General features: G+C 38.2%; 1 protein-coding gene across 2 annotated transcripts; it reads right to left on the minus strand.

Annotated features, from left to right (window-relative positions):
- Positions 1–18775: 18775 nt before the first annotated feature.
- On the minus strand, positions 18776–54101 carry ube2d2 (ubiquitin-conjugating enzyme E2D 2 (UBC4/5 homolog, yeast)). Of its 2 annotated transcripts, none has more exons than XM_073067565.1 (7): positions 53679–54101; positions 26482–26545; positions 26345–26376; positions 26176–26253; positions 25990–26095; positions 20266–20359; positions 18776–19623 (listed from the first exon to the last, which is right to left on the minus strand). In XM_073067565.1, the coding sequence occupies exons 1-7, from the start codon at positions 53700–53702 to the stop codon at positions 19578–19580; spliced, it is 444 nt and encodes a 147-aa protein (XP_072923666.1). In that variant the 5' UTR covers positions 53703–54101; the 3' UTR covers positions 18776–19577. The 2 variants fall into 2 exon arrangements, with proteins under 2 accessions (XP_072923666.1, XP_072923667.1); XM_073067566.1 differs by having other exon boundaries at positions 26345–26396; positions 53679–54100.
- Positions 54102–72089: the final 17988 nt, after the last annotated feature.

Raw genomic sequence — 72089 nt, forward strand, 5'->3', positions numbered from 1 at the left:
AAAACTTGAAACTACAGAAGCACAAACTCAAATCCAATGGGAAAATGAGTGCCGAAATCAGATAAGAAAAATTAAAATGAAAATTAAAAGTACTGTCTATATTGAGTTTCAAGAGTGAGAACATTTTAATTAAACTACCAGACTGATAGTTGTACTACTGCTCACTTTCATATCAAATTATTTTTTAACTATCTAGAAAGAAGCAATTTATTGTCCCAGTATTCCAGTAGACGTGGATGATGGATCTGTAAATTTGGGAATGATGCTGGAATTAAGTGTTAATGAAGCAAAGTTAAAAGATACAGACTAATTATACAAATAGTCAAAACTGAGTAAATCTTTTACTTTGGATTGGGAAAGGGTAGATCGTGTTTTTTTTGCAAAACAAACCCATGGCATATCCACATCTATATTAACAAATTAAAAACTTGGCTGATGGAACACTGGCCATGATTCTTCGAGATCTGGATTACATTAAGTGAAGTTGTGTTTCAATTGCATGAAGGTCAGACCCCCATGAAAAGGATTGAAGAACAATAGTGACTTTGAAATGGGGCATTTAATAATTTTACTGGAAAAATCAGATTATATCAGTTTTGTTCTTAGACTTCAAAAATGTTGAGGTGGTTAAAGCAACAAAGACCCAAGCATTCTTAAATACTTTCCACTATTGAGTGAATCCAGTACAAACAAGTACCTTGACAGTCAAATGCTATGGCCAAGAGAGGCAATGCATTATTCTGCAGCAAGTGACTCATTTCCTGCCTATTCACAAGCAAGGCACAAATCCAGGAGTGTGAAGAAAAACTTTTGGAGTTTAAATACTGCATTTCAATTGGTATTTTAGGCTTGCTAAATTTGGAAGCAAACAGGAAGATAAACAGGTCCAGCAATCTTCTTCAAAGACGTTCTTCATTGCTGGGTCTAATTACAGTACTGGAGCTCCTTATCTAACAGCTTTTCATTACATGGACTGCAGCAAATCAAGATGATTGTACATTACCTTCAAAGACTTGGGAATCAGCACTAAATGCTCAGCTCACCAGTCATACCTGCAACTACTTGAGATTTAATCATGAGCCAATACACCCGAGATACACGTCTTAGCTACTTTATTTAATTAAAATTCAAAACTCAGTACATTTAAGCAACTATGCATATGTCACTAAGTTTGTTTCCAAAGGGAGGGTAGAATGGGGGAAATTATACAAAGTTTGAGCAGTATAGTGTAAACACATGCAGGCTTCACCCCCACCCCCACCCATCCAAGGTTTAGTGAGACTAGAGCCAGAGCAGCATCTATGAAAAGGAGTAAACAGTCAACATTTCAGGCTGAGACCCTTCATCACTCTTTCATAGATGCTGCCTGGCCTGCTGAGTTCCGCCAGCATTTTGTGTGTGTATGTGTTGCTTTGGATTTCCAGTATCTGCACATTTTCTCATCTTTGCAGCATGGACTAGATGGACTGTTTGTGCACTGAAACACATTTGTGCATGGTTGGTGAAAACTGATAAAGCTTCTGTATTTAGACATGCTTGGAAAGTGGACTGTAGTTTTCTGAATTAAGCTTGACTCTTGCCTCATAGCAAGCAATCCAATTGATTATTGTTCATACCACTTACAAAAGTTGAGAAATGATACAGGCAGAAAATCTAACAGGTAATCAAAATTACCATGAAACTGGTTTAACTGTTCACTATATTCTAATTATCTACACAAGTTAGTGATTACAATAGGTTAAATATGTTAGGATTTTATTCATTGGACTGCAAAGGAATAAGGAGATCCTTTAGAAGCATACAAAATTATGAGGGGTATAGATAGGGCGAATGCATGCAGGCTTTTTCCTCGCGTCGTTGGGCGTGATTAAAACTAGAGGTCATAAGGATGAAAAGGTGAAATGAGCTGCTAGTGGAAGTTGTAGATGCTGGTTCAATTATAACATTTAAGAGAAATTTGGTTATATACATGGGTGACAGGTATGAAGATCTACAGTCTGTGTGCAGGCTAGAGAGCAGAAAACATGGCCAGAACAGACTAGATACTTGAATTCTTGTGATTTTTTTTTTAAAGTAAATTTTTTTGCCCAAGAAACTATTTTAAAAATAAAGCTACATCAGAAGCAGAAACACTGCCAAATTTAGGAAAATCAATTAGTTTCCAAACTGATGGAGGGAATAATAACCACAAATTTATGGTCTTAGATGGTGGAAAATCATTGTACATACAAGGTTGAACTATTACTTAGGAACTCAAATCCGCATAATGCTCATTATCTGGAGTACTATGAAAAACAGTTCAAAATTTCAAAGTACATTTATTATCAATGTATACAGAATACAACTGAGTTGCACCACCTTCACTACAAAGGCACAATTCTGGTTTGATTCCAGTACTCACCATCACCAGAAGCCCAATATGTTCAAGGCAAATTAGTTTTACTACATCTTCATATGTAATATATGTTGGAGAAGGAACACAGACTGCGCCACAATAACATATGCATGTTCAGGCCAGATTCCAATTTAAAATGGATTGCATATACCGAAGCCATATGTTGCATTGAGTTGGCACTGGCAGCATAGTTCACATTGATTGGAAACTCAATCGGCAAGATTGCTTCCAGTACATACGATAGACTACAATGTGACCAAAAATTGCAAGACAGAAGCACGAATGTGATTTTGACATTTGAGTGAGTGGACAAATACCTGGCAGAGTGTAGATAATTTATATTGATGGAGGGAAAAAAAGGCAAATTACTTAAAGGTGAGATTGGGAAGTTGTTATGCTATTAACAGCAAGCTGCTAGTATATGAACCTTTATTGTAATAAAATAACCAACCAAGGTCTTCCAGAATTATTTCCCGATTCTATACCCAAACTATTGCTCAGTTTTAGTCCCCACAGAATAATTATACTCCTCCTATAGGAAGGAATAGTACACCTGATTGCCAAAATTACAATACTATCAGGACAGACTGGTACTCTACAGTTAATCAGTATTCATTAGTTTTAAAAAAACCTATTTAGAGATACAGTGAGAAACAGGTCCTTCTGATCCTTCAAGTTGTGCTGCCCATCAACCCAATGAGTTAACTATAGCCTAATCACGGTAACATTTAGTGACCGATTAACCTATTAACCACTATGTCTTTGGACCTTGGGAGGAAGCCCACATGCACACGGGAAGGAATGTACAAATTTGTCACACAGAACGCCAGAATTGAACTGACAGCCCAAGCTGTAATAGTGTTGCACTAACCACGAGGTCACTGTGGTTTTAAAGCACAATGCAAATGTTTGTTTTTTTATTAGGGGAGAGGGAAAGAATGGATGGCAAAGAGGAAGGGGACATATTTTCAGGATAAAAGGGAAAAACATTTAGGACTCAAGTGAGGTGAACCAATCTTTACCACAAACACAAGGTGTCCTTCAGCATTCTCTTCAGGAAGAGATTAGGGACTATAGGACATCAGTTGCAAAACCGCATAGGAAATGAATTATATTTTCTGATCCAATTATGTTTAACACTGCATTTCAAAACAGAACTGTTCAACCTGACTAGTAATCCATTTGGGTTGAAATATTCATGTCTCTTTTTAACATTGGCTGGTCTTAGTAGATTCTTTATCTATTTCATAAAAGGAACCACTTTAAAATCATCTACATTTCTTCTAAGACCGCCCACATCTCAAAGATGTGCACATTGAGAGCTTCAAGTTCCTATCAGTGAACGTGACCAATTTCATTTCCCAGTCCAACCACATAGATGCATGGCCAAGAAAGCTCACCAACACCAATTTCTTCAGGAGAATATACTGACCCTCACCAATACATTTTTAAAAAAATATAGAAACCATCCCTGAAACTAAGCACATCTCCACCTCTCCCCCACTTTCTCCTTTACGTAGGGATTGCTCCCTGCATGACTCCCTTGTCCAGTTATCCCTCCCGGCACTTATCCTTGCAAGTGAAACCTGCCCCTACACCTCCTCCCTCACTGCCATTCAAGGCCCCAATGATCCTTCCAGATGAGACAACACTTCACCTGAGAGTCTGTTGGGAGTCATCTATTGTATCCAGTGCTCCCTGTGTGGGCTCTTGTATATCAGTGAGACCCGACATAGATCAGAAGAGCACTTCGCCGAGCACCTATACTCCATCTGCCAGAATAAGTGGCATCTCCTAGTGACCAACCATGCCTCTCCGTTGCCACTCTCTGGTGCTCCTCCCCCTTTTTCTTTCTTCCATGGCCTTCTGTCCTCTATTAAATTCCCACTTCTCCCAACATGATCTCTTACAACAACTTCCCACCTCTTTACTTACCCGCTCCCAGCTTCACCTATTATCTTGTTCCCACCTCCCACCTTTAAACTCTACTCATTTTCCCCCTCCAGTCCTGCTGAATAGTCTCGGAAATGTCGACTGTACTTTTTTTCACAGATGCCTGCTGAGTTCCTCCAGCATTTTGTGTTGCTTGGATTTCCAACATTTGCAGATTTTCTCATTTATGATAGAAACCATCCTGGGTACATCTCAGCAGATCATGAAACCAGCCTCCCTTCCATCATGCCTACACATCACACTGCATCAAGAAAATAGCTAGCAATCTACGACCCCACCCACCCAAGACATTTTCTTCCAACTCCATCCAAGACGTACAAACTTGAAAAGCTCGAGGACAGCCTCTATATCTGTTTTATGACTAATAAACAATTGCCTCATACTAGATTGATTCTTGACCTCAGTCTACCTTGTCATCATCTTACACCCCATTGTCTGCCTACACAGCACACTGTTACTAACATTTTATTCTGCATTTGGTTATTTTCCTTTTTACTATCTCAATGGACTGACGTGCTGAAATGTTTATGTATTGAATGCAGGTTTTTCCATTGTACTTCAATAGTTGTGACAATAATAAATTAATTGATCAATGCAGCTAGTTTAACTGGCTGATGTAAATTGCTCCTGGCTTGAGTATGATAAAAACTTGGGCAGAATTTTGAGAGAATAAAGTTTAGAATTAGTGTAAATGGTCATTTGGCTGCACAGACGTTGCATGCAAACAGCCAAATCCCTTGCTACCTCATTGGAAAATATAGACATTAACCATTATAAAACTAATTACATTCAATAGAAATACTTCAGACAAATGGACAATTAAATTCATTATTACAACCTATATGAACTGTTTGGATTTTATTTGCCAACATTAACCAAGCATAAAGCCAGAGTGGCTTGGAACCCAGAATGGGAAAACTAGTCCATGTAGTGTCATGTTAGCTCCATCTTGTGTTTCAACTGAGAATCTACAGCTCTGATAATGATTTAAAGTACCGGGTATTTGGAAGCTAACAAAATATATTAAGCACAGCAATGGAATTGAAGATTGAATTTCCATTTAGACATTTGATTCTCTTAAAATCAGTTATTGTTTAGGTCATACAGAAACTGGACAGTTTAACACAGCTCATTGCATCCATTTTTGGAGCTCAAATGCCTTTTAGTACAAATGCTGACTATCAGTACATTTGATAGCCTGGTTATTTATAACAAAGTAATAAATCGATTAACTGATTTCAAGAAATTATGACTGCTTCAAGCAAGACACTTGTACATTTTAAAGGGAGGTGGTAACAAAAGTCTGGTAGTAAACGTTCCTGAAATCGGACAATTCATATTGCTGTTTTTTAAAAAAATGGATTGATGCTTTAAATATGGAGAGATCAAAGTAGTTCAATCATCAATAACCAATCAATCCCCTATTGCATTATTGCACCCAACGCTGGGCACCACACTTCAGGAATGATATCAAGATATAAGAAAAAATAGTTAAAGAGGACTCACAAAAATTGAATAGAAATTCACAATTTACAAATCCAAGAGAAAAAAGAAGTGTCCTTGTGGTCAGAGGCCTGGAAGAGGCCAGAGTTAAAATCAATAATCAATGTAAAAGAGAATACTGGATTACATGTTTAATTACTACATACAATGGCATTTATTTGATTAGTTACCAATTACTGGGTTTTAAATTGACATAATATACAATGGTATTTAAATATATACAAAATTCAAACAATGCTGATTGTTCATATGTAAATACATAATTACTGTTTAGTAACCAGAGGAGGATTTGCATTTACTCAAAATATTTATCATGGCTTTCAAGTCATGTTTCACTTCTTTACAGGAAGGGATTTATAAAAACAGGAAATTTGACCCATTATGGCAATCCATGAATACCACTGTACCCCCAACCCCCATGAGAACTCTGCTCTCAAACCTCTGCTGCCCTGTGGCTATACCCACTTATGGGAAAGGCTCTGGGAAAATCCAAAACTGGTGTCTCCAAGGCAGTCTTACATTAACACTGACCAGCAATTACTGTGATGCCACTGGTGCCTTTTGCAGTCAGCTGTGTGGAGTGATAGAGCCTGCTGCTGAGGCAACAGCTTCAATGCATTATCCATGGTCAACCCTGACCTACGGGGGGGGGGGGGGGGGGGGGGGGGGTTGGAGAGAGGGCGGTCACTTCTTACCCCCCAAACACTATTTGCTTCTTTTAAAAGAACCACTCCCATGTTTATTTTGTATTGGTTTCTAAATCTTTTATGGCTGTATGCTCATGATCATTGCTCCACCTGTAATTAATTTTCAATGCCACTCATTTAAACCTATTATAAAAATCTTTTGGTAAAAGCCATTAAACATGAAGTAATCAATATTTTGCTTTCAGCAATATGCAGAATTCAAATTGAGGTGAATGGGCTCTCCAAATCTACACAAGCAGAGAAGCAATTCTCTAGTAGCAAGCATTAGACCAACTGCAAGTCTAGAATTTAAAATTATAGCATAACGGGAAAGGCTGAATATATATTCCCGTTCAAGCTCCCAGCTGCAGCCCAGAAGACTTATCCCATTAAATCAATTATACCTAGTCTAGCATAACTTCCTTACATTATGATGCTTCTGAAAGTCAGGAACCCCATACATCTGCAATGCCCACTAGATGTCTCTGATCCAGTATACCCTTTTTATTATACTGAAATTCTTCTTAAAATTTATATCACCCTATTCTTCAGGACAAAATGAATCATCATATTTTGTTAAGCATGTTTTAAAAAAAAACTTTTGCATGCTCCTATTAATTACAAACTATCAAAACCTAGGTGAATTAATGATTCCATTGCCTCTTTGGGAACATACCTGCACATTTTCCTCTAACCCGTAAAACCATAATCTGTTCCTTGGAAACTACTGAAATCTTGATATAAAATTCTATTAATATTTTATACCCTGAGCACAGAACTACAGTTGCAAGAAAAAGTCTGTGAACCCTTTGCCATTACCTGGCTTTCTGCATTACTTACTCATTAAATGTGGTCTGATCTTCAGCCAAGTCACAATAATAGACAAACATAATCTGCCTAAACTAATACACAATTGGACTTGCAATCACAGTCTAGTTAAAAAAAAGTATGTCAATCTCCAAGGTTTTGCCGTCTACAAAAGCTATCTGGAGTCAGGTTTTCCAATCAATTAGATGAGATTGGAGGTGTGGTTTGTAGAGGTGCCTCATCCTATATAAAAAAAAAACAAAGGTCACTGAGAGCTTGGTCTTCAAGAAAGATCTGTTTATGTGCACCATGTCTTGTTCAAAAAGGATATTACAAGAATTGTAGAGATGCATAAAGCTGGAAAAGGCTACAAATGGAGAAAATTCAGTACTGTTGCTACTCTCCCTAGGAGTGGGCATCCTGCAAAGATCACAGCAAGTGCAAAATGTGCAATGCTGAGGGAAGTGAAAAAGAACCCAAGGATAACAGTAAAGGACCTGCAGATACGTCTAGAACTTGTTCATGTGTCCACTATAAGAAAAATATTGAACAAGGATGGTGTTCATGGAAGGACAACATGGAGAAAACCAACAATCTCCCAAAAAAAACATTGCTGCATGTCTCAAGTTTGCAAAGGACTACTTGGATATTCCACAACACTTCTAGGACAATGTTCTGAGAATAAATGAGACAAAAGTTGAACTTATTGGCAAAAATGCACACCACTATGGTTGGAGGAAAAAGGGCACTGCACACCAACACCAAAACCTAAATCTCATCCCAACTGTGAAGCATGGTGGAAGGAGTGTCATGGTTTAGGACTGCTTTGCTGCCCTAGGGCCTGGACAGCTTGCAATCGTTGAGGGAACAATTAATTCAAAATTGTATTAAGACCCTTTACAGGAGAATGTCAGGGTAGTGGTCCGTCACCTGAAGCTTAATAGAAGTTGGATGATGCAACAAAACAATGATCCGAAACAAGAGCAAAACAGTAACTTAAAATTTGTGTTTTGAAATGGCCAAGTCAGAGTCCAGACCTTAACCCAATTCAGATGCCGTGACATGACCTGAAAATGGCTGTTCATGCAAGGTATCCTAAAAATATTGATGGAACATAGAAGTTTACAGCAATGTTGTGCTGACCATGTAGCCAACTCTAGAGACTGCCTAGAATTTCCCTCACGCATAGCCCTCTATGTTTTTAAGCTCCATGTACCCATCCAAGAGGCTCTTAAAAAACCCTATTGTATCCACCAAACTGAAAGTTTTGTGTGAAGGAATAGTCAAAAAATTTCCTTGCCATTGTGCAAGTCCGGAATCAGCAGCTTTCAGGAATGTTTGGTGGAGGTTATTGCTGCTAAAGGAGGTTCTACCAGTTATTAAATACAAGGGTTCAAATACTTTTTCCAGCCTGGACTGTGAATGATTAAACAATGTGTCGATAAATACATGAAAAGTACGATTGTTTGTGTGTTAGACGAATTGTGTCTATTTTTGTGTCTTCACTCTTCTGTAGTACCAATTCACTTTGCCCTAAATCGATATCTGAATATTTTCCTCATCAACTCAGTGACTAGATTAATTTTTTCCAAAAAGGGTTGCAACACAATTCTTCATTACTCTCTCAATATAGCCAAGATTGGAAGTTTGTAGCAGATACTTCCTAACATTTATCATTTTCCTTAGGAACTCAGGTTGTACCCAATTCATGAGGTGATGTTTTAACACATGGGTACTGAAATTAGTAAGTTGTTGCAAGTTTTCCTTCTAATCTGTCTATGTTATTAAGGCAAATGCAAAACAATCATTTACTGCAATCTGCCCAAAGTACCCTTTTTTTGATATCCAAACTATTCCAACCCTTCCTGCTCATTCTTTCACCATTTGAATGCTTAAAATAGATAGGAGAGCTATTGCTAACTCAAGTCAGCACATAGCATAATGCAGCATTAATGTTGACAGTAGGGAATTCTCACTTGATTGTATGAGCTGGTAATGATGCTTGCCAGCGCCAATCAGGAGCAGTGGCAGCAGCAGCTGATCTCCAAAAGCAGCCAGAAATGTTGAGAAGCAGCTATCAGTTCTAGGCAAGCTGTTTAGGGTTGTGATCATATGATAAATACCCAATTAGCCAATTAGAAACAGAAGACTTTGCTTATTGCAGCCCAAATCAGCCTGGATCTTTTACCTATTCTACCTAGATATTTAGTGCACGTCTTGTCTATTTGAAGAATTAATCCAGTAATAGCTTATGCTTTTACCCATTTATTGTGCTTTCAAATAAATTGTTTTGCTTGTTCCATTCCTCCATCTGCATTATAAAATCAGTCATTTGCTGTCAAAATAAAAATGACCCTCGAAAACAATGCTACAGCAGAAATACATTTAGAGGGAAGTGAAATAACCGGTGCAGGCATTGGTTAGCAGCACTAATCTTCAAAGGAATAAAAGGCTCATGTAAAAGGCTCTCTCAACAATACATCCCTTCTAAAACAATTGGTATACAAAGGAACGCTGATTCTTAATGAAGAATGGAACACCACCTTCAACATGGTATTCTAGGATTTGACAGTTTAAATTGAAAAAACCTAGATGACAAAATATTATCAGCTTACTAATATGAAATCATATTTCACATTTCACACCAAGGTTGAAAAGTTTAAAGTGAAACAGATATTTATCATCTGCTATTTGCTTGAAATACTCAAGCACCATTGATGGGAGTTTAACAAGGAGTTAACATGAAGGGTCATTGGTCTGACAGGACAACTGTATATTCCTCTTCAGGTGCTGTCTGATCTGAGCATTTACAGTATTTTTTCCCCACTGATAGTAGATTTAAAAGTCAGCAAATATCTATGGCAATACAAATGAATTGAAATAATGCTTACGGATTAAATAAACGTCCTTTCTTCTGATGTTTAATAAGACATGGCTGATTATTTGAGAACATGAGAAAGTGATAGTTACATGGAAAGGAACTAGAAAATTAAGATTTAACAAAATATTTAACCTCTTAATATATTCATAACATCAACACTTAGAAGGGAAGTTTTATCATGAGTGTGCAGAAAAATTCGAAATCAAGAGCAAGGATTGGTTTATCAGAGTTGCACCATTCAGCATAAAACCAGTCCGACAGCAAACTCAACCATGCATTCCTAACAATTATGTTCCAACTCTCTTTGAACTACTTCTAAATTCTACTACAAAAGATGTTTTCACACCCACGCATAGGATCTCTTCCAGTCAAGTCCTCATTCACATTAAACACCAGCAGACACAAAGCCAATGTAAACTTTTTTCCACAATATAATCTGCCTATCTGAATAACTAAACAGAGAGAGCAAATCAATATGCTGTTGAATATCTAGTGAAATAGCAGAGACTACATCACAGAAGTTGGGCGAGCAAGTAACAAGTAAACATTTAAATTTAATGTTATAGATGACTGATGTGGCAAGTATTAGCATGGAATTTTTGTTTGCAAGAAATGAAAATGCCAATGCTGAAATATTTAAACAATTTTGATTTAAGCCACAGAGCTGTCTGACAATTTACAACAAAGGTGCTGTGTATAAACAATGTTACCTCCAAATGAAAAGATCAATTAAAAAGACAATTCAAGCAGTGTGAACATTGAACAAACAGTACAGGACAGGAGCAGAAACAAAATTCTTACCTGCCAGTTTGTGCTCCTCCCCTTACCTTTTTATTATGGCTTTTGCCTCTTTCCAGTCCCAATGAAAGATCGACCCAAAATGTTAACAGTTCCTTTCTTAGATGCTGCTTGACCCACTGAATTCATCCAGTATTGTGTTGCTCAGCATAGGAAAAGGCTCTTCGGCCCATAATGTTGTGCTGAACTAAGTAGCAATCAAACACCATATTTCCTGAACATTCATCTACTTAAGAACTCTGAGCACCAAATTCGCTTGAACCACTACCTCACGGCAGCACATTCCAGTCACGCACTCTTAAATAAAATCTTGTCTCGCACATCTCCTTTGAACTTACCTGACTAACCTTAAATCCTTCTCTTCTGGTATTAGACATTTCAATCCTGGGAAAGATACCAGCTATCTTTCAATTTTATAAATCACTATTATATCACTCCTCAGCATCCACTGCTCCAGAGAAAACAAATTTGTCCAACTTCTCCTTCAAGCATATACCTGCTAGTCCACAGTACCCTGGTAAACCTCTTCTGCATGCTCTCCCAAGTCTCCACACCCTTCTTATAATGGGGTGTCTAGAATTAATTGCAATCTAGATTCAACCTAGAGCTTTATAAAGCCACAACATTGACTCATGAAATAGATTTCTCTTCCAATCAAGTCAAGCATGTCATATGTCTCTTGTTAAAAAAAACACAGCCCATCAACAAAGTAGATAATTTCAGCGAGTTTTTGGTTTCTCTTTTTAGTTTTAAAAAAAGAAAAATCCCAATTAGCACAATGTTTCTGCAAAGGGTAATGTACAGTTCTATTCAAAATTCAAAAAGGGCAAGTACAATTCTATTGTACTTTGCTGAATCCTATTATATTCACCTAAAAAGATCCATTGCTTCATATGGTCACTTCATCACTAGCAAACATCTGCATTTCACTGCACCAACCAAAATTATTGCTTACTCTTTGCTTACCACAATAAGCGAATGACATCTTCAATCCAAAATTCTCAGCTTTGAAAATTTGTAATACACTCAACAGAAGTAAAAACACTACTTAAGTGTTTAAACCATCCATTTTTCCAATTCTGGTAGACCTCTAACAAAGGAAAGATGCACTAGGCTATTTATTCATGATACGTGAGCACCACAGCAAAAGCTAGATTTACTGTTCTGTTCCCAAATGCTTTGAAGACAATAGTGGAAATTCACCATTCAGAACTGCTGCAGTCCTTCTGGCAAATACAAACCATGTTGATTAGCAAGATCCTAATTTAGATTCAATAAATGAATTCAGAAAAGTAGAAAAGCATGGGAGAGGTTCATTTCTTTGTAAATATTGCACTGAAGGTCAAGGAGCCAATTATTTAAAATGGTATACAGAGTGCCAATCAAGCAAACAGTCATGTCTTGGATGACACTTAGTTTAATACTGTTTCAATAGCTCTCATTTATACAAATGGGGAGCATTTCACCACACATCTATCATGGCTTACAGGTGCGAAACAGATTTTGGGAAGTCAGTACACTTATTGCAGGGTATTCTGCTAACCTCAAGATGAGAAAACCCTTAAAGGAGATACATGCATTGACGCAAGTCAGATAAATTAATAAGGTGGAGATAGACTGCACATGTTTGACATCTGGAGCAACACAACAGGGCAGGCATCAATGGTAGGAAAAGGACACAGCTTCAGGCTGAGGCCTTCCAGACTTTTACATTCCTCTGACCTCAGCTTCAACCCCTACCATGTCACTATCATCTTCTGAGGGAAAATGCCCGACCCACCGAGCTTCTCCACATTTTTGTGTTGCTTCAAGGTTAATCTACTTTCTTACCTGCAATATAAAATAGAAAACAGCAATCAAACCAACCCTTTGAGCAGCAAGCTCCTACTGCTGCTCAAGAACTATTTAGTAGAATGTTCCAACGAAGTCGCTTTTACATTACAGCCAAATATAACTCTAAAAGGTTTTCAAGCACTTTACGCAAGACATTTTGATATTACAAATGTTGGTGTCAAGTTCAAAGGTATGAACGTAGTGAAAACAGTCATTGGAAAAGTAGAGAATTCACCACTTAAGAACTGTGGAGCAACTATTTCCTTCTTGACAGGAAACACCATATTTGACTGTGATAGAAAATTCAGTAAACAAGATCAGGACCACTCAAAAAACTTAAAAATTTCTAGCAGCAGGTTATAATTACTGCTGAATCACTCTTGGGACTCAAACCTAATTTGATAAAAAATTACAATTTTCAAAACTCTGCACTTCTGAATTTTACAATATTTTAGGTTCCATTCATATATAATTTATGTGCTCCATAAAATGTTAAAAATCAAATTTAACATGGTTTGCTGCATGCAAGATTGAGATAAACTGCTTGGTCTGAATTGTTGACGGGACATTAGGAAGTGAAATCCACACTGCAGGTCATTAAATTTTTGTGGACATATTTTGCTTAAAAAAATACAATAGCAAACAACTTAGTAGGCTAATTACAAGATCTCAACCAGTTGAAGTTAATTTCTAACATGGTTGCATTCCAAACCTTCTAAATAACAATTTCCCTTGCATGGAGAATACAAAGTTTGTCAACATTACTTCAAGAATAATCCATATCCAGGTGACCAAGTAGTAGTGAACACTGCCAATTGTTCACACTGGTACACATTTCAATCATAGAACAATCTCAAAGTCCACACTAACCCATCTAAAAGGAAAAACTGATTCACATATTACTCCATCCAGATAGTAAATGTCAGGTCTGCTCAAAAGCAGATGATATTTTGCATCAAACAATGCTCAGGTTGTATAGCTGACTTCAAAGTTACAGTACGAATAGTGACAAAACACCTCAAGATGAAAGCTAGTTTGGGCTTAAAATGGCATACAGATACAGAATTTATGAAATAAACAGTAATTAAAAAAGCCTCAAACTACCAACAGTGCTAGATGATTCAGTTTTCTTCTAAAGAGAAGAATCAAAAATAAATTAATGTTAAAAGCACTTCAGATTTAAGTCTCTAACAGTAAATATTTAAATGCGTGAATACCTGAATTTTCACGACTTTTAAAATGTCAGTATATTGCTGCTAGAATCTGTCCATACTGAGTGCTCATGCCTTTACAACTGACTAGTACAGTTGCAGAGCTAACTGGACATTAGAATTAACTGCCTACAATTGTTTGAAAGTTTAACCACATTAAAGCAATTTCACCTTGTTTGGACATCCGCATTCCGTTTAAGTAGAACAGGATAAGAACATTTACCATTTGGATTTGATTACATCACTAGACAGTATATGCAAACGTAACTTAGCTTTACCCACATGTGATTTGGCCTTAGAACGCTTAGCCATTGCTTTTCGAGAATCTAATATTACTGGTATTCTAAGGAGAGGGACTGCTCATAAAGTTTCGCTTTATGCTGATGATCTACTGCTTTTTATTTCTAATGTCAAGACTTCACTACCTCCTATACTTTCTCTACTTTGTTTTAGCCAGTTTTCAGGATACAATCTGAATTTACGCAAGAGTGAACTATTTCCTCTGAATAATTTGTCATCAATTAATACTAACCTTCCTTTTAAAATTGTAAAAAATCAATTTACCTATTTGGGTGTAACAATTGCCAAGATTTATAAACACTTATTTTTCTTACCTTACTGAATTTTGTTAAAAGAACACTATCGAACCGGTCGCCTTTTTCGTTATCCTTGATTGGCCAAATCAACTCTATTAAAATGAAAATTTTACCTAAATTTATATACTTTTTTCAGGCATTACCTGTTTTTATTCTGTACTGTGCTGTAATGTTCTATGGTTCTCTTCTTGGATCCTCACTCCCTTTATCTTTTGGTAAACTAACTGAAAATTTGGTAGTTTTGGCACAATTTAGGAAATCCTTTGGTCTATTAAGATTTTCTTTGTCTAGTTCCTTTTTTTAAAAAAAAACCTTTGATGACAGATTCAGTTTTTAAGGAATGGGATAGATCGGGTATTAAATGCTTCCAGGATTTGTTTGTTGGAGGAAGTCTTCTTTTGTTTGAGGAAATGTCAGCTAAATATAGTTTACCCAAAACTCATTTTTTTCGTTATTTACAAATTAGAGAGACTTACTGCATTCTCAACTATACACATTTCCTATAAAAATCCGATAAGGACTTATGAGATGAAATATTTAATTTGAAACCTTTTTATAATGGTTCAATATCCAACATTTATGGTATGTTGTTAGGAATGAGAAATGTTCCTATAGACAAAATTAAAAATCTTTGGGAACAAGATTTACAGACTTCAATTTCTGAGGAAACTTGGAATGAAATTTTAAAATTAGTTATCACTTCATTATGTGCCCGTCATTCCCTTTTACAATTTAAAGCTGTTCATAGAGTTCACGTCTAAAGATAAGCTCTCGTTTTTATTCCGAAGTATCTCCTTTCTGTGATAGATGTAGCAATGGAGAAGCTTCATTAATTCACATGTTTTGGACATGTCCGAGCCTTGTAAGATACTGGAAGGAAGTATTCCAAACTTCCTTGGTACTTTTCAAGGTAAATTTTAAGCCTAAACCTTTGACCACATTATTTGGTATTGTTGGAGGAGAAGACTTTATTTTGGAGACACCTGATTTGCATATTTTGGCTTTTACTTCTCTTATAGCTAGGAGAGCGCTCTTGCTTAAATGGAAGGATGCTGGTCCGCCTACTCATGCTCAATGGTCACGGGATGTTATGTCATGCTGAAATTTAGAGAGATCCGATGTTCAGTTTTTGAATCTAGCCAAGACTTTTATACATTGTGGGGACCATTTTTGAGTTATTTTCAAAACCTTTGATTTGTGGTAAAGTACAGATGGTGGCTAATAATATTTTATCATATGATAGGGGGTACCCCCCCCATTTTCTTGCTTTTCCTAACAGCTCCGACTTTGCTAGTGGGTTTAGATTTTTCTGTATAACAAAATTATTATATTTCAATATTACCATTTATTTTTTATGAATACAGGGTTTTGTGACTAACTGTATTTTTAATACAATGTATTTGGTACTTATTTTTCCTTTTGACTTAATATATATCGTGTACTGTATTCCTTTATGCAGAAATTAATAAAAATATTGAAAGACATGTTAAATTAAAATAAACCTGTGTTTCTTTCATACACAGAAGAGGTGACAAACTAATCAGCACATCTACAAAAACCATTATTTCAGTTGAGTTATATGGAAATGCCTTCAAAACATCTCAATATTATAAACAGATACACTGTAAAATCCACTATGTCTCCACTATATAATATTCCATTAAAAGGTGTTAATACTGACAACTTTAAAGCCAGCCATAGAAATTTTTGATGGAGGGTCAAGTACAGTTGGCAGGAGAAATGAGGGACACACATAGAACCAGTTGCAAAAAGAGAAACCTCATGTCTGCAGACAGGTTTAAAGAGGAAACGAGGCCACTAAATTAGTGGTGGATTAATGCAATCTGAAGTACCTGTAAATCATGGCTAGACACAAGCCTTCCAGTTCACGAAGAACCCTAATGGTATACTTGCAGCCCACAATTCCAAATGCTATACATGATAACTTTAGAAACACTTTTCACTTGCTTTCAAGAACAGTTAAGATTGAATGTAGGACCAGAAATAGAGGCCAATCTTTCAATATTAACACTGACAAACATTGCAAAAGGACAAAGCATCTAGTAAGCATATGCCAGTCAATCAGATGCTTCTGACAGAAAACTAGAATGTCATTTGGAAGCTCATTAATACCAGCATGTATGTTGTGTGTTTTTTTTTCAAATATAAACAGACAGAACTTGTTTGGTTTCCATTTCCTTTTAAAACCACAATCTAATAAATGTATCTGATTTGTTAACATAATCAAAGCCAAGGATTAAACACAATGTTGGTTGATGGATGGAGAGCAGATTACAATGAGTAACTGCAGTTGAGAGGACTAGTATTAATTTTGCTTCTCAAGGTATTATAATAGCAGTTCCTGCAGGTGGGGGAAGAGAGAAAAAAAAATCAGAAACCTGGTTTGAGTAAAAATTTCCAAGTTTCCATGAGCTGGCTAGAATGAAGCAAGCAGGAATGACAACTGAGTTCAGGAGGCAGAAACAAGTGGCCAAAGGCAATTTGAATTTGGAAGACTGACATTGGTAGAAAACAATAAAAACTGTTTAAACTGCACACAGGTGCAAGAGCAGAAACAGCGCCTTCAAATGCCAGGAAATCTTAATTTAGTACAAGAAAACCCAGATAATCTGGCATTTGTTTGTTTGAAAACCCTGATGGCTTGGCACCATTGTAACTCTTGGTCCAGAATGCAGACCAAGGATCTACAATGAATGGGATGAGAGGCCAAAGCTGAATCAGAACTTATCAGTCAGGAACTCAGACAGAGTCAGGCATGGGAACAGGAGCTGATTTGAAAACAGAACTTCAACTTGAAACCCAATGAGTGCTAGCTTGCATTTCTCACTCAGTTTAAATTCACCTTATTCACTTGAAAATTACACTACACAAGTGGTGTTTTTGATAGGAATTATAACATCTAATAGTCTGGAAAATAAACACTAGGTCTAGCCCAAGGGTACCAGATAGTGATTTTTTTAAAGTCAGAATTCAGAAGTTGTATGCTAGTCTTAAATTACTGGTTGGATTCCATCTGGAAAGACATGCCACTTAGCCACACTTTCACTAAGGTTGTCAGGACAGCGTGGAGGAAAAATTAAGTTTAAAAAAAAAATCAGCAGGGATGTAAAAGTTCAGGTTACCCAGAAGGGTGGTAGGATGGAAAGCACACTGGAGAGAAACATTCTTAGTTTATTAAGGTTTCATCCTTTGAGGAAAAACATTTCCAGTGGCCAACAGTGCCAAGAGACGGATGGTTTGTGTAAACACTGGAACGAGTTTAAAACAAATACATCAAGTTATGATCTAGAAAGTACTGCTGGAGGACATGAAAATTCACCTAATCCAAGAGATGGGGTAAATACTTCAAAGACCAAGTTTATAGGAAAATGGTAATATTTGGATAGCTTGTTCAACAGGCCTACGTGAACCAAATGAAAATCACAGTAATTCTTAAATTTTAGAAAAACTGGAGGCAATTTCTGCCCACTGCTCTTCTCGAATGGTCCACCTTCCAGGAATAAAAGAACAAAGTAAGTAGCTGAAGAATTCAGATTGAAGTTTTATCTGAAGGACACCAAGTTCAGAGCACTTTAGCTGAAGAATATCTAATAATAGGTGAACATGCAGGGTACATATGGTAAAAGTCAATTTCTGATGCAGATCAGTTTTACAAAAAACTGGATCATTCCATAAGAGTTCCATATGCAGCTGCAAGATTAGTGCAAATCACTCAATTACTTCATTATGAAGTTCTCCAATGCAAGTCTCAGGCAGTGTGCCCCAATAACATCTACTATGCAATATTCAAAGAAAAATATAATGGAGAAGATCCAGTGACCAAAATTTAATAGGCTAACTAACTCAAAATAAACAGTTTCAGGTACCATATTTTAGCTGTTGAGATACAAATCTTGATCATGTAATAATCAAACTACAGATAGGTGGTTTCTAGCAAGCAGGGTACTGCAAACAATCTTAAATTACAAATGTGGACATGATCTCAAATGCCAGTTGCTAATTTTTTAAAAAAAGAAATGCTCAGTATTGCCAGCAGGTTATAGCACGGTAATGCTTAGTTTGTCTTGTACCCTGTTCAGAGAAATACTTAATGACTTTAGTAATCAGTTTATTACACAGATTAATCATTTTGAACATACAAGCTCCAGGAGAGCCTTTGGGTCATTAAATATACACAAGTTCAGTCATGAATTTTTATCCTTACATCCAGGTGAGGCTAAGATTAGTTAACAAAAACAAAAAAAAAAGAAAATTAGAGTTATTAGCAAGTCATTCATTGCAAGCCAAATATAAACCAAAGAGGTGTAGGAAAATTGAATGATTGGCTAACTAATAACTCTAATCCATTTAACTGTTGAGGGAGACAATTCAAATGACCATTTAATTTCATAGGACAAGTATGCTTTCAATTTTCCATTCCAACGTTTAACTAGAATGTAGATTTGCATTCTTCAGCATAAAAACTGCAAAACATTTAACAAATTAAAGTTCTTCATTCTATTATTCATAACCATTATGAGTTTAAAAGAATTCCAACATACATTTATAAAAGGGAAAGTTCCCATCCTCGGAAGCACTCAAACCCTGAATTTTTAAACAATCTTGTTACAATGAATAGGAATGCTTTTAGTCTCACAAAACTGTTATGATTGAAGAACTGGACATTAACACTTGCTTTGTAAGTAGTCAGAATTTCAAACAATTGAGAGGGGCATTTCTATCAGCTGTTCCAAATATGTACACAAAACAACGCAGCACTGCTGGATCAGGTGAACATGTGCACAGGGGAAAGAGGCGTGGGCTCAAAGAAAGCAGTCAAATGGAAACCAAAAAAAATTGTTTTGCAAGTTCCCCCAGCTGTATTTTAAGAGGTTCGTCAACATTTTTATGTAATCACATTGCATACTTCTGAGTCCATTCCCGAGCTATTCTGTTGTACCTGGAAGTAAAAGAGAAAGATTATAGAAGTAAAAGCAAAAAAAAAACACTTGTTCAACTTAAGATGCACAGGGAGTAGGCATTCAGATCACTGTGTCCATTCATCAAAAAACCCTCAAATCAATCCTAATTTTTTTTGTGCCCAATGGGTTTTATAAGTTACCATCTAAAAAACACAAAACAGACAATTGGCTAAGGTGAAATATCCACATTACCAATTGTGATATAATGTTTCAGCATTTACTCAGTTGAGAATGTCGTTCACGAGAACAAGCAAGAATAAAACAGCTCAAATCTCAAATACCCTTAAGTTGCTGATTTGATGGCAGCTGAAGAGGGCAACTAAATAGGAATGGGTATCCACTGGTCAGCATGGAGGTGATGGGCTCCAAGCTGTACAACTATCACTACACTTTACAAAAAATTTTAAAATACAAGTAATAGGTCAAGAAGAAATTCATGATTGGAGCAAAATTCACAAACTTTCACCACGGATTGGGAATTATATTAGTATGTAACTGGCAATCTGAATGGATGCACAAGCAACAGCTTACTTCAATTAAAAACATTTCAAAATTCAAGGCCACAAACTATTTTGCTCAGGTAGCACAATAGAACTTAAGTATTTAAAGAATTTACTCACTTTTCTCTATCTGTTTTGTAGATACGTGCAATCTCAGGCACTAGGGGATCATCTGGATTTGGATCACATAAGAGTGAACAAATGGACAAAAGAACTGGAAAAATAAAAGTTAAAATGTAGTTAAAAATGCTTACAATTTCATTATCCATGGCTAAACTACCATTCACAAATACCATAAATGCATCCAACTGTGGCTAGATAGGTGTTACTTCACCTAAAACAGTACCAAGTTCCTATGCTATTATACACCAACAAAATTTAGAGCAACTGAATAAATCATGACCCAGTGGCAAATTAAAAATATATTTCTGGTAAAATATTGTGAAAAGGAAACTTCGACGCAATCAATTAATTAATTCAATTGCCCGAATAGTTACAGCTCATATTTGGCTAGCTGCACTCCCAAAATTGGCAAGTACAGAGACACTTGCTGTATTGGTGTTACTAGTTCTACTGAAACTACTCATTTACCAGAGGCTGAGCCCTTACAGTGAATGGTTTCCCGTTGTACCTTCACCTGGGATGACTGCCACTCCAACATTCAAACAGCACACCAACACTGAGGGCAAAGTGGTCCACTTAATTAGCATCTCAATGGAAATTTATTTGCTTCTCAACCAGCACTACATAGGATGTTATATTGTACCTCATCTATAAAATCCAATGCCGTTACTCACTGGGATATTCAATGTTCCTCCCAAACCCTTATATTTGCAACCAATGCACATTAGGGTTTCAGGTACACAAAAACACTGCTTATTCACCCAGTCACAAAACATACGCAGCTGATAGATAGCCCTCAGTGCCTCACAGGGATCCAGCTGAGCTATGAAATTATTCCAAAATGCATCATATTTAGCACAATTGTCACAGAATACAATTGTTTGACCTCAGTAGGAACAAAGGACCATCCCAACATGTTGGTCAGCAGTACCTGTTACCATCTACATATAGATGCATCTGCAATATTTTCATCTAACTTTCTCCTTCCTGGCATTCAGACCTCCATGAACCAGACAAAACATTGACAGTACTTAATAAATGCAATTCTGTTTCCAGTGTAGAAATGACTACAAACTGATTGAATATTTACTTTCAATCAGCACTACTCAGTCTACAAGCTTTTGGTATCTACTTTCATCAAGCACAGAGGCAGAATTTGAAAATTTTAATCTAAACAGTATCTCATGCTTTGACTTAAGCACTTTACAGGCTTCAGAATTAACATGGAATTCAGCAATTTCAGATATCAACCATTGCACCCATTTCTCTCCAACAGCCAAAGAGTAGGTGCTGGCATTCGGTTTCATAGTATTAAGTCACAGTTTCACAAGACTCATTGCTGCTTCTTGCTTGTTTCATTTACATTAATCTTTTAATTAGGTCATCATACCAACAGGTCTTTTTTTCCTTCAAAACAAGCTCTTTGCTTGTTTATAAACTTGTGTCCAATTATACCTGAACTAGCATTATTTCTAGTAGACGACTGATCAGAGTACTTCCAGCATCTCTAGGTCTTTACTGCATACTAGCTTATTGCTGGTTCTGCAAACAGTTAAAAGGATTCTTCAATTCACAAAAGGCATCAATTCTTGGAAAACATCTTGGTAAGTAAACATTTGTAACTTAAAAACAGATAAATGCATTGCCAGTGTTTCAGTGTCTGTAATAGCTAATGTTATTCGTTAGTTTAAAAAACATTCATAAATAAAACATTGTTATAGTGAAAACTTGTAAAGCAAATAATTTTAAATTCATAAGAGTGGGGCATATCAACAACCTATTCTAGCTAAAGACAGATCTCAATTAGAAAGATGTTTCATTTCTAACGCTGCATAAATAGTAATAAATAGAAATTTGCTGCCACAAATTTCACAACATGTGGTAATATTAAACCTGATTCTGAATATGAATATTTATATAGGATCTTCAATATTGGCTATTAATATACATGATTTCTGGTAAAAAGACATGATAGCCAAATTAAATGCTGTGCACCACTTTTGAGGTGGAAGGAATCAACAAAATCTCACCATTCATGACAGCTATGGCTCTAGTTTCTTTTGGAACATGCAGTAGGTATTTTTTTTTTAAAAAAGCCTAATCATTGTTGTAAATAATCTTGGAGAAAGCCTAATGACGTATACTGGGTTTATATCACTGTCAATTACTTTCCAACATTGCACAGGAAAAAAAGGCAGAAATTGAGGTAAGACTTCAGGAGATTGTGTCTTTAAATTTTCAGAAATACAGAGATTAGACCTTTATTTGATAGTTACTATAGGCTCAAAGAATCAGACAGTCGTCACTTTACAGGGTGCCATCATTAAAAGGCTTAATTTTCAGCACAGATATTTTGCAATCAAATTAAACGCCAAACTTATTGCATTCTACACAAGTAACACTTCAAGTGTACCAGAAGTAAACAGTCATGTAAAGTTTCAAATTCTAAGCCACCTAACTGTATAAAGTTTTCCAGGTCACATTTTTATTACACTAAAACTAATTGCAAGGACATATTACAACATTGACACTGGGATTCATGACAGTACTTGTAATAGCAAAATTGGAATGTCATTCAATTCAAAACCCAAGAATATCAGGTAATTGAAATCAGAATAGTGGCTGGGGGAGTAATGGGTTATTATTATCTAATTCTGACAAAATCAAAATATTGCTAACTGTAGATGTGCTTGTAAATAAATGAGTGAACAGATCCTTTCACAGAAGTTTGCCAATAAGTAATGCACATTAGTTAAGCTATTAATCCACGAATATGCATATTGGAAGTAGTTCACCTCATTTTGTGCTGTTACAGAAGTCAAAGGCAGTTCTCAGCAGTCCCATTCCTCTTGCTGCCTCCCAAAAAAAAATTGTCACATGCCTATCGACTCCCACCAATTCACCTACCATCCACCAACACTAATGGGCAGAAAATATAGAAGCCTGAAAGCACGTACCACCAGGTTCAAGCTCAGTTTCAGTCCCAATATTATCAGGCTCTAGAATAGACTTGTATCACTAGATGAACTCTTGGCCTCAGTCTACCTAGTTATGATCTTGTACTTTATCATTTACCTGCATTGCACTCTCAGTTGCTTTTACACTTTATTCTGCATTATTACTTTACCTTATTTTAGCTCAATGCACAGTGTTATGATTTGATCGGTATGAACAATATGAAAACCAAGCTTTTCACTATCTTGGTACATGTGATAATAATAAACCAGTAATTGCTCCAAACCGTGTGGCAGTAGCACGAACTGGTAGGCCACTGTGCTCCTGATAAGCATTCCATATGCATACAAGGATTAACTTAACTTCTAAGCAACAGCAAAGCAATGGAATGTTTTGTGATTTTTTTTTTGCATATACTGTCAATTTTAGTTTAATAAACATGGGACAAATTTAGCATTAATATTTTATATACTATGAAGGTCACCATGGTAGCATAGCAGTTAGCACAAAGCTATTAGAAGTTCAGATTTCAATCCTGGTGCCTTTGTAAGGAGTCTGTACAACCTCCTCATAGAATGCATGGGTTTTCCCAGGGTTCTCTGGTTTTAATCACACGGTCCAAAGAGATATAGTGTGGGTTAATTGGTCATTTTAAACTATACCTTGATTAGGTTAGGGTTAATTTGAGGTTATCGGGGGTTGCTGGTACAGCGTTGCTCTAAGGGCCTAGTCAGCGCTGTATCGCTAGAGCCCATAATATACCTAACAGTAATTAACTCATGAGCAGCAACTTTAAACTTTCTTTTAAATTATTAAAGATCGCAATTGTTTCCGGGCTCCCACTCATGGCAACTCTAGCAAATAACAGCATCTGAAGGTGCCACTCTGGGACAGCAACCCTAATTAAATACATACAAGACAGAAATACAAACCCCATTTCCAGAAAAGTTGGGATATTTTCCAAAATGCAATAAAAACAAAAATCTGTGATGTTAATCCACGTGAACCTTTAGTTAACTGACAAAAGTACAAAGAAAAGATTTTCAATAGTTTTACTGACCAACTTAATTGTATTTTGTAAATATATACAAATTTAGAATTTGATGGCTGCAACACTCAAAAGTTGGGACAGAGGCATGTTTACCATTGTGTTACATCACCTTTCCTTTTAATAACACTTTTTAATCGTTTTGGAACTGAGGATACTAATTGTAGTAGATTTGCAATTGGATATTTTGTCCATTCTTGCTTGATATAAGACTTCAGCTGCTCAACAGTCTGTGGTCTCCGTTGTCTGATTCTCCTCTTCATGATGCGCCATACATTTTCAATAGGAGATAGATCTGGACTGGCAGCAGGCCAGTCATGCACATGCACTCTGTGTCTACAAAGCCACGCTGTTGCAGCCCGTGCAGAATGTGGTCTGGCATTGTCATGCTGAAATAAGCATGGACGTCCCGGGAAGAGACATCGCCTTGATGGCAACATATATCTCTCTAAATTCCGAATATACGCCTCAGAGTCAATGGTACCTTCACATACATGCAACTCACCCATGTCGTGGGCACTGATGCACCCCCATACCATCACAGATGCTGGCTTTTGCACCTTTCACTGATAACAATCAGGATGGTCGTTTTCATCTTTGGCACAGATAACTCAACGCCCGTTTTTTTTCAAAAACTAGCTGAAATGTGGACTCATCTGACTACAGCACACGGTTCCACAGTCTTTCGGTCCATCTGAGATGAGCTCGGGCCCAGAGAACTTGCCGGCGTTTCTGCACAGAGTTGATGTACGGCTTCCTCCTTGCGTAATACAGTTTCAAGTTGCATTTCTGGATGCAGCGACGGACTGTGTTAAGTGACAATGGTTTTCCGAAGTACTCCCGAGCCCAGGTGGCTATAATTGTCACAGTAGCATGATGGTTTCTTAGGCAGTGCTGCCTGGGCGTTCGAAGATCACGCGCATTCAACAGTGGTTTCTGACCTTGTCCTTTATGCACTGAGATGTCTCTGAATTCTCTGAATCTTTTCACAATATCATGTACTGTAGATGTTGAAAGACCTAAATTCTCTGCAATCTTGCGTTGGGAAATGCTTCTTTTGAACTAACAATTCTCACACGAATTTCGGCACAAAGGGGTGAGCCACGACCCATCCTTGCTTGCAAAGACTGAGCCTTGATGGATGCTACTTTTATACCCAGTCATCATACCTCACCTGCTACCAATTAGCCTGCTTAATGTGGAGTCTTCCAAACCGGTGTTACTTGAATATTCTGTGCGCTTTTCAATCTTATTTTAACTCTGTCCCAACTTCTTTTGTTGAGTGTGTTGCAGCCATCAAATTCTAAATTTGTGTATATTTACAAAATACAATTAAGTTGGTCAGTAAAACTATTGAAAATCTTTTCTTTGTACTTTTGTCAGTTAAATAAAGGTTCATGTGAATTAACATATCACAGATTTTTGTTTTTATTGCATTTTGGAAAATATCCCAACTTTTCTGGAAATGGGGTTTACACTGCAAAATAGTTTGACAAGAATATTAACTCTGTAGAACTGATGAAAGGTACACAATGAATAGTTTTACATCTGCTTTACTAAGAAATGCACTATGACAAAGCAAAATGTCATGATTTATCATATTTATAGGTAGAAACAATTTATCATGAGTGAAGAATTGTTTACTTATGATTGAGATTTTCCATTTGAGGAGCATGTATTAAGGTTAATGCAGATTGTAATCAAAAAGATCAAAGTACCTTTTGAAATAGTTAATGCTGGGGACCACTGTGACCGTAAAATATCAAGACAGATGCTGCCATTACTGTTAATATTTGGATGATAGATTCTTGTTGTAAATGCAACCTGGAGAGAGACAAACTGAAGTTACTCTCAATGCAAAACCCACAACATAATAAAAACTTACGAATTTCAAAAAAACTTACCTTGGGCGGTTTGAAGGGATAATCTGTGGGAAAGTGAATGGTCAAGAAAAATACACCACCCTGATAGGGGCTGTCGTTCTGTTAAAGGAAAAGTTTCAATGAGTTCAATATAGTTCCAAAGTTGCAACTTCATTCTTTAAGGTCAAAAGGTAGTAATATTTCAACTTACCGGCCCCATTATTGTGGCTTGCCAATGGAACACTGCAGACAAAATTAAAAATCTTAAGTCATATATTAGTGTTGCTGTAGAACAAAATCGAGACAAGTTTAAAAACTGCTTATGATCGACTTACAAAATGTACTTACTGTCATCACCAACCGGACCTGCTGAACACTGTGCTGGCGGATCTCGGGCCAAATCATTCAACTCCTAAAGATCAAATAGGAAATACTATTGAATGTTTGCATTCCAGAAGAAATGGTGCCAAGTTTGAAATATGAAAGTAATTGTCAACTGTGTGAAATAATCAATTAACTTCCAAGTTATATTGAAAAAAATAGTCTATTTCTGACCACTGGATATACAGTCGGCCCTCTTTATCCACGGGGGATTGGTTCCGTGATCCCTCGCGGATACCAAAATTCGCGGATGCTAAAGCCCCTTATTCAACCTGTTTAATGCGGTGGACTTTAGGACCCAGCAGAACCCCAGACCTTATTTAACCGGTCTCAGTGTGGTGGACATTAGGACTCAGCGCCAGAACTCTGAATGCACAGTGTTTCTGTTCACGAAAATAATCATGATCGAAAATAAAGTGGAAATAATAAAGCGATCGGAAAGAGGTGAAACACCATTGGTCATTGGAAAAGCATTAGGCTACGTCGGTCAACGATCAGAACAATTTTAAAGGATAAAGTGAGAAAGGCTCTGCCCCAATGAAAGCTGCAATTATTACTAAGCAACACAGTGGTTTAATTATTGGGTTTTGGGGTTTTTGATCCTCCACATCAACCCAGCACAGTGGAGAGCACACTCGACAGCAAACTGTCCCCAGAACTAACGTTCCCGAGCCCGGCACTGAAACATACGTTCTTAAGTGTTTTATGTGCATAGAAAGGTAAAATATATACTAAGACAAATGTTTAACTAACTGACACTAAATAATACCGGATGTACCTGTTGCGATTTACTTAGTAACAGAACTTCCGATTTTTTGATCCCGATCCACGATAACCCACGTATATCCTCCCATATACTTTAAATCATCTCTAGATTACTTACAAAACCTAATACAATGTAAATGCTATGTAAAATGGTTGTTATACTGCATTGTTTAGGGAATAATGACAAGAAAAAAAAGTCTGTACGTGCTCGAACAACAAGTGCTGGAAGAGTACTTCCGGGTTTTTGCGATTCACGGTTGGTTGAATTTGCGCATGCAAAATCCGCGGATAAGGAGGGCCGAATGTACCACGGGGCTAATGCAATCAGTCAACATTCCAGCTATGATCCCAAAAATCTGCATTTGGAACAAAGTCTCTAACCAAGCTGTTCCATTTGAGTTACAATACTAGTATCCACCTAAGTGAGAACATTGCCCAGATAGGAACTTTTCACAAAAAGGTGCAACAAATTCAATCTACCGTAGTTAATTACTGCTCTACCAATAAACTGATGGAAGCTATTATTGATAACACTATCAAGCAGAGCTTACTCAACAATCTACTTGCCAATGGACAGCTTCAAATTTCACCACTGCCATAATCCAAGTATAAAAGCAAAGAGCCAAATTTCATGTGCAAGTTGGGAGGAATGGCTTTGGACATCAACGCAGCATTTTGACTGCATGGCTTTAGTAAAACTGAAGTCGATGGGTAACTAGTAGGAGGAATCATACTTCATGGAAAGGAAGATGGCTTAGTTGAACCTCGGAGCACTTCTACAGGATGGATCACTGACATTTCTTCCATAACACTTAACTTTCTGATGATTATGAGATATTCAATTCCATTTACAACTCCCCAGTAAATTAAGTAGCCAATGCCTGCATGCAACATGACCTAGAAAATATTCGATACAGATTAAGTGACGCACCTTTGCCTGACATCGACATCACCAAGTCTAAACGCCTTTGACATTACTACCAGAGTATACTATCATCCAGGACAAAGCTGCCCACTTATTTGCCAACCCGTTACCCCAAAGGGACCACCCACCACCAATACAGTGGCTGCACCTTCAAAACCTGTTATTGAATTTTAGCACATGAAAGATACCAGGAACCTGTAAACATTACCATCTGCAGAGTCTGATCCAATGCACACACCTTCGACTTGGAAATGCAGTTACTTTAAACCATATGAACATATGGTATTAGAGCAGAATCATGTCGACTCCACCATTTTCTTTTCTATCTCAACCACATTCTCCTACTTTATCCCCATAAACTTTGATATCATTACAAATTAAGCTATTAAACTTAGGTTATGTCCACACTAGACTGGATAATTTTGAAAACGCTGGTTTTGCGTAAAAACAATAGGCGTCCACACTAAGCATTTTAAAAATTATCTCTGTCCACATTAAAACGGAGATTTCGGCAGATCTCCTCCTACTGCGCATGCACAGGACACATCTACTGAAAACAAGCAACATGTTTGGTGTTGAATCTCACCGTGAAAGTGCGCATTTGTGCAGTTACAGACTAGAAAAACGTAAATGACTGACAGCTGTTGGCTCTCACGCAGGAGGACTTAAAAGTAAATAAAAACTAATACTGGAGCGTATGGAGGCAACTGACAGGGAGTTCACAGACAGTACCACCCGGCTGACAACCAACATTGAAAAACTGACCAACACTGTTGCATTAATAAAGCCCCTCGTTAAATGTATTAAACATATCTGCATCTATATTATCTTGTATTTTCATATAATGTTACATTAGGCTGTTACACATCTATTATCAGAGAAGTACTTGCTTCTTGGTATGAATTGGTATGAAGTAAACCACATACCAGCAAGGACAGAAAACAAGGCAAAGTGAGTACACTTATTTATTCAGTAAGTTATGGGTCAAAGTATTTGGTGAGTACATTTCTAAGTCTTCTGGCTTCAGTCTCGTTGCCGTCAGTTCTGAAATTGTTAGGTTGCATTCAAGAAAACAATGAAATGATGCGCTGCCATCATCATCTGCTCCGGCACGTCATGACAGTGTTTTTAGATTTCTCCAGTTAGCCTGTCCACACTACTCCGGCCAATCCGGCGTTTTCAAAATTACACACCCTGGCAAGGGTTTCTGAAAATCTCCGGTTTCGGTGGACGAAAATGCCATTTTAGTGTGGAAGGAGGGTAAAAATGAAGAGAAAAAGCTTCGGTTACGGATTTATCCAGTTTAGTGTGGACGTAGCCTTAGTTTAAATATACCCAAAGACTCTGCCTCCGCGGCCATCAGTAGCAATGAATTCCACAGGTTCAACACATTCTGGCTAAAGAAATTTCTCATCTGTTCTAGAAGGATTTCTGTTCTGAGGCTGTGTCCCTTTGTCTTAGATTCCCCCACTCATTCTTCTAAACTCCAGTACAGGCCCAGAGCCATCAAATGCACCTTATACATTAATCCTTCAGATCCCAGGATATTCCTCCCCATCAGCCATGCAAACACACTTGCCAGAAAAGTTTTCAAGTGATTCAAGGCAGTGGCTCACCACCACCCCTAGTAAATGCTGGTTTTGTTAGCAATCCCATAATCTAAAAAATGACAAATATAGACAATTATAGTGTCAGGCAAGCACTGGTATTCATCCTCCCCCCCCCCCCCCCCACCCCCCCAACCCCTCACTAACATCCTCATGCTAGTCTCATGGCTGGCTATAACCTGGAGGCATTGCAACCTCTTCCACTGTTTAAGTGCTTTGAATCAGAAATAATTCAAATATTTAAAACAAAATTATCAGTAGCATTAAAAAAAAATTCATTGAAGGAACTGAGTTGGTTCAAGTTACTTAATGGCAGAGCAGGCACACGGGACAAGAAGGCTTTACCCTGCTCCATCCAACTTGGTAACCTCATGAGCACAAAAACGCTCAGTTGCCAGATTAAAAAAAACATCAAGCCCTCAGTTTAGCCTGATAGGAAACAAACCCCAAAATCACTGGCAAGTCCAAAGCTAAATTTGTTAGCACCAGACCTCAATAAGTTCTGTACTTCATGCTGCAGTGCAAATAAATTGCTGGCTAGTGGTCAGTGTGATACATCCATAAAATGCAGATGAAAAGGTTGGCCCACACAAAAATTATACAAAGCCAGTACTCCAATACAGTAGATCCTGGGACACACTGGGACCAGTACATTTTAGCTAATTGGGCCAAAGTTTCATGGAAACAATAAAAATGTTTAGAAATAAACTACAGAACAAATTAGAGCACTACCAATACCTCTCCATTACTATAAAACTGTATTAGTGCCTGATAGTTATTGAAGGTATTCATCCAGTGTACCCTGCTGTGCTCTTTTGATCAAATGTAAATAAATAAAATCAGCACAGACACTGAGTGCTGTCCATTGCTTCATGCAATCCATTCGATGATTGCAACCTCCAAATCTTCATTTTTACCATAACTTGCAACCATCAGGCTCTTCAACAAAAGGGGATAACTACACTCATTCTATTTCTGGTGTCCCACATCAATGGTCTCGCTTTAAGGACTCTACTTTGTTATTTCAGGCTTGTTATTAATTACTCTATTTATATTTGCACTTGCAGTTTGTTGTCCATTGATCCTATTTACAGTCTCTGTTCAATCGATTTGTTAAGTATGCTCGCAAAAAACAAATCTTCAGTTGTATGTGGTGACATGCATGTTGTCTGATAATAAACTTTGAACTTTCAAGATGGCTGCTGACATTTTCAAATTCTTTATAGTTCCTAACTTGGAAGTAGTGAAATTGTTTTATTTTCACTCCTGGCCATTTCTGGCATCTCCAAACCAGAATACTTGAAGCCGCAGTGAGCAAAGCAGTTCCAAATTGCCTTACTGTTTATTTCTCACCAACTATGACTGGCAAAAATCACTGCTTTTCAAACAACCACAAGCAACTGGCAATATTTAAAAACCGTTAGCTTTAAGTACAGCGCAGTATCTAACAGTCACGCAAGTGCATGTGACTGACACTAGTTAGAAACTGTTCACCAAGTCTCTTGGAAGTAGGTACAGAGGAGATGTCAGGGGTAAGTTTTTTTTAAATAGATAAACGCGGAGAATGGTGAATGCATGGAATAGGCTGCCGCCAGCGGAAACAGTAGGGTCTTTTAAGAGACTTCTGGATGGCTACAAGGAGTTTAGAAAAATAGAGGGCTATTGGTAAAGCCTTGGTAGTTCTAAGGTAGGGACATGTTAGGCACAGCTTTATGGTCCGAATGGCTGTATGTTTTCTATGTCTCCTGTCCCAATTATGTGACATAGTGTCCCAAATAAACAAAGGCAAGCCCAGCTATTTTTTCAATTAGTTGTTTAAGAACTGTCCAACAAGCAGCTGCCTTGATTAACTGGAATCCACTGCCTCTGTAAAATAACTGGAAAATGTGGGTTGTAATTAAAACTTCAAGTTACATTTTTAGGCAGTCCTTCAGGATGAAGATTAACATATTCATAATCTGGTTTTCTGGGTTTTGAGATGGCTAACGATATGGGAGCCAGACTCTTCCACAGATAGAGCAGGGAATAATCTGAGACTTGAATGTGCTCAAAGCCATACTTGAATATTCATTGTCCTAAGAATCAGTTAAAATGTTGCATTTTTAAATATTAAAAAATGGGCCTTGTGGACTTTCTGTAAAGAATGCAAAAGATCCCATGCATCAAATCTATAAACAACAAATGTCCTAAGACTTCTAAAAGGTTATTTGATGTTATTTTTGGTGTTTGGAAATTGCTGGATGTACCTGGGAACTAACCTTATAATAATACCAGATTTTTCTTCTGAAAATAGCTGTATAAAAGGGAGATTCTCTTATTTACGGTGAAATACATTAGAGGAGAACATCGATTATAAACTTCAGTTTTGACCAGGTAATAAAAATTAGGACAAAAAATAGAGCAAGAGCATACGGAAGGTTAGAAAGAGGCATCATAAATGCCAGGAAACAACTGTAAGAAAAAGTAAATGTCAGAATCAACTTGAGTTTAGAATAGATGCTAAAATTTATGAATGAAGAAATCACCTTAAAAACGAGACAAATTTTACCCCCCCCCCCCCCCCACCACCTCTAGACCAGTCGCAACAAGAGAACAATCTGATGTTCTAACAAAAGCATTCAATAAAATCAAATACACACATGGTCAGAGTTCTCCAGTTACAATATCTGCAACTGCGGAAAAACAGCAAAATACAAATAAAAATTAAAATTAGCCCAAACTCAGGTTCTTTGTATACCAACAAGCTTCATACTTAATACAAATAATATAGAATTCTATAAATGGTGCTCAAGGAGTTAATTCACAAGACCAAGAGCTAGGTCATTTCAACTCAGAAGGATGCAGAGGTACTCAAGGAATCTACGATGTCTATATTGGCCACAGCCATCTCAGACCGCCACCCCTTCCAAAAGTCAGTCATCTGTAATCCCAAAGGATTGCCCAAGGCAATGCTTGTGTATATATTTAGGTTGAAGGGCTAAGTATAGCAACTTCAAACTTGATCAACTTCTCAGCAACACTAAGAATTCCAGGCAGAGTATGCAAGTTTGGATTAGTTATTCTTTATATATGAACTGTAGTTTAATTCAGTGTCATTTCATGTCAAATGAATTTTACAATATACAATGCCATTCTTTTTAATTCAAAACATATCTGTCATTACAATAAGTGAATTTAGTTAAAACGTTGATTTTCTACAAAATTATTAAAGCTGTGCCAAAGACCCCCTTTCTCTACTATAAAATTCTAAATTGACTGATTTTATTTTTATTGCAATGAGGTGCTTTAAGTGCAAGGACAAATTCTATCATTCTAGATTCAGTAATTTATCAGTCTAAGGGACTGGTTCAGTTACTAATTCATGGTAGATACAGAGAGAGAAACCTTGAAATCGATAAGGGAAATCCAGTTACCGTAGATGTCGGATTATAAGCCGCTACTTTCCCCCCACATTTTGAACAGCTTTGAACACTGCGGCCTTTACTACGGTACGGCTAATGCATGATTTTTTTTTCATGCCGCCAAAAACATTTTGCCTCGTAACAGTAGACCAATAAAATTGATGAGTAGTTCACAGAGGTCCAATGAAATTGTACGATAAATCAAGCGCACTTTCACAATTAAATTATTGTAAATCAGTCATTTGTACTCACCCTCATCAACATGGAAAACACTCGAAGAAAAGCATTGTGCTGCCTTTATGGCAGTTATTTAGTTTATAATATTTTCGCTTAGTAATTCATTTGTTAGTATTTTCTAGTTAAAGTTAGAAGTGTTTTAAGTATATTTGTTTTCTGTACTACATCCCGGGATGCTATGACGTCACATCCGGTTTCGCCGCGTCTTGTGGGAAATACCGGTTTGCGATAAACGGGAAGGTGGGGGGGGGGGGGGGGGAGAGTGCATTAGACCCGAGCGAACGCTGCTTTTAAGTTAAAGGCGATCAATAACTTTTCCTGGTAGGCTGCAGTATATATATTTTTTACCAGTCATTAGGAGATATTGGAATGTTGTTCGTGCACTGTTCAGTAAAAAAGTATACGCAACGTAATTTGTGTGTTACCGATACGTATGTATATTTAAAAGTAGCCGCGTTACAGGCACGGTTCGAAAAAAAGCATTTGCAATATGTATTTGTTTATGTTACCATATGGATTTAATTAAAAGTTAAAAAATCCTCATGTGTAATATCTTTCTGTGTAAATATCTCATATTACAACGTGGGACACCTGCGGCCTAAAATCCGGTGCGGCTTTTAATCAGGTGCGCTCTGTAGTGCGAAATCTACGGTAATCACAATTCAGCAAAATAACAGCTTGCAGTATGTAACATTTTGTAGAGAATTGAAGAAACATCAAGTATGCAAAATACAATATAGCCCTACTGCAAAATACCTTGAAAATTTGTTGGGAGTTATTAAAATGGTACACATCACAATTAGTCCCAAGCAAACCTCCCAGCCTTAACTGCACTTTTCAATTAAAATCTCATGTAAGCAAAAGTTCTAAAGTTATTAGCTTCTGCCTTACTATTGCTTTTTTTTAAAAAATGGCACTCTATATAAGAAAGTCAATTAAAAATTCATACTGTGATTCCAAAATTGAGAAATTTACCACTGACAGGGGATCCCCAGTTGAACTGATACTTGTATAAAAATGTTGTTACAGAAATCCATATTTGGGGATAAAGGGGAAAAGGAACACTTTTCTTCTAGAATAGTAATGAGTACCACTGCTTTGTTACTGATTGACAATTCTGAACTATGGCTTCACTTCATGTAATTACATTTCCACGCTATGTCAATTAAACCTAAGGTTCTCGCCTATAGTTTGTTATCACATGTGGCTAGATCATGATGAATTAAGATCAGAGATCATTTTGCATTTTCTTACAAAGTTGAGGCAAAAATCTAATGAACAAGGATGGTTAAAATTTGGCCGGCATAACTGACAAGTACAAATTATGTTCATGATTAGTAACAAGGTGTCTGCAGACTTCTACCACTCCAAAGAGCCCATACTAATTTTCACATTTATGTACAAGTTAAATTGTAGATGGTATCACTAATTTTTTTTGGATGGGTAATCTTAAGTAGTGGCATCAGCACTGAAATTAAGAGGATGGTCCAAAGTTCAAATCTGGCTTGGTCCCAACCTGGGCAGCAGCAGTATCTGCCTGGAAGACAGACCTGGCAATCTACCTTCATAACTTGCCACAGAAACCCCAAGGATAACTACACTATCGATCCATAGGTTCACCATGAGTTGACAATGACTTGACAACAATCTTAGGATACCTCCTGGACAACCAAGGAACCAGTCAGCTTGAAAGACAACATGAAATAAAGAGGACACCAATTTCTATGGATATTGAAGACTTGCAAAAACCCTGCTTAAAAGCAAGCCTTTGAAAATAGTACGTCCAATTGTAAATTCTTAACCTTTATGTATTATTGTTGACACCACAGTTACAAGTTTGGCCATGCTGTCAGCAGCAACTGTCAACTATTACTGAAATCATGGGCAAGAAATGAAAACCTAAGATTCTATACTGAAGGAAAACAAGCAGTCTAAAATGTAAGCACAAGATTGCCATTGGATGCAAGATGACAATTACAAACATATCCATTTTCATCTGTGCAATTTATGAATAGTACAGATTATGAATAGTATATTCGTCAAAGTACATTCAAATTAAGAGGACTGCAAAGCTTTATCTATGACAAGTAAACAATTCCAATTTCTACAAAGGGGTAGCTGGCTACTACTGTCCAAAATTACAATCAGGTTTAATATCACTGAAATTTGTTGTTTCGTGCAATCTAGAGATTAAAAATTACTATCATTGGCCATTGCTAGCACAATGAAAGTCAACCATATTTAACAGAAATTCCTTGAAGTATCTGCATACATCAATAAGTGATGATCAGAACAAACTCAAAGTTTAAAAGGTGTTGAACTGAGAAAGAACGGATCCAGTTAAAAAATGACTGCTGTTGACAGAGGCCTCTACTTAGCTGCAGGGGCAGCCTACTCCTCTTCAGCACCTTCAGACCTGAATGGAAACAACTTGCTTAACAGGCCAGCTGAATCTACTCGAGGACTGCCTTTGAAGCCATCACCACTTTCCAGCCCAAGTGATTCCACTTAAGGACTAACCAGATGCAGTCACTTAATCTTGGAAGCTATAGCTGTGTTCAAGGTACACACCTTCCCAAGCAGATGAGTAGTTAACATTTAGGCCACTGAGAAAATTGATGAACTAAAAGGCAAGACTGATTTAGCAAAGAAAATTGACGGACTGCTATGCACTATGTCTCATCAAAACATAGCTTACACCTGCTTCACATGACTCTGCTATCCTACCCGAGGGCTTCTCAATTCACTGGATGGACTATACAGCACCCTCAAGCAAAATTAGAGGTGGAGGGGTTGCTCTTAAATCAACTCCTTGGACATGACAGTTCTGGGCAGCTCCTGCTCACCCATTCCAACTACCACAGTTCACTTCTGCTCACCTGATGACAGAATATATCCCACCTCAGCAGGACATGAAGCTAGTACTCAATCATATATACTCTGTGATGAATAGTCTTGAAACAACATGATTCCTAGACACCCCCAATCACTGCTATACAACCAAAGATAACAAATCAAGCCAAGCTGCACCACTGCCTCCCCACGTTCAACGACATAGCTGCTGGTCTAGCTGAGTACATCACCATCAGGGAGTTCACAAGCATGTTGATGACTGTGCACCAAAGGATACTCCAGGTATTCCCAAACTAGAAACCATAGATGAAATGGAAAATCCGCACCTAATTGAAGCTTAAATCTACAGCATTCAAATCAAGTGACTTTGACCTTTATAGAAAATCTAGATACATTCTCCATTAAGTTAGAGATGTCATAAGGCAGTACCAGTCCAAAGAAGGGTCCCAGACAGTCCCTGCATTCAGTTGTGGCAGGTTTACAAGTTATTTATTACGGGATACAAAGTGAAGTCGGGCAACATCACCAACCACAGTACATCCCTTCATGAACTTTAACACATTCTATGCACATTTAGAATAGAAGGGAATAGTGTATCACCACACACTTCAACAGCCTCCAGTGCAATTGAATCCACAGTCAAAAATGCAGACACAAGCAGTCTTACTGACAGCAAACCCACAAAGCATCTGGCCCACCTGGCTATGTCCTTAGATCCTGTGAGGATGGTGGGAGTATTTGCAGACACTTTTAAACGTGACCCTGTGTCAGTTCATTTCCCACCTGCTTTAAGCCCACTAGCGCCATGAAAGATAATGTGCCTAAATGATTACTGCCCAGCAGCTCTGACATCTATCATGTGCTTCAAGAGGCATGTGATGGCACACATTGCCCAACCTTGACCCACTACAACGCTTCTACTGCCAAAAACGGCCTATGGCAGGCACCACCTCCTTGGCCCTACACTCATCCCTGAAACACTTGGATACAAAGTCAACCATTTCAAACTATTGTTTATTGACTACAGCTCAATCTTCAACACAATAATTCTAAGCAATTTTATTACCAAAATCCAGATCCCAGCAGTCAACACCTTGCTGTGTAGCTAGATTCTTAACTTCCACACCAACAAACCAGAATCAGTAATGATAGGCAGCAACATCTGGACCACTAGTGGTCCACAAGGATATGCCCTCAGTCCCCTACTCTACTCCTTGTACACTCATGACTGTGTGACCTATCATCTATAGGTCTACAGATGATACTTGCATCTGTGGGCTATGTCAAATAAGATAGATTCAGGCACAGGAAGGAAAGAGCGTTCGAAGTAAATTTATTACCCAAGTACAGATACGTCACTATATACTGAGATTCATTTTCTTGCAGGTAATTACTGTAGAAATACAGAAGAAAGTCTGAGAGGCAACCAGAAGAAACTCTGCAGATATAAAATAAAAATTAAAACTGAGAATATGAGTTGTGGAGTACTTGAAAGTGAGATCACATGTTGTCCTTAGTGATCAGTCCAGCATTGCTTGAGTAAGTTATCCACATTGGCTCAGGAGCCTGAAGGTTGAGGGTAATAAGTGTTCCTGAACCTCCTTCACAATGTTAGCAACAAGAAGAGAGCACAGCCACACTTTCTTGTGGCAGTGGTCTTTGCAATTGTGTCCAATGGTGGGAGGGCCTTTCCTGTGATGGACTGGGTTAAATTCACCATGTTTTGTAGCCTTTTCAGTTCCTGGGTATTGGTCTAACCATGCATACTCTCCACTGAGCATCTATAGAAGTTTTTCAAAACTTCAGATGGCATGCTGAATCTGTGCAAACTTCTCAAAATAGGGGAGCTGGGTTGCAAGTCACTGACCGTCTCCACCCCAATCCTCATGGACCCTGGTAGTATGGTGTTGAGATAACAATGCTTCCCTAACTGTCAGCAAAGCAAAAAGAGTTGGGGAAAGGGGTAATGCACATTTTCCTATCTACATCAACTCTGTTAAGAGTTGAAAGCTTCAAGTTCCTAGGAAGGAGCATCACTGATAGCTTGTCCTGGTCCAACCATGTAGATATCACAGCCAAGAACACTCACTAATGCCGATACTACCTCAAGAGCTGAAGAAATTTGGCACTACCCCATTAACCCTCAACAATTGTTAATTAATGCACCATAGAAAGCACCCTATATCTGGATGAATCATGGCTTGGTATAGCAACTGCTCTGTACATGAGTGCAAGAGACTAGAGCTGAGGACATAGCTCAGCATGCCACAGAAATCAACTTCCTCCATGTACTCATATATACACTTCTTGCTGCCTCAGTAAAACAGCCAAAGACCCTACCCGCTCCCATCAGGCAGAAGATACAAAAGCCTGAAAGCACATACCAGGCTCAAGAACAGCTTCTGCCCCACAGTTATAAGAGCTGGTTACCTTGTACAATAAATTGGACTCTTAACCTTAATCTACCTGCACTGCACTTTTTCCTGTAGCATTTCATTGGTTTACCTTGTTCTACCTCAATGTATTGTGTGATCTGGCCTGCATGAACAATATACCAGACAAGCTTTTCAATGTGTCACCATAAATGTATCAATAATATCCGATTCTATTTGAATACATGCAGCATCAATCTAATTGCTGCAAAAATTAAAAGTAAATAAACTTAGTTTCTAGTCAACAGCACAAACATTCTTAATTCAGTATAAACAGATTCTCTGTTTTAAGTATACATGTTTAGTATCAGGAAAATGCAGAACAGCTTGCACATTTTTGAAGAACAATCTATTCAATCCGTCCTATCCATGACCTAGGAAAAATCAATACCAGTGAAGTGGGTACATTTGCACTACATTACCTGAATAAACTCTACTATGAAGTTTAAAAAACACACAAATGTTAATAATCCAAAATATTGACTATTTCCCTACAATATGTTTTAATTCATTCAATAGTTTTATTTAGCCATTTTATCCATTTTCTGGGTTTGTTCCTACACTGTATTTTTATTCCTGTTAGGATTACTATGGATTGTTCAAATTTCAACTGCACAGATCATGGATATTATTATATGCCACTTTGCCAAGTATTAATTAAATGATATTCCAAGACTTTGCTCCTTGTCTCAAAAGTTAATTGAAAATTACTTCATAAAATCTCTGCCTATTAAACATGAAATTTCAAAGTTGCTCATAAATTAGTTAGGACTGCATTCTGGGACAGGCCTGTTCTTGGTCCGCTAAACAAATAGGAAAAATTCAAAATGCTCCAGAAGCTGCCAAGAATAGTCGATAAATTACGTAGATAAATGCTGAGAGCACCAAGTATTTTTCTAAATGGTAATCAATAATTATGCTTCCATTCACTGGGAGTGGTGATATATTTCACCCATCAACCCTGGACATTAGGAACATTAGAAATGACACTTGGAACTTATCTTTTGGTGGCATGATGACAATACCAACAGTTACAGGCTTTTCTAGTCATAATACAAACAGACAGGTGCTTAATGGTGGGAGGCACAATAGTTTGCTGACAATGTTCATCCTAAAGGATGAATGTAGGAAACATTGATCTTAAGGATAATATAGTTTTGCAAACTCCAACCAGAGGTTTAATGGAATCAATTGCAAATAAAATGTAGCTCCTCCCCACAAAAGAAAATTTAGGTCATTGTGCCACAATGACAATCTTAACCATTTCATTTTATTCAGAGGAGCACATAATTGTGAACACCATGTATTCCAAGACGACAAACTTGCATTCTGCAACATAGTACACAATACTTCCCAGAGGCCACCTGCCTTTGTGTCACCAAAAGGTAAGCTTTTATTTTGAATTAAAACATCAAAATGAATAAGGGATGCTTGAGTTGGTGTTTATACTGGGTTGGTGAAAGCTTCACTGCCAAAAGCTACTGTAAGACTGAACCATTCTTGGAAACTGTGTGGTACAGCAGCTGCAATTTGACAGCTGACAAATCAGGGGGTGGGGGGCAATTACTGCTGTCAAAGTCCTTCAGGAAAGTATCCTGTCACTTATGGTCTTAATTGGATATAAGCTGCCTGTTTTGAGTAAACTACATCCAAGTGTACGCTGGGAAAAAAAATGCCCTTTCACTTCTTATACCCACACAATTATTTGAATGAAATCACCTTCTAGCCATCTAAATATTAACTTTTGAAATATTACAATGGAGCATGTAATTTTGATCATCACGTTCTATTTCTTCCACTCTTCAAAACAAAGTTCAAAATTAAACTATCAAAGTATGCAATACATATTGCAGTGAAGCTCCAAATATTTGCTATGCAACCATTTATAAATCAAGCACAATGAAGTCTGCAGATACAGGAAAACCAAAGCAGCATGCATAAAATACTGGAGGAACAAAGCAGAGACTGCATTGGGAGCATCAGACATAATAGAAGATCCCAGCAGATTCACAGATGAAGTGTTGCTTCACCTGGAAGGACTTTTTAGAGCCCTGAATGGAGGTGAGGTAAATGGACAGGTGTAGCACTTTGGCCTTGCAGGAATAGATGCCAGGAGGGTGACTAGTGGGGAGGGATGAAAGGAAAAGGGAAATCACGGAGATCCCTGTGGAAAGCCGGGGGGGGTTTGAAAGAATATATGTTTGGTGGTAAGATCCTTAAGGAGATCATGATAGTTTGGCATCGGTCTATTGGATGCTGGCTCCCATGCTCCCCTTAATGCTCTGGGGGCCAGTTCCCACATGCCCTTAAACTCATCCAGTTTCTACTTTTTTTGAAGCTTACCAAGGTTTTGTTTCTTATACTTCAGTTAATTTACTGGGATCATTAGAAAATTTGTGTATTGCCTAGAAAAAAAACAATTAAATGCTGGAATCCAATCATCCTATAGTCCATACAATCTTCTAATTAGCTGAAGTTTCTTTTCACCTCCACAACATACTTACAATTTATCTACAAGTTTATTTCAGGAAGTACTGGGGTATTTTTGGTTAGAACCTCTGACTTTCACTTTTATGCAGCTTCTTTGCAAACATTGTTTACCTCGCCTTAGTATAACTTCAGTTGGTTCTGCACGTCCCTTGGCTTCTCCAGTGAAGCATGGTGGCCATTTAATCACAACAACACTTATCCTAGCTTACACTAAACAATGAATAAGGAACTACTGAAACAGTTGCACACTCAGGGCTTTGAGACACTTGGATGGGGTTACAAGGAGGCAAATGTTAATATGCACTGCAGAGAGTTCAGCATGTGGTGTACAACACTTACTAAGTGCTCTGTATTAGTTTTCAGATTTCTTACAATTGCTTCATTACAAACCAGAAAATAGTTCTCTACTTAATTCACTAATTTTATCACCAGTCTGACAAATTTACTCACCTTTCACAAACCTTTTTTTCCCCTTTGAGTAGCAAATAATCATAGCCCACACTTGCAGTCGTACAGTATCACAGAAAAGATCAAGTTTACTGGTTCAAGAGCTGATGGTTGAGGAGTAATAACTGTTCCTGAACTTGGTGAGAGTCCTGAAGCTCCTGTACCTTATTCCTGATTGCAGCAGTGAGAAAGGTGCACGGTCCAGGCAGTGGGGGTCCTGGATGATGACTGCTGCTTTTCTGCAACAGTGCACCATGTAGATGTGCTCAATGCTGGGGAGGGCTTTTGCTGTGATAGACTGGGCTTTTTGTATGATTTTCTGTTCAAGGGTATTCGTGTTTCCATACTGAGCTCTGATACAACCAGCCAATATACTCTCCAGCACGCATCTAAAATTTTGATCATATTTTATAGATGTTACGTCAAATCTTCACAAACTCCTATGGAAGTAGAGGCTCTGCTGTGTTTTCTTAGTAATAGCACTTACATGCTGAAATCAGGAATCTAAAATTGCTGACCCTCTCGACCTCTGATGAGGATTGCCTCATGGATCTCTGGTTTCCTCCTTCTGAAGCCAACAGTCAAGCTCCTTGGTCTTACTGACATTGACTATTGACATTGGCACCACTCAGTCAAATTTTAAGTTTCCTTCCTATATTCTGATTCATCACCACTTCTGATTCTGACAATGACAAGTGTCGTCAGCAAACCTGAATATGGCATTGGAGCCTCAGTCATAAATATAAAGTATGTAAAACAGGGGTCTAATCACAGAGCCTTGTGGTGCGTCTGGGCTGATGAAAATGTGGAGATATCAATCTGAACTAACTGAAGTCTGCAAGTGAGGAAATCAAGGATCCAATTGCACAAGGAGGTAGTGAGGTCAAGGTCACTAAGTTTTACAGCTGGAGCATAACAAATCTGCAAGATCAACTAAAACAAGAAGAGTCCCAAAATACTTTGCAAAGCAAAAAGAAAAAAAACCAGAATTATAGGGGAAAGTTGTTTCAAATCTACACTTACCTATAAAGAGCACTCTATGCATCATTTTTAAAGAACATTCATGAGCTTGTCAGCTGAACCAGACAAATTTCCAGAAGCCTTTATATTGAAAAAAAAATCACTTTACATACCACCAAATGCCATTGAAAACCAAAAGCAGCAGCATTAGAATACACTGTTGTAGAAGCTACTTTTAGATCTACAAGAGCTAAAAAAACAAACTCATCTGTATTTTATTGTTTAAGCAAAACTGCTAAATGTGATTTTTAGTGCTACATGACTTCAAGATGAGCCATGTTTTTACACCTAATGAAAATGATATTGTAAACAGTTGTCATGCAAAGAATAGCCAATTTATACAAAAATATCCCATTAAAGCAGAACCAAGATGACAACAAGATGATTAATGTGCTATTAGATAGATTGTGATGCACAGAGCACTCATAACAAGTTAAATGAATAAAGGAACCAAGATGTAATGGGTACAATTTGATACCCATTATGAATATGTAGCTGCAATGGGGATCAATATAAATTTATTATTGAATATGCAACTTTTAGGAAAGATATGCAAGAGGAAAAGTTGACTAGGTAGAACTATTAAATCATGCACCAAGATACAAACCAGTCGCAGAACTCATTTTGGTGAAGTTCAAAGAACTGAAGGATAGGTAGCACTATGGGAATAGTGTATTAAAATAGACTAAGCATACTGCAAGAAAAGGTAGATTTAAAAAAAATTATAAGAGGTATGCTGATAGAATTGTGCAATAGATGAGACTAATCTTCATGAAGATGATCAAGCTGGAAAAAATCAGTATGAGAATTTCAGAAAGCATCAAGGATAGCTTTCCAAAGCAATACCTCATTAATGCCACTAAAAATGTTAGCCACCTTGGACTTCATCATAGTTAAGATAGGTTTAATAAGTTACCTCAGCTAAAGACCCCCAAGGATGTTGTGAGCATAGTGTGATTAAAGTGGACAGGCATGATGGATTAGCAGGAAAAATGTCTGTCACTGCTTGCTTGCTATTCAGAGGAATTCAGGCCACTCAGCAAAAACAAAACACACACAACAACAAACAACAATAGTCCAAAGGGGAAAAATTCCAAGGGAGCAGTAGTTAACTAAGGAAACTCTACAGTACAAAATTAAAAACAAGGACAAAAATGCTAGTGGACTTAAAAGAACAAGATAAATTAAAAATCTAGAAAAGAATGAGAAAACTATTAGGCCAAAGTAGTAAATAGCTCATGAAAATTAACAAAGGGTCCAGGGGATATTGCCTCCAAAAGAAGGAGAATAGAGAAATAGTTATGGGGAACAAGGAAATAGCAAGGGAGTTACAGAAATTGTTTCAATGCAAAATAAAACATTCCATTAATATTGAATACTAGGAACCAATCTATTAAAAATATCAAGCTAACAAACTAAAACTTGACAAGTTTTCTCTTAGATGGCTTATGATCCTCAAAAAGAGGCTATTTAAAATAAATTCTAATTTTCCAAAACAAATTTGGGAAGAGTGGACTGGAAAACTACTTGTGTGACACCATTTTAAAAATGAGGAAGTCAAAGCATGTGTAACTGTATACCAATTTGCCAAATATTTATAATTGGGAAAAGCAGCATATTTGGAAAACTAAACTAATCAAACAGAACTTTGTAAAAAGGAAACATCTCACAAATGTACAATTTTGATTTCAAGTCTTTCCCAAAGACAAGGGAACCATCCACTTTAGTTTGGACTTCCAGAAGGCATTTGGCAGTGTACCTTACCAAGTACAGGTCCACAATCCCTCATCTAAAAACCGAAGTTTTTTTGGCCAACAGCTGATGTCACTCAGGTGTGACGTGGCAGCACTAGCAGAGGCCACCAGACGTCAGTTGTGGCTCAGCACTCGTACTGGTTACACGTGCATTTTGCTGTTCGCTGAAATTTTGTGTTCATTGTTGACTGTGCTTAATTTCACTGTGAAAATGTCAGAAAGAGGTGCATGGGTAACAATGAGAAAAAGAGAAGGGAGCATCTATCATCATCAATAATGCAGAAAGTGGAGTTATTGCAGAAGCTTGATTGTGGTGTGTCTGTGCAAAGTCTTATTGAAGAATATGGTGACGGAACTACCACTGTATATGATTTAAAGAAACAGAAAGACAAGTTACTGAAGTTTTATAGTGATTGACATTCTACATTTATTCCAATAAGTCATTTACCATGTATTTGATTCCATTCGTTCGAAGCTGTATATTTTTATGTATTATTGAATGTTTTTGTTGGAAATAAAATACTTTTCTTGTCATTATTCCCAAAACAATAAAGTATAACAACTATTTACATAGCATTTACATTGTATTTGGTATTATAAGTAATCTAGAGATGATTTAAAGTATACGGTAGGTCTGGAGCTCCGCCAGGTCCTAAAGTCCACCCACACTGAGACAGGTTAAATAAGGGACTTGAGCATATGTGTATTTTGGTATCCGCGGCAGGTCCCGGAACCAATAAGGAGGGATTCTGAAATCCGAAAAATTCTGAATTCCGAAATGCAACTGGCCCCAAGGATTTCGGATAAGGGATTGTGGAACTGTATCAAGTCACAAAAACCCATGGCATTCAAGGTAACGCATTCACATTTGACAGAAAAATAGGTGGGATAGCAAAGTTCACAAGATACTAATAGTGTATTGATAGGTTAAGCAAATTGACAATGGTGTAGAATGGTGTCCTTTTTTGATCTACTCCTATTCCACACTTGTGTCCTTTCTTTTCACATAAACACCTGAACATTAAATGCAATCCCCTGACAGACTGATAACGTGGTATTAAATCTTGACCAAGCAGTCCTTCCAGGTGAGGCGACACTTCACCTGTGAGTCAGCTGGTGTGGTATACTGCATCCAGTGCTCCCAGTGTGGCCTTTTATATATTGGTGAGACCCGACGCAGACTGGGAGACTGCTTCACTGAACACCTACGCTCGGTCCGCCAGAGAAAGCAGGATCTCCCAGTGGCCACACATTTTAATTCTACGTCCCATTCCCATTCTGATATGTCTATCCATGACCTCCTCTACTGTCAAAATGAATCCAAACTCAGGTTGGAGGAACAACACCTCATATACCAGCTGGGTAGCCTCCAACCTGATGGCATGAACAATGACTTCTCTAACTTCCGTTAATGTCCCTCCTCCCCTTCTTACCCCATCCCTGACATTTATTTTCTCTCTCTCTGCCCATCACTGCCTGTTCTCCATCTCCCTCTGGTGCTCCCCCCTTTCTTTCTCCCGAGGCCTCCTGTCCCATGATCCTTTCCCCTCTCCAGCTCTTAGCTTCGTCCCACCCCCTCCGGTCTTCTCCTATCATTTCGCATTTCCCCCTCTCCCTCCTACTTTCAAATCTCTTAGTATCTCTCCTTTCAGTTAGTCCTGACAAAGGGTCTTGGCCCGAAACGTCAACAGTGCTTCTCCTTATAAATGCTGCCTGGCCTGCTGTGTTCCACCAGCATTTTGTGCGTGTAGACGAATTAACTTTCAGCAATGTGCAAATATTGCCAACCCTATGCACCCATCTAAGGAAAAGTAGCCAACTGATCCAAACTGCATTTCCTAGCCAAAGTAGAAAATTAACTCTCATACAATTATAATATTGAATTACTAATGGCTGACATACAACAGCATGCTTTTTAGAATGTTACTCACTAACACTTCAGGTATCAGACAAGCCTCCAAATCATGATTTAACAACTCCATACCAAAATATATTGACATATATCTCTCCTGTGCTCACCTTGAGTTTGCAGAATTTCTCATTTAAAGTATTGCCAGTATTACCAAACATTTTGCTTTAAAAGTGGACCACAGAACATGGCCAATAGACAGAGTGCTCACATTGGGCATAATAGTGGTGATCAGAAATAGAAACAAAATGGATCAGTAAAATAGTTCAAGCGAATGTTTCTGACACTATTTGCTGTCATTACCAGTTTTATTGGTATTCATAGAGAAAATAAAATTGATACTCAGCCTAAAAACCCAATTTTCCTCAAATTACTCGCCAAAGCAATCTGCCAACCCACTGTTGGTATTACATGGTTAATTCTCAAAGCAAGTGCAAGTTCTCAAGATACCAAGAAGCACACTATGACATTGATTTTTAAACAATAGTTCTTGTGGACACAAGCATATATCCTATAGAAGCCCCAATCCCCTGTATTGATGGAAGAATTCAAAAGGTTTATCATTTTTACTAACTTCTGCTAGCATCTACAATTAGAACTCCAGTTTAGTATTTGAAGTCCATGCATAATTTGTTTTCATAGTCCAATTTGTTCTGGCACTTGAGTCCAGAGCATCATGCTGGGTAAACTCCCACACAATTTCAGACCCCAATGATTTAATGCAAAATGCACAATTTAAAGAGGCATAGGGAAGTGTTTTGGCTTAAAAATTATTAGCCATTGGTTTAATGCTGAGCATTTAATTGAAGTTCATAGCTTAAAACTCACTGCAACTTTGTCAGCTTTCAGGAGCATTTCAAGGATAGGGCTCCTAATTTGGGCCATCCAAGCTTGAGTTGCTGCATTCACGATGCTCCTGAATCATAGCTAGGGAAACCCACCACACAATCCAGATAATTTCAAAAAAAAAAGCTACATGTTTAAAAGCATATTTAACAGTATTTCCACTTGAGGTAGAGTACCATTTTACTCAAAAATGCAATATTTGGATCCCAAAGGGTTCAACCAGAACTGTATCTCTAAACCTACTTGCTTACTTTTAGTACATTTCCTCAAAGTCATGCATGTTGCCAACAGATTTATAGATAAAGGATTGGATGTGGAGTGCATAGTTAGAAGTCACTAATTAATCTTATCATGCCTGCAATAATAGCAAATTATCTTCAACTTTTATATGAAATTCAGTCTCTCTTCCCTGTCTTCTGCCTTCTCCCTACCACATACACAAGCTTATTTAATGAAAATACAAAACCTGGAACAAAGCAACTATTAAATAATATTTCTGATTTCTTGGACAAGGTCAACATCATTGTGCATCCTTAATTGGAAGTGTGAGGTAATCGCCAACATTGCAATCTTTCTGGTGACCATATATCCCACCAGCAAGAAAGGGAGTTTAAGATTAGACTAGTAGGACTTTGAGGACACACAGGTTATATCCCTATCTGCCTGCCACTCTTTCTTGTATCTTGTTAATCAACTTCAGAGTATCTTGTATGCGTACAGTGCATCTGGGATTCAGCAAATTCATTAAATGTACCACTAATACTATCCTAACTATTCATTATTGGTGCAAATATAAAATGTTGGAAGATAAAAGTTTTAGAACATACTTCAAAAAACACCTCAAAATCTGCTGTTTCACACATTAATTAACAGAACATTTTAATGTTTCAATTTTTGTAACTAGCATTTCAATATGCTGCTACCTTTTTACCTTATAAACGTATAATCACAGCACAGAAACAGGCCATCTTGGCCCTTCTAGTCCGTGCCGAACGCTTACTCTCACCTAGTCCCACCGACCTGCACTCAGCCCATAACCCTCCATTCCTTTCCTGTCCATATACCCTGTCCAATTTTTTTTAAATGACAAAAGTCGAACCCGCCTGTACCACTTCTACTGGAAGCTTGTTCCACATAGCTACCACTCTGAGTAAAGAAATTCCCCCTCGTGTTACCCCTAAACTTTTAACTCATATCCTCTTGTTTGAATCTCCCCTTCTGTCAATGGCAAAAGCCTATCCATGTCCACTCTATCTATCCCCCTCATAATTTTAAATACCTCTATCAAGTCCCCCCTCAACCTTCTACGCTCCAAAGAATAAAGACCTAACTTGTTCAACCTTTCTCTGTAACTTAGGTGCTGAAACCCAGGTAACATTCTAGTAAATCTCCTCTGTACTCTCCTTTTAACAAAACTATTTGATTAAGATTGTCACACACAGTTTGAATCAGAACCAGTCTTGTTTCTAATCCAGACACAGCCAACAGGGCAGCATGAATTAAGAATTCTGGTTAGCTGTTCCCATTCCTAATATTAAGATGGCACCAATCACCATGCATCCCCCTTCTCTTGTACAGAGACGGGCAAAGCAAACAGCACCTGCTTCACTTTTCAATTTCAGCACGAGAAGTGCTATGGGGAGTAACTAGTGTATTTTGAACTTCAGTCATGATTGACAAGAGTGCCAGCTGAGTGCCTGCTTTGAGCTTCTTAGCACTGCAGCAAATGCAGAGTTCTCATTCCCAACTCAGATAGTGCAAACACTAGTGTCTAGGGAGCATCTTCTACACAAGATGAACTTGCCCAATATTCAATTTAACCCCACAACAAAGGCAACAGGTAGTGCACTGCAATATGAAGATATTTGCACATGCCTTACACCAACCAATTGGCAGACAATTGTTTTATATAGCTGGTCCAAATGTATTTCTTAATAACAAGCATTTCTTCTCCAGAATTTTTCCAAAATCACTGCTCCAACAATTAACTGAAGTAGCAATTTATACACAGAATAGGTTGGACCCAGGTAGAACTTTGTCACAGTATATAAGACCACAAAATTGTATATTTAGACAAATTTAATAGTCAAACTTCCGGCTCGTAAGGCCAGAATAACTTTAGAGCATCCCTACCCAATATTTCTTTTTGAAGTGAAAACAAGTTCATGTCCAAATATTTCAAGTATTTTGTTCTTTATTGTCTCAAAATTCCACAACTTACTCGGCTATTTGATGGCATCATCTTTCTCTACTTTCACAGTATTTGTTATCTTAAGGAGACAGTATCTCAATAGCAAAAAAAAACAAGCAGCAGATTTTATGACAATGCCCTTGATTTGCTGCTGACAGGTTGAACCAAAAAGTTATCCTAAATACCATTTAAGAAATTAAACAAGACAAACTCTCACCCAATAAATTGTGTTTAGTTACCACATTAGAAATGCCCGTATCCTTCCAGTGCCTCCTTCAGCAAAATACAGAAGCACGAACAGGAAGCACCGAAAGCTGTTAATTGGGAATAATCAAGGTAAAACAGTAATTCCATGCCTTCTGATAATAAGACTGATCTCTTATTTACAGATACGCAAAGTATAAAAAACTTGGAATGAAAGTGTCATAATTGAAAAATAAACTTCATTAAAACTCATACAGAGAATAGTCACTGAAGTTAAAGTAATCTTTCTATGAAGGATTCCAATTTGAATATTACTGAATTAGAGGTACTTGGGAAAAACTAAAAACCACTCAGGCCAATACAAATCCTGCAAAAATACTTATTTGCTATAACCCATTACTGTCATACACCTGAAAAATTGTCAATTTGATAATAAATATCTTTCAAGACCAGAGTATAAGAATACAACTATTGCCCAAGAAAATTATCCTGATCTAAACAAAGTACAGAGTTGAGACACTGCAGCATACCTTGACCTGAAAATAAACTTTCTGATCAATTTTCAACTGACTTAAAACCCATTTTATAAAAGATCAGGTAGTGAGCCTCTACAGTGGATTAAAAAAAGTTTTCAATCCATGATCCATGTATCTATTGAGTAAATGGTTAAATGATGGCAAAAGTTTAAAATTAAATCAGAATTAGGCACAAAGTTACATAAGTACTGGTTAGAATTAAAAGAATATCATGAGAATTTATATACAGAAAATTTGAATACAAGGAGGAAGTACTTAGTAATACAAATTCATCAAATTACCACTGCCACGTGAAAGTTGATTTGCAGCAGTAGTACAGTGCAAAGACAATTATCATAAATTACAAGAAAATGCAAAGAAATAACAAGGTAGCCTTCATGGCCGATGTGAATTAAATTGTGATGATGCACTGAGAGCATTATTTGTTGAACCAATTGTTCATACTTTATTTCTATCATGGCTGGTAGAAACACTTCAAATTAGATACATTGACAAATGAAAGACCCAGTAAATTTGTGGGCAAGAAGATATACAATGCATAGTCAATTTTACCAAATCCACTGAAATATTGCATCAGGGATCCCTTGCAAGTTAAGAATTCTATTATTTACTTCCAAGAGCATGATCAAGTAGACTGTGCACCATATCGTAAGTGTTGAAAAGAGCTGAAAGAAGAAATTCAAGGATACAATATTTGTAACGTTCTGAAATAGTTACTTGCACCTTGATGCACTTTGATTGTTCAGCAAAAATTGCAGAATAAATCCACTTTTTCCAATACAAAGGAAAGGCATTTTATCTAATAGTGTAGCAATTAAATATACTGCATCTGTTCAAATCAAAATCCCAGAGGCCACATTTTACACTGGTAAACATGTTAGCCATATCCCAAAACACCTCAGATACACTGAGTTACACTTTGATGCAGGGAAGCAGTATGAAAAGTGATCAGAAAGAAAAAGATGGGAAAGAGCAAGAAAGACATTATTTGGAAGCCTATTCAATACATTTATCAACCACCACTTCAAATAATATTACAGACCTTAGGGCCTTGGCATATGGCAGGGCTTAAAGAAAACCAGAGCTTCTTTGTTTAAAAGGACCCAATAGATACACCAAAAAGGTATGATAAAACTAGGACATATGAAATGATGAAAAGTTTTGGTCCACACTGCTGCAGCAGGAGTCAAAACATAATGGCAAAAAAAAGATGCAAAGAATACCCTATTTTAAAACATGCCCTCACAATTTTGTAATGTGTTGAATTATGCATATACACCAAGATAATTAAACTGGGGAAGTCAGAATGAACAATTAGAAAATTCCAATGATTTGTTTAATATTGGGAACTATACTGACACTTATTCATCTGGTATAAAAATAGCCCAATACCTCACTTGTCAGTGATATCCATATATTTACCAGTGAGTGAAGAATAGTTCAAAAATAACTCTTCATCTGACAAGCTTCCATCATCCAAGTTTGAAATAACTTCAAGAGAAGCTGAATCTCTATCAAACATTGTCTGCAATCAATGGATCTTCAATATTAAATCTCACAAAGTAATACTATAAATACTTCCAGCTTAACAAGGAAACTCATGTACTTAAATATCAGTTGTCTTTCACGACACCCTCTCCAAATTATGTTTGCCTGACTCCTCCTCAGTGGTGGAAATTGTACACAATATTCCAATTTCTTCTAAGGAATGCATAAGGTATTGGCTTTTGCATGGCAGTTCAAACTTGCTTGATCTTGCCAAATGTCAGGAAAAAAAGTGAAACCTACACATTTAAAGATATCCAGTTCTGAAAACAATATTAAATTTATTATTTAAAAGCAATAAAGCAAAATCTTCTTGAATATCAACAAGAGACTCTAAAGAAAGCTAGATAAAGCAGTAAAAAGCATTTCAGTGAAAAAAAATCACTGTTTTCATCCTTTTCGGCTGAAAGAGTAATGCAATCAAATGAAGAGGTACAAGGAGAATCCAGTTTTCACAAAAGCTGCAGATTAAAGGATATGGAGGGCAAGTCGATGGGAGAATTAGATTATTAGAATTAAACATTTAAATTCTATAGATTTTGTTGAGTGACAGAGTTACCAGAAATCCAAGTTTCTTTTTTAAAGTGGCACAGGAACTCCTCTTGATCAAGCAGATTCGATCCAGCTTGAAAAGGTCACTAAGTCAAGACTCAAATAACCATACTTCATGATAATGAAGTACTTAACATGCAAATTCAAAAGAAAACAATCCATTTTTATTGTAATTCGCATTTTGATATTTCCTTGGAAATCGAGGGAACAACCTGCATTCAAAATTATCATCACACAAGTTTCCAGCAAATGATATCAGCCTCAGGGCTGGCAAGAACAAGTTTTGCTGAAAAAATAGTTCTGAAAAAATACTACCAATACTGCCCAAGGAAGAACACCCGAATTTACCAACACAACTTTATTTTTGAAGCCAAACAAAAATCTAGCTTTCCTCTATTACCAATCATAAAATGCGAATACTAGATCCAGAAATAACTTGTTTAAGTGACAAATCCAATCAAAAGCCTATACTTACCATCTGTATTAATCAGTGGAAAATGGAGGTACCGGTAGAAACACATTGGCTAAAACGCAGAAAAAAGGCCAAACTTTTACCTCGAAATGGATGCTTATTCTACTCATCCAACAGCCGAACCCAAACATTAAATCCTCGAATTCACTAGTTATAGCTTGTAAACCAAACCAGCTGTCTAGATGTCCCCCATATCAAAAAGTGAAAACCGAAAACTACCAGCACATTTTCATAAAAGCTGTATCTCACCACTTATTTAAAAGTTACACATTTCCGCCAGGCCGCAGTCGCCAGGCAGGCAGGATCGATTTTGATTTTTTTCCCCTTTCTGAAACTGACAGATCGAGAGAAGTAGCGCACATGGGAACTTTACCGGCGAATATTACACCCATAGCGAACGTGTGTGTGAGAGTGAGATGGGGGGGGGGGGGGGGGGGGGGGTTGTGGAATGCAGGGGCCATCGGTCCGACCCGCAGGATTCACTGGGAGGCGGGCCCGGGGCCTCCGCCGAGTCAGTGGCACCAAGGCCTCGGTCAAGGGCTGCGGGCAGCACCGTGACATTTGCCAATGGCGAGGCCAGCCGCCTTCACCTCCCAACCCTAAACCACCGGGGGGAACGGAGGCCCACTCTATCTTATTTCCCCTCCGACCCATCCACCTACCACTCGACCGCCGCCTGGAGCGGGGTGGCGGTGGGGGGGGGGAAGGGAAGGGGGGGGGGGAAGAAAGGAGATAAGCAGTCCCGCAGAACAGGGGTTACTTTCACTTTTAAGTGACCAGCTCCCTGCCTCCGTTCCGGGTTGAGGGAGGGAAAGGCGGGCCCTGGGGCCCAGCACACACCAAATGTCGGCCATGGCGGACGGGAGGAGGCGACAACTCGGCCGGGCAGACCCGGGTGCTTTTCAGGAAAGAAAGAAAAGGAGAGCAAAAGCGAGCAGGCGAGGCGGGCCGGGCGTGGCTAGGCCGGACACCGCTTACCTTATGGATTCTTTTGAGAGCCATGGCCTGGTTACGCGGGCGGGGTTCGGGGCGGGTGGCTGCGGGTTTCCCCTCTCCGACAATAACAGGGTTAAAGGCGAACCCGGAAAAGCCGCCGAGTCTGCTCGGAGAAGCCGAGAAAATGGAAGGGACCGGCCGCTTTAAAGTAGTCCCCGCGTATCACTCCGCCCGCTGCAAGGGAGGAGGAGAGAAAGTAAACCTGCTCTCAACCCCCCAAAAAAAACTCTCCACTTCAGCTCCAGCCACTTCCACCACCCCTCGTTTCTCTGATTCCACCTCGGCTGTCCTTCCGTGTGTCTGCCTGTGCGCCGCGGGCTTTCCTCGCCGTTCTCCGGGTTGGATTAAAGCAGCACGGGCCGCCGGGAGAGGGGGGTTAAGCGCTCTCCGGAAAGGAAGTGAGCGGCGGATCGTTACCGCTGAGTGAGAGGGTTCGATTGTCTGCCTGCTCTCGCGACACGTCGGGGAGAGGCGGGCAGTGCGCAGGTGTGGTAACCCAGGTGGCCGCGCAGCGCCGCGCCGCGCCGGGACTGTCCGCCGCCGCCGCAGCGAAGGGAGCGGCAGCGGCCGCCGGGCTCGCAGGGAGCCACTTCCTTCTCGGCAATCAGATTCCGGAGCAATGACGCCAGCGATATCCATCGTATACTTGGGCGGCAGGGTGTTTCGAAAGAGTATAGCGTCATGTGTGTCATGTTTCAGGCCTAAAAGTAGATTAAATGCGTAGTGTTGGGTGCTTCATTAGAAATGTAGTGTGTATTTGCGATCGACAGGCATTCCTAGTGTATTTGTTATTTGGGTTTATCGCATATGCACTGCTCAATTATAAGCAACTGAAATTACAAGTCGTTTGGAATGTCTCAATTTATGAGTTCAAAAATGTCCATAGGCTCCAGATTCCAGTATCTCTAGTCTTTTTGTCACGCTGACTTATTCTTCAGGGCGTTCTTGCTTTTATATAGTTAAATAGTTTGCTTATTTTCTACAAATTCAGTATCGACCTGTTCATTAGAATCGTGCTATGTTTTAATTCAGTCGGTAAAACTTCTCCATATAATGTCACCGTTTCGCGATTACCTGCGGCGTTTTGTGCAGAATTGCTGTTTCTGAAATTTCTAAATATTAATTCTTTCATCGCTGTCTAGATTTGCAAAGATGAGCTCTTCTTAAACTCGTCAACCCTTTGGAATGAAATGTTATGGTTTTAAGGGTCCTGTGGTGTTGGCTATAGTTTTATCAAGGTAGGTCTATATTACAGTGGTGAATAGATTTTATATTGTGCCACAAAGTGGTTTGAGATATTCTGTGGTTTTGAAAAGCACTATATAAATTTATTTGAAGAAATATTTTTTTATTTCTCTCTTGTGTTGTTCCTTTAAATATTTATAAATTTGACGTTCCATTTATTCTGTTACGTATTTATAGTCAAACCACAGAGGTATCAAGTATTTAACTAATAACTTTTTTAAAAGAAAAGTTAGTTTTCTTTTTCTGGTCATGCTTTCTGACGTGTTGAGTGTTTCCAGCATTTTGTCCTTTATTTCTTATTGCCAAGGTCGACGGTGTTTTTAGATTTTCATTTAATGGTTTAGTGAATTTGCATGACGACAGTTTTCACTGGCATCATACATTTGAATTCAATTAATATTATGACAGAGAAACAGCAATATTTGATATTGCTGATATAATCCATTTTATGTTGATGATATAGGTTCAGATCACTTGCAATAAAAGGCAATTCAGACACCAGTGATGGAATGTAGGTAATGTGATGTAGGTTCTTGTTCGAAAGCTAAAACTGAGAATAATAGTATAAAGTATTTGGTGATAATGTCACCCACTTATGGCAGTGTTGGGTATTGAAACTAATAGGTTAAAAATCCAGGTAATTTCATTGCTCCAAACTCTGTCATAAGAGTCGTATGAATTGATTTTGTGTGATAAATTTTCCTGTGACAAAATCAATACAAAATAAGACTTAAAAACCAAGCGTAGACCATTCAGTCACTTGTGTCTACACTGCCATACAATAGGGTAATTGCTAATCTTTTATCTTAGTGACTTCCCAGCACTCTCCTGGTATCTTTTGTTTTTCTGATTATTAAAATTATTTGTGTGTGTGTATGGCATTATCATCAAATACTTTGGACTATGATTATTCTCAATTTTAGCTTTAAAACAAGAACCTACATCACATTAGTTACATGAGCATTGGTTCCATCGCTGTCTGAAATGCCTTTTATTGCAAGTAATCTAAATTTATATTCTCAATATAAAATTGCTTATATCAGCAATATAAATATTGCTGTCTGTCTTTAGTAATTTTAGTTGAATTCAAATGAATGATGCCGATCCCCTGCCATCTTTTAGTAAATAAGCTACATGTGAAGTCCAAGGGATGGACTTGGTTGTCAGGGGTGATTCATCAGTCCCATGTGCTTTTGATGCCATTCGTCACAATAATGTTGAGCTGTGGTCAGAATATTCTTGGTCTAAAATAGCTAGCCGTTTATTGGAAGATTGTGACTTCTAGATGTGGCAAATATCACCCTGTATCCAACCTCTCAAGATCCATGAGAATTTTGTGTGCCTTAATGTTGTAACATGCATTTTTCTAAACTTTAGAGTGCATAGACTGAGTCTATATAATTGTCTTCATGAGACAACACACCTCCCCAGGAATGAGCTTAATGAAGATACAATGGGGACATCAACTGCCTGTCTTCTTACACCCCTCACTGTGTTGACTATCTTGCCTCTCCAAAATGATACAGGATTTTAACTTGAAACAACATCATTTTCTTTCCTCCCACTGATGCTGCTTGACTTGCTGAGTTCCTCCAGCAGATTGCGTTACTATCAACTGAATAAATCTTTGTACTCCCTCCATTTAAAAAAAAAGCATATCATTACTTGGTAAAAAGAGCAGATATATGTTTGAGATATGGTTTCAAAATGGCCTAATATACTTCAACTTTTCTACATAAATTTCCTTCTACAATCTGGTTTTGTAACATCAGTTCACTCCCTGTTCAGCTGCACTTAGTCAACCAGTTGACCCTGAATTTCCTAAGGCCTTACTGAAGAATCTAATGGGCCTGAAGCAAGGATAGAAGAATCACATGAAGATTTCTGGAGAAAGTAGTAAAGTTGATATTAGAATGGGTTAAATTAATGAAATGTTTTTGTGTTACAATTGATTTCAGAGCAAAACACTTTTTTCACGTGCAATATTGGTTATGACTCTTCAAGATATTCCTAAGATAAAACCCAAGAGAATTAACCCGGTTTACTCCTGAAGCACTTAGAAATTCTCCTGACTCTTGAGAGCCAGGGTGTAAAACACAGTTGACCAGCCTGCCCCTCTCAATCTCTTGCTTTTGTGGACATTAGTGAATATAGGTGAAGTATTGCCAGTGAAGAGAGGTAGTTACTGAAGTGAATGTCATTACAATCCTAGAATGGCAGAACAGCATAAGAGGTGAGATTAGTTTGCTTGGATTTGTATTCACCAGTATTCACAAAAATGAGAGAGGTTCAGTCAAGATTTTGGCTTATAACACAAGAAATTCAGGACTAAGAGGAGGAAAAGTTTCATTACTTAAAGTGTTGAATTTGTAAAATTTGCTACTGCAGAGCTACACATGACAATTTGTTGAAAATATTTAAAGTAGATGAATTTTCAGATGCAGAGGCATCCAAGAGAGTGTGGAGAGAGTGGAAATATGCATTCAGATAGATGATCAGCCAGTATTGTTGGAGCAGATTGGAAGGACTACATGGCCTCTTATTTGTATATTCTATGTTTCTACATACTGTCGTTCATCACTGAATGACCCCACCCAGAATAAAACATTAAGGAAATCTGTGCCAACATTTAAACTTTTTCAATGTTATGAAGTTTTATAGTGTTTTGCTTTTCTATTGTTCAGGACAGTTTGCAGTACTCTATTGGGCAACAGAAAGATCACACAACTGTTAAAATACATTATTGCATTCTCTGCATATGACAAACACATTGCATATGCCCAGAAATACTGTGTGTGTAAAATGTGAATGTAAGCGGGTAGGGGTAACCTAATGGCAACAATGAAGTTGCATGCTATTCAAACTTTTACTGAGTATGCATCAATAATTCCCATTGGCCATTTGTTTTCTGCTTCAACTTAAAAAATGGCGCATCAAGAATTAAGGTTTGGGCAATCTTGAAATACTGTGTTCATTTTTTCAACACCCCATGTTTGTGATTATGAACTTTCAGTGGCCACTATTAACTTGCAGTTAGATGAATCATGTTTATCAAGATTGGTGATAGTTGGGGTTCAACACTGTAGTGGTCTGCAGATAGACAATTTTCAATCAATATTAATAAAGTCATTCCAACTGCACTCATTTCTTTACTGCCAGCCAATTCATTTTGTCTGATGGTAGTTATGGAGCCAGATCTCGGCGTCCCTTGTCCTGGACATTTGATTTTCCATTTATTCTTGCTTCCTATCTTTCTCCAAATATAATTAGGCCAAACATTATGTGACATCATTTAAAACAAAGCCCATGTAATGTAGAAAAAAATGTCTCTTGGATGCGGTGTGCAGTGGATTGAGGATCTGTAATCCAGAACTAAGTGCATCTCTGACCAAACTGTCCTCATACAACTTCTGTACCAGAAAGGACCTACTGAATTTTTTAATGTCCAAAAAACTGAAATCAAATTTCAAGGCAGAAGTAAAATGGAAAATGGTCATAGGCTTGAAAGAGAACAGAACAGAACTTGTGGAACAGAAGTTGAAAGACTGAAGCATTTCCTTTCTCAAGAAGTCCTACACATAGTTGATCATATTATTTTCCAATTCTGAGTGAAACTGAGATCATCTGGTTATTTTATTGCTGAAAAAATTCCTGCAGTTTTTCTGAAGGCTAAGCCAAGTTATTTGCAACCTTGGACCCAGAGCTGAGCCTCTGATTATGTAATTGGGCATCACAAAGAACCCTATTCCAGCCTCATGTCACCACACTGTTCTAACTTATGCAATGTTATCATTTTAACACACTCAATTTTTACTCTCTTTAAACTTTGAAGAACTCTATCCATTGTTTTACTTTTGCACAGTTGATTTACCTATTACCCCGCCCTCCCAGGCTTCCCATTCCCTTGGTTTACCTAATTTCAGACCCCTTGACATGCACCTTCTTTGTTATAATGTTGGTCAATATTGATGACTATGCTACAAACAACATCAACCTCAAGCACTAGAATTTCTTCCCTAAATCTCACTGCCCCTTTGCGTTTCTTTTAATTTTTGTTTCTTCAACTGAGCCATTGGTTACGTTCTCACATGACTTGACGTTTTTGTTATAATTAAGTTAAAGGTGTTCATTAAATGCAAATTGTTGATGATCCAGTTATTTGCAGGTGATCATGACTTTGAATACTGGATTGGATGCTCTGAGGAGCATCTACAATTTCACATTAAAAATTCCTTTGGGATCCTAATATCCACCTGAGCAAAGACTTGTATTCATCCATGAGGCCCATCATGAGTTGACTTCTTGGTCATCTAAAAGTAAGAGAATTAAATGGCAGCAGAAACGATGTGACATATGTTCTGTAGACATTTTAACACCATTCGGTTGTTACCCCAGTTAGATGCATACTTAATTTGCACAGTATTTGTGGATAGATACAAGATACTTGATATCATGTGAAATGCAGAATTGCATTTTAACAGCTGTATGATCATTCTGTCACCTGACAGAGTGCTGGAACATTCATGGACAATGGAAAAGCAGGACACTTAGCTCAATATCATTAGTGTTGTTTAAATACTGGCGTAGAGTGCCTGGGGGATTTTTTGTGCCAGGGTAATGGCAGAATTACATTGCAGAGGGTACTGAACAATACAAAGAAAACATTATAGAGTAAAGGCCTTGCTATTACTTTAGCCAATGTTTAGAAGAAGCAATAGAAGGTCTTAAGAAAGATGTTATAAATTTGAGACGTGCACTCTTTCTTACGTTGTATCTGCAATGCTTTGTTTCATTTCAGATTTTTGAACATTTGATGTACTGTATCTTTTTAGAGGTAATGGAAGTACTCTTGGCTACTTAATAAAAAGTTACTTTCCTACAGAATACATTAAACAGCACTCAATGAACCAGGTGTATTGAAACTAATATAAAAACAAAGTATCAAAAATACTCAGCTGTGATTTCATTTTAGAACTTCTGAAGTATATCATTGAGATTAAAGAAAAACAATTGAGGTTTTCTAATATATCTCGTCATGGTCAGTGCTGTGAGCACCAGTTTTGTTAAACTTTAATAGGATTATCTGATATGAATGTAATAGAAGGAAATAACCTCATAGCGAATATGCTTATGAAGAAATAATTACAGACTTTGAAGTTGTGGTTATATAGGAAATTAACAGCTTAAGCAGTGGAATTTTTAAAACAAATGTTTTAAGAGCCCAAGTACTGTATGCAAGTATGTTTACAAAGATATTGTACTTCATCTTTCATTGATTTAAGAAAAACTTGGATAGGTACATGGATGAGAGGTGCATGGAGGGATATGGGCCAGGTGCAGGTCAGTGGGACTAGGCAGAAAAATGGTTTGGCACAGCCAAGAAGGGCCAAAAGGCCTGTTTCTGTGCTGTAATGTTCTATGGTTCTATAGTACTTGGTTTGCAATCTAAACATTAATAAAGTCTTGCCTATATAGATGGAGTATGCAAAGTCAGCAATGTAGGGTTAGAGAACAACAGCAAAGAAACAGATCCCTCGGACCATCTAGTCCATGCTGAACTATTATTCTGCCTGGTCCCATTGACCCGCACCCAGATCATAGCCCTCTTTACTCCTCCCTTCCATGTGCTAATCCAAGTTTCTCTTAAATTGTAAAGCTGAATGTGCACCTTCCACTTCCACTGCCAGCCCTTTCCATATTCACCCTCTGAGTGAAGAAGTTACCCCTTAGGTTCCACCTTTCATTCTCAACCTATGACCTCTAGTTCTAGTCTCACCTCAACTTCAGTGGAAGAAGCATGCTTGCATTTACTCAATCTATATCCTTCATAATTTTGTTTACGTCTTGCAAATTTCAATTCATTCTCCTACACCTGATCCAACAGGCTTGAGATCGAGTGAGCAGTGGCAAGTGAGAGCCAGATTTAAAAAGCAAATGGGGCCATTGGGACATTCAGCAGATTTGAAATCATTAGGCACTTAGCAAAGACTAATAAAAGTAAGTTAGGTTTAAGCAGAGTAGCTATTGTTGAGTGGGACAAGGTTAAAATGGGACTCTGGCTTTGGCTGAGGAGGCTTCAGCAAGAAGCGGTGTAGTTACTTATTGCATATTCAGAGCAGTGGGAATGGCAGGCAGGACAGTGGAATCCTCTTGCAGGATGTGGGAAGATAGGAAGACATCAGGATGCCTGATGACTACACTAGTAAGAAATGCAGCCAGCGGTAGCTTCTTACCATATTAGGCAGCTGGAACTGGATGAACATGATCATTTGGGAGGCTGAGGGATTGACTGACAATACAGGGAGGTAGCTACAACTAATGTACAGGACACAGGTAACTGGGTAACTATCAGCAGAGGGAAATGGGATAAACAGCCAATGCAGGGTACCCCTGTCGCTGCCCCTCAATAACAAGTATATGTTTAGGATACCATGGGGGAGGGGGTAGATGACCTAGTGGGGGAACAGCAGTTATGTCTCTGGCACTGAGTCTATTTCTGTGATTCAGAAGGGAATGGGGAAGAAGAGGCGAGCAGTAGTGTAGGAGATCTGTTGGTTAGAGGAAGAGACAGGAGGTTGTGATTCACATACTTTATGCTGCCATGGTCAGGAGCATTCTTAACGGGGAAGGTGAGCAGCAAGAGGTCATGGTCTACTAGAATATCAATGACATAGTAAAGGTGGCGAGATCTAGCAAAGTGAGTTCAGGGAGTTAGGTGCTCCTAACCTCCAGGGTTGTTATCTCAGGATTACTACCTGTGCCATGTGCCAGTGAGGCCGGGATTAGGAATATAATGCAGTTTAACACGTGGCTAAGGAGATGGTGCAAGAGGGAGACCTTCATATTTTTGGATAATTGAGCTCTCTTCCAAGGCTGGTAAGATTTCTACAGAAGGGAAGGTTTGCATCGGAACTGGAGAGGGAATGAATGTCCTTGTGGGAAGGTTTGCTTGCTCTGCTCCGGGGGGTTTAAATTAGAATTGCAGGAGGGATGGGAACCAGAGTGCTGTAAGGAAAGAGTTGAATGTGATTCCTCCTTGAAGTATGCTGAAATAAATTAATAGTCTGTAAGACAAAACGGTGTTAACTTGGAGTGGGATTGTTATGAGAAAGTACAAGAGGACCAGTCCATGACAATGTTTTGAGAATGTCAAGGAAGTTCAAGTATGCAGTCATAATGATGGAAAGTGGTGAAAAGACATTTGTCTGGGCTGAAGCTCTTAAGAGATGAGGGAGTGCAGTTGGTACCACCAAGGATGGAAGAGTACTAGTGAAAGGGGTTTTAAACAGTATAGAAAGGGGTACTTTCTTGTTGCAGTGGGAGAGTTTTGTCTTAGACTAGGTCATGGCTAGTGCTAGTGCTAAGAAGATGGGGGCAAGTATGTCAAATCAGAGTTAAGAGAGAGAAAAAATAGACTCTGTAAGATAGTCTGATCTGTGGCTCCCCTCCAACATAGCATAGATTGGCTTGTTTTGTGGATGATATGCAATGTTTTAATTTCTGTACTGTTACTATTATAGATTTTTGTTTTCCTTTCTGTATTGCATTTATGCTAGTTCTAATAAAGTGTTTTCTTATGGTCTTGAACACACATATGTGGTGTCTCCTTTATTTACAAATGCATGTGCGAATACCCTGAGCTAAATAAGAAAGGAACACAGAACAAATTTTAAAGTAATTGTAATTACAAGGGCTAGGGCAAATAGTGAAGTGGTTGTGGGGAACTTTGATGTTAAGTCAACATACAAAGACAGGAACCAAAAGGTTGAGCATGGTGGGAAGAACGTTCTGAGTTTCAATGCAAGAAGTATTGCAGGTAAGGTGGATAAGCTACAACAACAATCAGCTTGTGGAATTGTACTGTAGTCTTTAGTGAGACTTGACTATGGGAGGGCAGGACTGGCAGCTCGGTGTTCTGGGGTTCTGTTTTAGAAGTGATAGAAGGGGAAGGTGCCATTACTAGGAATCAGGAAAAAATGTCACTAATGCTCATGACAGGACGGACTGAAGTGCTCATCTACTAAGGCACTGAGCAATAAGTAGGGGATGGCATGTTAATGAGGAAGCAAGGATGTAAAGCTAAGGGATTGGTCCGATCACACTTGGAGTATTGTGATCTGTTTTGGGAGCTTTTTCTAAGAAAGAATGTGCTAGCATTGGAGAAGGTCCAGAGGAGGCCCCTGAATATGATCCCAGGAATGAAAGGATTAACGTATGAGGAGCATTTGATGGTTCTGCACTCACTGGAGTTTAGTAGGACGAGGGGGGATTTCATTGACACCTATCGAATATTGACAGCAGGTGTATAGGGATGAGTGAGATCAGGGATCAACCATGATGGAATGGCGGAGCAGACTTGATGGGCTGAATGGCCTAATTCTGTTCCTATGTCTTATGGTCTTATAAACCACACAATAGCCAATGGGATTTACAGGAGCATGTTTATACAGTGGTAACAGATAGTTGTAAGAAAAAGATAGTAATAGGTGATTTTAACTTAACACATATTGACTAAGACTCCTAGACAGTAAATGAACTTGATGGGATGGAGTTCGTCAAATATGTTCAGGGAAGTTTCCTGAATCAAAATGTAGGGGGTCACACCTACTGGATCTCCTATAGGAAACGAGACAGGGTAGGTGACTGAAGTGTGTGTACGGGAGCACTTTTGATCTAGTGATCATAAGGGGCAACACCTCATATACCATCTGGGTAGTCCCAGCCCCTTGGCATGAACATTGAATTCTCCAACTTCCGGTAATTCCCTCCCCATCCCAGTTTCACTCTGCCTCCTCCTCCAGCTGCCTATTACCTCCCTCATGGTTCTGCCTCTTCCTCCTACCCATAGTGCCTACCCCACCCCTTGATCTTTCCCCTTATTGGTTTTTCACCTGGCACCTACCAGCCTGCTTCCCACCCTCCTCCCACCTTCTTAATAGGGCCCCTGCCCCCTCCCTCTTCAGTCCTGACGAAGGGTCTTAGCCCGAAACTGCTCGTTTCCACGGATGCTGCCCGACCTTCTGAGGTCCTCCATCGTGTTGTATGTGTTGCTTATTCATGAATAAGCTTCTGCATTTACTATATTACAGGAAATGCACCAGAAAGCAACTTTGAAGTTTTGAAGACTAAGAATTCTCCACCTAAAATCTCTAGGTCCAGTCAGGCCTTGGATCACCTGCCTAATATCTTCTTTTGTAACCTAGTGATAAAACTTGTTTATAACTCTTCTGTCAACAGCCCTCGATATTTTTTTCCTTACTGGTTTATGAATGCAAGTTGTTCCTTATAATTGACCAATCTGGTTTGGAACTATTTTCTCTTGGATACAGTACCATCTAGTGGTAAATGCCTGCATGTTAGACATTGCAGGCCAACAACATTTCACTGGCATCACTGAGGATTGATAAGTAAAAGTAAAGAACAACCACTTCCATCCACCAACATTAAAAATTTTCTTTTGGGCTATGGAATACCTATGTCTATATTTCACACTGGATCTGTAAAGCAGCCAGCATAATCAAAGACCTTAACTACCTGGGGCATTCTGTCTTCTCACTTCCTTCAGACAGAAGGTATAAAAGCCTGAAAGCACATAACACCAGATTCAAGAACAGCTTCTATTGTGCTGTTCTTGACTATTAAATGGTTCCCAAGCATAACAAAATGGACTCAACCTCCCAAACCAGCTTGTAATGTTTGCATCTTGCTGTTTACCTGCACTGCACTTTCACTGCATTGATATTATTTTAACTTGTTCCACCTCAATGCACTGTGTAATCTGATTTGTGTGCAAGAGCAAAACACACAGATCATTTTGTGTGTGTGTTGTGGATTTCCAACAACTACAGAATCTCGTGTTTTTGTATGCAAGATAAGTTTTTCACTGAATCTTGGTGCATGTGACAATAAACCAATTCCAATCTAAAATTCAGCATGGAGAACAAAAGTATTAAGTAAATAATCCAATGAAGGGCATCATAGCTTAAGTACATAAACCTGGAATTGGAAGGTAAATATGAGCAATTTTCCTCAATCACTATTAAATTTACTGCTGAATTTTGCTGGCCCCTTTCTCTTTGCATTACATATATTCAAAATTAATTTGATTAACTTAAATTTACTTTTGCCTGCCATCTGATTTCTCCCATTGATTTCATTGGGATTGCTGATATGTGTTAAGTCTAACCTGCCACAGGTTCAGTGGGTAGATTTCTCTGCCTGAGAGCTGAAGATGTTGCAGATAGCTTGAAATACCGATTGGATTCCATGAAGAGTTTAGCTGTGCAGCACAGCACCAACCAACAATAAGAGCACCAAAATGAAAGATGTCACCACAGTCTTAAAACTATGCTTATAAAGGACAATGCAGCTTCTGAGAATTATGGTATAAATGGTCCATCAGAGCAGATTATCTATAATATTCGTAACAGTGACTGCCAATCTCCCCTTTCACTGTGAAAATGGGTGATACTTTTAGTGAGAGAGAACCTGTGGCACATACAACTGTCGGTAAACAACAGTTTGTGTTGGCTGCAGATCATTGTCTCTCTTTGGGTGCTTTGCTGTTGCTTGGAGGGTGGTGGGCATTGATGATTTATGCTGAAATAGACGGGGGGGGGAGAAGGGGAGGTTATTGCATTGATGCTTTGCTGTAGTTTGCACAGGGGAGGAGGAGGGGGCTTTGGGGTTCTAATGTTTTTATGTTCATTCTTTTGAAGTTCTTTTGTTTTTCATGGATGCCTGCAAAGACAAGCATCTCGGATTGTATACTGTATACATTCTCTGATAATAAACAACCATTTGAAACTTTGCCTTTCTTGACCACAGGGATGTCTAAATGTGCTATTCAAATGTAATCACTGTTGTAAAATGGAAAACACCTTCAAACAACAATGTATTTGATTTATAGAAAAGTTGGGTGAGTGATAAATGTTGGTCAGGATAATAAAATAACTAGATCCTTGGTTTCTTCACCAGGAGACCACAGTGTGTGCAGATCAGAAATAACATCTTCTTACTGACAATGCTAGTGCATCTGAAGGATGCGTGCTTAGCCCACTGTTCTGCTCTCTCTGTGCCCATGATTGGGGGGCTAGGCATAGCTCATACCTACATTGCTGTTGGCAGAATTTCAGATGGTGATGAGGCTTACGGGAGTGGGATAGATCAGCTGGTTGAGTGGTGTTGCTGCTGCAGAGTCCTTACACTCCACATCAGGAATTGATTGTGGACTTCAGGAAGGGAAATCAAGGGAACATAGCAGTCTTCATCGAAGGATCAGAAGTGGAAAAGATAAGCAGTTTTAAGTTCCTGGGTTTCAACATCTCTGAGGATCTATCCTGGGCCCAGCGTATTGATGCAATTATAAAGAAGACACAACAACAGCTATATTTCATTAGGCATTTGAAGGGAATTGATATGTCACCAAAGACACTCATATTTATACAAATGTATTATGGAGAGCATTCTAACCAGTTGCATCACCACATGGTATGGAGGGCCACTCCACGGGATCAGGAGAAGCTGCAGAACGTTGTAAACTCAGCCAGCTTTATCATGGGCACTAGCTTACTCAGCATCCAGGACTTCAAAAGGAGATGCCTCAAAAAGGCAACCTCCATTATTAAGGACCCCATCACCCAGGACTTACCCTCTTTTTGTTGCTGCAATTGAGAAGGTACCGGAGCCTGAAGACAGACACTCAACATTTCAGGAATAGGTTCTCCTCCACCATCAGAATTCTGAATGAGCAATGAGCCCTCATTATTTTCCCTCTCTTTTTGCATTAATTTAATTTATAATATATATGTATTTATTGTAATTTATTTTTATTATTATTGCAATGCACTGCTGCAGCAAATCAACACATTTCATGACATATACCAGTGATATTAAACCTGATGCTGATTATCCTTATTAAAGATGACACCATGGGATATTTTGTTTCCACTTGAGGTGACAAATAGGACTTCTGCTTAACATTACTTTAACACTCCCATCCAGCAGAAGATACAAATGCCTGAAAGAACCAGGCTCAGGGACAGCTTCTACCCTGCTATAAGGCTATTGAATGGTTCCCTAGTACAATACGATTGATTCTTGATCACATAATCTACCTTGTTATGATCATGCACTTTATTGTCTACTTGCACTGTACATTCTCTGTAGTTGTCACACTTCATTCACTTTTTTAACCCTAACCTTAAAACAATACACTTTGTTATTGTTTTTATTTTGTATTGATCTATATGACAATATGCAGTATAAGCTATTCACTGTATCCCTGTATATTTTACAATAATAAACTAATCCTATTTCCAATCATTGGACTCTGGCATGGTGCCAGAGGACTGGAAAATTGCAAATGCCACTTCACTCTTTAAGAAAGGAAGAAGGCAGCAGCAAGGAAATTATAGACCAGTCAGCCTGACCTTGGTGGTTGGGAAGATGTTGGGGTCAATTGTTAAGGATGTTAAGTCAGCATGGTAAGGAAAATCTTGCTTGACGGACCTGTTGGAATTCTTTGAGATTAGATGATTGATAAAGGGGATGCAGTGGATGTTGTATATTTGGACTTCAGAAGGCCTTTGACAAGGTGCTTCACATGAGGCTGCTTACCAATCTAAGAGCCCATGACATTACAAGAAAGTTACTGGCATGTTTAGAACATTCGCTGATTGGTAAGAGGCAGCGAGTGAGAATAAAATGATCCTTTTCTGGTTGGCTGCCAGTGACTAGTGGTGTTTCATAGAGGTTGATGTTGGGACTGGTTTTTATGCTGTAAATCAGTGATTTAGATGATGGAATGGATGATACAAAGATTGATGGAGGGGCAAGTAGTGTTGAGAAAACAGGTAGGCTGCAGAAATAGGTATATAGATTAGGAGTATGGGCATGAAAGTGGGCAAATGAAATACAATGTTGGAAAATGCATCATCATGCACTTTGGTAGTAGAAATAAATGTGCAGACTATTCTCTAAACAGGGAGAAAAATCCAAAAATCTGAGATGTAAAGGGACTTGGGACTTGAGATGTGCAGAACAGCCTAAAGGATAATTTGCAGGTAGAGTCGATGGTGAGAAAGGCAAATGCAATATCAGCATTCATTTCAAGAGATCTAGAATACAAGAGCATGGATATGATACTGAGGCTTTATAATGCACTGGTGAGCCCCCACCTTGAGTATTGTTTTGGGCTCCTCATCAAAGAAAAGATGCGCTGGCATTGGAGTGGGTTCAGAAAAGGTTCACAGGGATGATTCTGGGTTGAAAGGGTTATCATACAAGGAGCGTTGGATAGTTCTGGGTCTGTACTCACTGGAATTTAGAAGGATGGGGGGGGGGAATTTCATGGAAAGCCTTCAAATGTTGAAAGGGCTAGGCAGAATAGATGTAGAAAGGATGCTTCCCATGGAGGGAGGAGTCTGGGATAAGAGGGCACAGCCTCAGGATAGAGGGGCATCTATTTAAAACAGATGTGGAGAAATTTCTTCAGGCTGAGGGTGGTAAATTTGTGGAATTTATTACCACAGGCAGCTGTGGAGGCTAGGTCGTTGGATTTATTTAAGGCAGAGCTTGATAGGTTTGTGAATGGACACAGCTTCAAGGGTTACAGGGAAAGGGCTGGGGCGCGGGGCTGAGGAGGGGGAGAAAAGTATCAGACATGATTGAATAGAGGAGCGGACTTGAAGAGCCTAGTGGCCTAGTTCTGCTCCTATGTCTTATGGTCTTTTTCTATGCTGTAAGAAAAAATGAGATATAACCATATTGATAGAAATAATTGAGATACAAATATACTGAAGCATTGCCTAACCATAGATTTATATGGTACCTCTAATGTAGAAAATCTTCCAAAGCACCTTATAAAGGTGTTTTTAAAAATGGTAACCTAATGGAGATGAAAACATTAAATCCAGTGAACAAAAGACTGGTTGAAGATAAATTTTAGGACAGAAGAATCTTTTAAGTGGTAGGAGAGGAATTTCAGAACTGATGATTAGATGGTTGGCCTCTGCTAATGTAAATCAAAATGTATTGTATTATGTTGACTAATGAAATAAGCAAAAACAGAATTTAACATGTAGTGTTTTAGAATGGAAGATGGATACCTGGACTGGAAAGATTTTACCCTTCAGCCATCAGGCTGCTGAACTAGCGTGATTAATCTCACTCACCTCAACAATGAACTGATTCCACAACTAATGGATGCACTTTCAAGTACTCTACACCTCAAGTTCTCAGTATTATTTATGTATTTATGTCCACTACTATTGTTTTTGCACAGCTCGTCTTCTTTTGCACATTGGTTGTTTGTCAATACTTGTCAATAGTTTTTCATTGATTCTCTTGTATTTCTTTGTTCCACTATGAATGTCTGCAAGAAACTGCATCTCAGGGTAGTATGTGGAGACATGTATATGCTTTTGTGCTAAATTTACTTTGAAATTTGAAGAATTAGCGCCATCTAATATTGGCAGACATTATGTGCAGAAGGAACCAGTAGAATGGGAGCTTTTAAAGGTGTTGACAAAACCAGCTTACTCTACTGTGACTCTGATTTTCTCTTCAATGGAATCTGATCTTAATGGATATTTTATTTTATTTCATTTCATTGTTTGGTAATACAGCACGGAACAGGCCCTCCCAGCCCAACGAGCCATGCCATTTAGTAACCCACATATTTAACCCTAGCCTTATCACAGGGCAATTTATTATGACTAATTAACTTACTAGCTGGTACTTCTTTGGACTGTGGGAGGAAACTGGAGCACCCAGAAGAAACCCATGCAATCATGGGGAGAACATTCAAGCATCTTACAGATGGCATCAGAATTGAACTTTGAACTCCAATGCCTGAACTGTAGCACTGTCATACTAGCTACCACGCAACTGTGGCACCCTAAGTAGTTTCCTTCATTCCAGATACCAGTCAATTAGCATCTCAGGCAGCAGTTACATTTAGTCACTCAATTTCTAACCTCAATCTTTAGTACTCCTGGTGACCAGCTCAGAATGGGAGGCCATAATGGGAGCCTGGGATGTGCTATTGGGCTAAGGTTAATGTTGACTCCTCTGTCTGCTTCGTACAGGTTTTAACATGTAGAACAGAGCTACGTGAAGAAACTTTCTTAGCTGCATGAACCTTGTTCAGTAATGAAATCATATTAAGAAGGCAACGTAAAGTTGTGAAAATTGCTGACGTAAATGGTGCACCTTTATTTTTATTGTACCACCAATCATTTTGAATTAGCAACCAACCAACCAAACATCTAAAATTCATCCAGTTTTGTGACTTCATTATTTCCCTATCTGACATTACTGTCAAATGAATAACATTTTAACTCTGCCTGCAAGAGCCTCCCCAAATGCTGTTTGATTATTAGCTTTACTTTTGCATTGTGCCCAGAGCAACAGCAGAGGGCATCTACATTCTGCAACACTGCAGTGAACTGGATGCATTTTGTAAAATAAATTCAAAAGGCAAGCTGCTGCATGTAATGGATGCCATACATATTTACTTTAATTTCAGTAGCAATGTGGGCACAAACGTTGTGTGAGACAGTTGGGGGGACAGAAGTGTGGTATGTTGATATCTCTGCACACAGTTCAATCATGTATAACTTCATCAAGGAACCCTCCAGCTTAGCAGGTGGTTGAGTTGTGGCATTTTAAGAGGGGGTGGGGTGCAAGAACACATCCAACTCAGTGCTTACTGAAATATACCTTATAAATAGATAGATAATGTATAAAGGTGGGGAAGTTTTGGTAACCCTTCATAAAAATCAAGTCCAGTTCTGGGCACCATATTCTGGAAAGATGCGAAGGTTTTTGGAGGTTACTGAATAAATTTACAGAAATAGATCCAGTGATGAGGGGTTACCATTCTAAGGAGAGAAGCTGAGGTTGTTTCCCCTCTTGCAGAGAATACTGCAAGATTTGACAGAGGTGTTTAAATTTGTAAATGAAATGGCCGAGTAATGTTTTTACTGATGTGCCTGGAATGATAAAATGACTAAAGGTGACACGAGGAAAAAAGTGTTTTATATGATGAATAGAATGGTGCAAGCAAATTCATTAGTAACTAGAAAAAGACATTTGAATAAATAAAAGGAATAAAATGAAAAGAGGTGTAAGGTAGGGGCTGAGGAGTGGGATGTACTCAATCTGCAAGAGTGGACAACAACTCAGTGCTGCACTTTATGATCCAATGAATACCTAAATACCGATTTGCTGTTCACCGGTATTGCTGTTGGATGTACATATAGGTTCATTGGATTGCATGTAGGAATGTTTAAATTGTATTCATATAAGTAAAGGAGCATCTTCAAGTGAAGCTTGCTGATGGAGAAGTCAAAGTTAAAATTGTTGTCTAATAGCTTCCATGGTAAACATTACAAAACGTAGTGAAGCCAGTGGAGCCACAGATACTTAGGAGGTGGGATTAATGGAAAGAAATGTGTCACCTCAAGCTTCTGGTGACCTGATAAAGTCATGAGATGTCAACCTGCACTGTCTCAGCTTAAGTAGAAATTGTTAATCTTTTTAAGTCTAGTAAACATTTTCTGTCATTTCTACCATTCTGCTCATCTGGAATTCTTACAACCAATGGGAAAATCTGTTACTTGGAGGTTATCTCGCCATGGATGACCTCAGCCAGGTATTGGTTAAAATGGAGAATATTTATTGTTTAAATACTAAATCTTCAGTATAATTTCATGAATGAATTAGGTGAAAATATATATGCCAAGATAGAGAAGACATTTTAAACCTGCAAACAAAACATTAAATAACATGTGGAAATGTAATGATATCATAAGAGTATATCAAATTAATGAATCTTTGCACTTCTGTAAGCTTTACTATTGTCTTCAGGGATTGAGCATCACCTTGCTTCAGTGCATATGTAAGCTGGTGTTTCCATGGTGATCAAGTGTTCCTGGATCATTTCCAGTCTTTAGCAAAGGCTCCATTCTATCTATTTGCTAGGTGATTAAATCTGCATCAGAATTTAACTGTAAAAGGAACTGGCACATATTTTAAAAGGAAAAGGTTCCTTTCATAGCCATTTTCTCCAGAGATCTAGACCTCATTGATAACTTAAGTCATACTGTAAACATGTTTGAGTCTAAATTTTATGTAATAACGGCA

This window comes from Hemitrygon akajei, chromosome 15, assembly GCF_048418815.1.
Source record: "Hemitrygon akajei chromosome 15, sHemAka1.3, whole genome shotgun sequence".
Lineage (NCBI taxonomy): Eukaryota > Metazoa > Chordata > Chondrichthyes > Myliobatiformes > Dasyatidae > Hemitrygon > Hemitrygon akajei.

Excerpts from the sequence above, each read along its gene's own strand:
- ube2d2 (XM_073067565.1), bottom strand. The coding sequence starts at position 53,702 with ATGGCTCTCAAAAGAATCCATAAG. Across the intron at positions 26,377-26,481 it reads AGGTCCGGTTGGTGATGACA|TGTTCCATTGGCAAGCCACA; the intron begins GTAAGTACATTT and ends TTTTGTCTGCAG. Across the intron at positions 19,624-20,265 it reads TACAAAACAGATAGAGAAAA|GTACAACAGAATAGCTCGGG; the intron begins GTGAGTAAATTC and ends TTTTACTTCCAG.